The sequence below is a fragment of the Lissotriton helveticus genome, chromosome 6 (assembly GCF_964261635.1).
Source record: "Lissotriton helveticus chromosome 6, aLisHel1.1, whole genome shotgun sequence".
Taxonomy (NCBI): domain Eukaryota; kingdom Metazoa; phylum Chordata; class Amphibia; order Caudata; family Salamandridae; genus Lissotriton; species Lissotriton helveticus.
Window position 1 is genome coordinate 2,075,613,370 of NC_136067.1, and position 72,089 is coordinate 2,075,685,458.

Genomic DNA, 72,089 nt, shown 5'->3' on the forward strand with positions numbered 1-72,089 from the left:
GGAATTGCACCGCCGTCCCGACGAGGAGCACGCCCAATGATGAAGCATGTCACCTAGCCGGCTGGGTGTGTGAGGGCATTATATCCGAAAGGAGGAATTCCCCTTCCTCCTTTTTGGGCTACTGTACATCAGTCAGTTTCTCACATTAGTCACTTTTACTCTTATCCTTTTGAGGAACTGCATACCAATCTTGTGTTGCTTTCAGTACTTGGGCACGTATGCTGGACCTTTGTTAAAATAGCCCTCCTCTGTCTCTCCCATTGTTTACACATATGATCAAGGGTCTCCCAGAAAAGCGCGGGCGGAGATGGGATATCCTGCTACCCTGCCTTTTGTTTGCATACAGGGAGGTTCCACAGAAGGGGGTTGGCTACAGCCCATTTGAACTTTTGTTTGGACTTCCTGTTGGAGGACCAGTTTGTCTGCTGAAGGAGGGATTGGAGTTACCTCTCAAACCCCCTAAACAGGATATTGTGGACTATGTACTTAGTCTCCGTTCCCGGATGTCAGAGTACATGAAAAAGGCAACCAAAAACCTTGAGGCTAGCCAGGAATTACAGAAAGCCTGGCATGACGAAAAGGCTGTACTGACTTTACCAGCCAGGACAGAAAGTGTGGGTGTTGGAGCCTGTGGCCCCAGCAGCTCTCATAGACAAGTGGAGTGGACCCCACACTATTGTTGAACAGAAGGGAGAGGTTACTTATTTGGTAGATCTTGGAACTCCCAGGAGCCCCCATAGGGTGCTTCATGTCAACAGACTGAAACCATATGTTGACCTGGCAGACATGGGCTTGCTCATGGCTGCTGATGAAGGACAGGAGTTCTACAGCAGTATAGATATATGTTTTCACTGACTCCAAGTCAGACTACCTGTGCACTCATGAAGTGGACACTGGGGACAGTCTGCCTGTTAAAAATAAGATTTATAGGCAACCTGATCATGCCAGGGACTGTATCAGGACTGAAGTCCAGAAAATGTTGGAATTGGGAGTTATTGAACCTTCAGATAGCCCTTGGGCTAGTCCAGTAGTCCTAGTGCCAAAACCTCACACCCATGGTGGTAAGAGAGAGATGAGGTTTTGTGTAGACTACAGAGGTTTCAATGCAGTCACTAAGACTGATGCCCATCCAATACCCAGAGCAGATGAGCTTATAGATAAGTTGGCATCTGCCACATTTCTGAGCACATTTGATCTAACAGCTGGCTACTGGCAGATCAGACTAGCTGATGATGCAAAGCCAAAAACAGCATTTCCAACCCCTAGTGGGCATTATTAATTTGTGGTGATGCCCTTTGGTCTGAAAAATGCACCTGCCACATTTCAAAGGTTGGTGAATAAAGTCCTCACAGGCCTGGTAGACTCCTGTGCAGCTTATCTTGATGATATTGCTGTCTTTAGTTCCACCTTTGAAGATCACCTGATCCACCTGAAAAATGTTTTGGAGGCCCTGCAAAAGCATGCCTAACTATCAAGGCTACTAAGTGCCAGATAGGGCAGAGTCAGGTTGTGTACCTGGGCCACCTTGTAGGTGGAGGCCAGGTTCAACCATTGCAGAGAAAAATCCAGCCCATAATGGACTGGGTTGCTCCAACCACCCAGACTCAGGTCAAAGCTTTCTTAAGCCTAACTGGGTACTATAGGAGATTTGTCAAGGGGTATGGTTCCACAGTGACGCCCCTGAATGACTTAACTTGTAAAAGAATGCCTAAGAAAGTTCGGTGGACAATCAGCTGTCAAAAGGCATTTGATGACCTGAAGCAGGCCATGTGCACTGCACCAATTCTGCAAAGTCCTAACTACTCCAAATAATTAATTGTTCAAACAGATGCTTCTGAGTTGGGGATAGGGGCTGTGCTATCACAATTGATGAAGAAGGTCAGGACCAAGCAGTAGCTTTTATTAGCAGAAGGCTGACCCCTAGAGAGAAACGTTGGTCAGCTATTGAGAGGGAGGCCTTTGCTGTGGTTTGGACTCTGAAGAAGCTGAGGCCATACTCGTTTGGTACTCACTTCACAGTTCAGTTAGACCATAAGCCCCTCTTCTGGCTAAAACAGATGAAGGGTGAAAATCCCAAACTACTCAGGTGGTCCATTGCTCTACAGGGGATGGACTATACAGTAGAACATAGACCTGGGAGTAACCATGCCAATGCAGATGGACTCTCCAGATATTTCCACTTAGAATATGAAGACCCGACTGGTCAAGGTTAGTTTAATGTCCCTGCGTTTGGGGTGGGGGTTATGTCGGAGAGTAGGGTCTGCTTCCTATATTACCCCCACTTTTTGCTGTGTTTCACTGGTTTTTTGACTTTGGTGTGACTGTGGCCCTGCTAATCAGGCCCACAGCCTAGTTGTTCTCTCTCTAAATGATACCATGTAATTTAGGTACATACGAGATTAGTTACTGGGTCACCCTTATGAGTCCCTGTACATGGTACCTTAGGTATCCAAGGCATAGGGACCCCAGAGGCCTACCAGGGCTGAAGCATGAATTGTTCCACCCCTGGTTAGGCCTTCCAAACTGACACCATAGGTCTGCACTTGCAGCCTGGGTAAGTTGGTGTAAGCACCCCTTACTTAGATATAGTATACCTTTATCTACCTTTACATATAGACACATAGTAACCTATAAGTCACTCCTATGGCAGGCCTTGACAATCCTGAAGGCAGAGTGCTTGGTTTTGTGTGAGAGGGTGCCCTAGCATGAGCTGAGCCCCTCTGCAGCTTACGGAACCATCTCCTTATAGCTGTTCTATGATATAGCCATACCATATACTCTTAAGTGCATTATAATCCTCGCGGTTAAGGCTAACTTTGGTTTGGCTTTATCAAAACATGTTGTGTAAGGTCTCAAACACTTTGGAATACTACCCCGCCCCCCCCCCCCACCCCCCCCCCCCCATCAGTTCTGGTGGTGGGGGTAGCATCCCACCCTTCTAGATGAGAGAAGACATATACATACTGGCAAACCCGGTTAAAGTTAAACAGAGCCCCAGCATCACAAAATGGATGCTGCTGCCACAGACACGAGTCTGCTGCTGGACGAAACTCCGGCAGGGGAGGCCTGGACAATAGGTTTCCTGTCCAGGGAGGTGCTAGCACCTCCCCAGACAGGCTTTAGTGTATTGGGGCAGGGTGGGTTGCATTCAGTGAATGCTTTTCAGACACTGCCTGTGGCACACAAGGTGCTCCATTCATTTCCCAGTTAAAACCGGTTGCTGGGGCACTCAACTCCAGCTCTGGCGCGAAACTGGCCAAAGGGGAAGGGGTGTAACCACCCCCTCCCCAGGTCCAACCCATAGATGGGACGTTAGAGTTAGGCCAACCCCTAAATTTGCTATAAGAATAGGATCCCAGTCCCTAGGTCTTTAGATTACCCTGGACGAAACTCTGCAACATATATCTTGGACCTTCGACATTCCATATCGACTGGAAGACAGAAGAAATCTCCCTTGTGGTCAAGGAGTGACCACCCTGTTCAAACAGGCACCAACTGCATCTTTGCCGATCTGCATTTTCGAGGCTCTCCCCAGATCCCGAAGAATCTGCGAAACAGGACACAGACTTCCAGACATCTCTGAAGCTGACCCGAGCTCCCAGCAAAGCTGAGACCCATAGCTGACACGAGAGGCGTGGGACTGGAACTCCTGGACATCCTGCATTTTTGCAACTGCACCTACTTCCCGAGGTATCCCAAAGTTGTGCATTGGGTTATTTGAAGCCCCTGCCTGAGTACCTTTTGCACCGAAGTACAGAAGCCAGCACTCCACGAGTGACCCGTAAGACCCCTTTCTTCACCGCAGCTCGAGGCGCCTTCGCGGTTCCTAGTCCGTTGGCTAGTGAGCCCCCACGAAGGCCAATCCTTGATTTCTTGAGCTACCTGGTTGCCCCAGATGTGCTCTCACTCCTCTCCAAAGGAGGAGTCCCTCAGACCTCTCTGGTCTGAACCGAAGGCAATCTTGTCATCTTGTGTGGGTTGCTGTTGCTAAGGCTTGTTGGGTCTAATCCGGATATTGACGCTGTAGCACTCGAGATCCTTCGTGGGACAGCTCGAATCCAGCTCCTGGTCATCGTCAACGCCTCCTGGTCCTCGTGGCTGAAGTCAAGCTTCACCTGGCATTGTCCCACTGCCATCCTAGTCACTGGCTAGTGACAAGAAGCTAGATGTATCAAGAGTGTGGTTTGCGATTCTGTATTTGCGATATTTTTCGAATCACAAATGCAGAATCGCAAAACGCGATGCATGTAGGTTTTTGCGAATATTTTGTGATTTCTTACAAATCGCAAATTATTCTCAGAATAATTTGCAATTACTTAAATTGTGGAATTCGCTAATTAAGAAATCGCAAAAAACGGGAAAGTGCAAATGCAGGAACAGGGTGATGACATCACAGTCAGGAAGTGGGAGTGATTACCTGCACCTGCCTGCCTGAGCCACACCCAGTGGCAGTTGGAAGACTGTTTGGGAGCTGAGCAGACCTGTTTGCCTTGTGATGGAGTCTCAAAAGCCACAGGAGGGAATGGCAGGGGAGAAAAGGAAGAGGAAGCACAAGTTCTCAGAAAAAGAACAGGAAATATTGATAGAAGAGATGGCTTGCAGCCATGAGTTGCTTTTTTGGAAAAAAGCACTGAAAGTGCCAGAAGCAGGTAAAAGGAAAATGTGTCTGGACATACAGCAGAAGGTAAATTCAGTTGGTGTGACCACCCGTACCATCGAGGAGTTGCGCAAAAGATGGTACGACATGCGTCAGAGGTCCAAGGAAAGGGTTGCAGCAAGACTGAAGGAGGCCAACAAGACAGGAGGTGGGACATCTACTGCTGAGCAGCCTAGTCCACATGAGGAGCGGGAGGAGGCCACTCTTGCCTGAGACTGTGCGTGGTGTGGCTGAGATTGACAGCTATGACCCTTCACAAACAGCACAAGGTAAGATGCATGTTTGTATGTTACTGAACTGTTGGGATACCATGTGCTTTAAAATAGTACAAGTACACAGTGGTATGAATGTTTAAGACCAGGTACACAGATCCACATACAGTGAGCAATGCATCATGGGAGTTGTAGTTACCCTTTTACATGTTAATCTTCACATTAATGAAATACAGAGTAACATTGTGCTTTTGAAAGGAAGACTGAAATGCACTACCAAAGCTGTTTTATTTAAAGTAGAAACACTTTATTAATTTCATAAAGCACTCCATACAACAAACTAATATGTCTCAATCTACATCCACAGCACAGGCAAGTCATTCCAGGGATGAAAGTGATGGTAATCAATCACCTCTGCAAAATGTTTGTGCTACAGAAGACAATAGCAGTGATGACACTGTGTCAACTCCCATTGTCAGGAAAAAGTGCAGATATGTGGCCCCTCTGCCTCCTTTAGAAGATGATGGAATTGAAGAAGGTGGTGAGAGAGCAAGTGTTCAGGACACAGTTGTACTTTAGTTCCTGAAGAGCAAGCACATGCACAAAGAAGGTCACATGTATATACTTTGGAGAGATCTAGGAGCAGCAGTAGTGGACATGTGGATAATCCAACTATCTTTGCAGGGTTGGAGCAAGACATGCTACATGTGCAGCACCAACACGACAAGGCCCTCCGTTCCATCAATGGGCAGTTGTGCAAATTGAATAATAATCAAGAAAGCATGGGAGATGGGATGAGCAATGGCATCATCAATGGACAGACTGTGTTTGGCTCTTGAACGCACTGAAGAATCAAGCCACAGGGCAGCTCACATAGCCCATGTCAGAATGCATGGCTACACAAAAGCCATAAACAGATTGTGCACTGTGACATGCAATTTTACAAGGCGTAGCATTACTATGCAGAGAGAGGTTAGTGAATGCACAAAGAAGATAGCCGAAGGCCTAGACAATGTCACATCTGTTGGGAAACTACTCCAGACAGCAAACTCTGGCGCCGGTGCACTATTTGAAGCAGCAGACAGAGAGGAAACCTCCAGTAGGATTAGTAGCAACCCCACTCCTACATCACAGCTAACACAGCGCAGGGGTGGTAGGAATGCCGGACATTCTGCAGCCATGGGGAGCATGGAATCTGTGCAGCGCTCTGCTCAAAGCCGCCAGCGCAAAAAATGACATTTTGCTGATTCTAATTTTGTTCTTACACATTTACCATTTTGTTTGGATAGTAATGCGAATTTAATTTTGCCTGTGCATTAACAGGTCATGTTGCCCTACATTAGTTGCCTCAATGTTTTGAAATTAAAAACATTCACTGCAAAAGCAAATACATGTTTTTGAATTCATTATTTTACCTAAAAGTAATTGCGTGTTATCTCAGTACGTCTCTGACGGCCAGCAGCAGCTCCTACTCCTGCAGTAGCTTTTCTAGGTGGAGGTACATCATCATCATTAGATGTGTCTGAGTCACTCACTTCAATTTCAGTCCCTTTTCTCATAGCCATGTTATGTAGCATAGCATAGCTACTTACAATTTTACAGCATGTTCGAGGATTGTATTCTAAAGCACCACCAGTTTTGTGTATGCAACAAAAGCGGCTTTTTAAAATTCCAAATGTCCGTTCAATGACACCACGGGTTGACCGGTGTGCCCTATTATATCTTCTTTCATGGACATTTGATGGATTCAAATATGGCGTCAGATTGAAATCACGCACAGCATAGGCACTGTCCCTTGTATGATGAGAAAGAAAGAATGAGTGCGTGACATCAAAGAATAATTGTTGTGTGAATGACTGTAAAATTGTGGTACATTTACCTAGTAGATATCCCTCTCCAAACTGTCCAGCACTCAGACGTCTATGTATTCCACTATGCCGAAAGATAGGAATCATGATTGCTCCCTGAGTACTTCGCCACAATATCAGTGATAATGTACTTTGCATTGCACACCATTTGAATGTTCAGCGAATGAAAACTTTTCCTATTTCTGTACACATATTATGTGGCTGCTGGTGGAGTGATGGCAATATGGGTGCCATCTATACATCCAATCACATGTGGAAAAAGTGCAATTTGATAGAAATCCAGTTTAGTCTCTTGTATGCCTTGTTGTGATGTTGTAGCCTGGTCATCATTGCATCCAGAAAGACATGAAAAAAGCGTGACAGAGCACTCTGAGACACCCCACCAACCTCTGCAATGACCCTTTGAAAAGAACCAGAAGCCAAAAGGTGCAGTGAGCAAAATACCTGCACATGAGTAGGAATTGATTGTGTCCTGCCTGTTTGATGCTCCAAGAAAGGTTTCAATTCAGCAATGAGGTCCAAGTCTGTATTTTTCAAAGATGTCCTCTTCTGTCTGCTGGAACAGCGTGATGCGCAGTCTGAAGATTCTCTCCTGCCTCTGTCTCCTCTGTGCAAGGGCTTGGATACGCAGCCTCCTAGCTATCAGAGAAAGTCCCGCCATTTTGAAAGTTAACATTGCATTGTGGGTTTCTTTTTATACTTTCAAACTGGTTACCACCTGCATGTATTTGGTGGTTATTTTGATTTCTTGATTTGCCATTTTCATGTTTTCGCAATTTGCGATTTTTTCATACATTTCTTTGCGATTTCTTATTTTGCGATTTCTAGATTGCGAAATCCGCAAAAGTTGCACCATGCAAAATAAGAAATTGCAAGAAAATTCGCAGAATATGTACTTTCGCAAAAATAGTGATTACTTAATTTGCAATGCGCATTCTTACATACATCCTATTTTTTTGTCACAAACGCTGTTTTTTAGTGATTTGCAGCGTTTGCGACTAAAAAATAGCTTGATACATCTGGCCCCAAGACACTGTCCCCTCTGCTTTCAGGTTCTTCACAGCTCCGATGCACTCTTGGATCCACCCGGACACTTTTCCTCTGGTCGCCTGCAGCATTTCTTCGCAGCTCTCTATAGGAATCGATGACGAAACCCGGCTTCCCACGGGAATACTCTGGTGCTCCCGTGGGTCTTGACTCTCGAAGTGTCCTAGTCTAAAAGGGTTCCATCGTAGTTCACTTCTAAGTGCCCTTAATAACTAAAATTGTAACTTGTTCATTTTCCATATAAAGTCAATGGTCATCCGCATCTGTGTGTTAGACACTCCACGCGTCCCCCGTGGGCCTCCTGTGTCCCTACCTTGGGTGGTTCCTGGTAGCCACAGTGGTTCCACAGGCTCTAGGCCTGCTTTCTAACCCTCACGTGGTTCTTATACCACTATTTTAGTATATGGTTTGTGAGGCCCCTAGAGCATAACGTATACTGTGCAACTTATCTTATGCTAAATAAGTTCCTTGTATTGTTCTTTTACCTCTGACCTCATAAAGAGTCCAGAGAGGTTGTGTTTAGAATAAATACATATATATTCGATATATACCTTGTGTGGTGTGCTTTCATTTGATCATTCAAGAGATTATAATTGGTAAAAACAACTAGTTTAACTCGCTGCTAAGTCTTAGCCTAAAGGCTGCTCTCCACAGCTACCACTAGGATAGCTTTCTATAAGGTTAACTTCACAACCTACCATCAATAAGGGTCGTTTGGACTGGTGCAAGATGCCCACTAGAATAGTGGACATAATATACCAGCCCATTTTCTCACAACCCACACAACAAAAATGGAAAATCATGAATGTTTGTGTTATAGATGTATTTACAATCCCTACCAATAAAATTGCAATAAGATACCATTAAAATGCAATAAAATATACAGCGGAATTGCTATATCACAATTGTAAACTATTAAACCAATATAGTGGTATAACAAAGAAATGGAAAACATTCATATTGTTGGACTTAATGAGTTTCTTGATCTCTTATCTATTACATTTCACCACAATCACAAGGAGGCTACAAAAATGGTAAGAAATATTGTATCACAAACTGGTGTTTTAAATATTACATAAATGAAATAAATAATTATTGTTGAACTAAGGTTTATTCATAAAACTACTTCTTTTGGATCCCACATACTACCTGCAAACTAGAATCCGAATTGAACATCAGACTCGAATAAAAAGGGATTAGCTCACTAGTATTAACCAAATATTCTATGTCGAACTAAGATTCAGTCTCATAATCATTCTTTTGGTATCTCATAAAAAGACTTGCAAATTCAATTCCAAATTCAACATTAGACTCAAAAACTTGAACATCAATGTCGGATGAATCTTATTAAAAAGAACTGGAAAAGTCCAATATACTGTAGAGGCAGTCCATCTACTTCTAGATAAACCTATTCAAGACTACACCAACCGCAGAATCTCTCTAGCAACCATATATATTTCTATTTTTCATCTTGTCGAAGACACAGTTAAATCACTCAAAAGTTATTACAATATATCCTCTGAAATATATATAGCCCTTTTGGGTAGTGTCTCACTGAATCTATTATTGAGATATTGATGGTAATAAATAAGTTCTTCCTTAGTTCCCTTCCAGATCATCAGGATATTGTCTAGATATTGGCCCCAAAATAGCACCATCTTAGAGCAATCACTCTCATTCTTCCTGGCATGCTCCCTCTCATACAAACCCATAAATAGGTTTGCATAGGAAGGAGCAAACATAAAACCCTGAGCTGTCCAATATTCCTTTAAAAAAATATATTTCTATTAATTTTTATAAGTGAAAGGAGGCGATACATAAACACATGCTATATTACAATAACATCAGGATGATTACGAAAAACAGTACAAAGTAACAAGATAAAATTTCATCTGATAAAGTGCATTAACTGAGCTCATCATCAAATCGGGAAAGTGTGAAATAGAAGCTAAAGCAAACACTGGGCATCACAAATATTAAAGTGAGGCGCAGTACCTTAGAACATAAATAATGAATCAAGAGCCAAGTAAGGAAGGTGCATTAAATCATACACTACTAGAGATTCATTGCTGACAGTCCTGAAGTGCAAAAGGTAGGTCAGTTCAGTTTAGCTGCCATCAGAATGACCCTGATTATAAAGTGCATATTTTGATCAGATCCCATACAGCAGACATTTAGAAATGAACACATTTGACACATACATAGTATAGTGTAAAGTATAACATTTCTTCCATCATTCACAAATCTAAGAAAGGTACCTTAAGGCATGGATATAAACACATGCATAATATATATCTCATCACAACTAAAACATCTTAAAGTTCTCTAGCGCAATCATAGTTGTATAGAGTCATTAAGGGCATTTTCTCTTCAAATCTAGTGACCTCAGTTGATAGCCTATTCTTCCCCTATAACAACCAACATGTAGGAAATTGTAATATGATATTCAAGTACACAGAAGCATAGTATACATCTCATCACTACTGAAAGCATACTAAATAGTGCTTTAGTGCAATTCATAATACCTTTTCTAACTATGGGATCCCTAATTAGAACTCCCAATCCAATCAGTTAATGGGTACCAGATTAAAACTCCCAGTCTTCATACCTTCCAGCCATTACACTTATAAAAGCCCTTTTCCGTAATGTAGATTGCTAGAAATTGTGCTCTTAATTGGAAAAAAGTTGAAGGGTCAGGGCTTATCCATGTCTTAGACTATACACATGAGATACAGCCATAGCCACAGAATTCAGACAGGATTCCTCTTTTGAAAACCCAGTGCCTTCAATAGATCCTAACAACACCGCTTGGGGGAAATTTTGAACTGCTTCTGTAGAATCATCCCAAGGAAGGTGCCCACTTCTTAAATGTAGCCTTTTAGCCCTGGGCATGCATTAAACGTGTACAATGTTTGCATGTTCGGTTCCACACCTATGACATTTAGAGTTGAGTTTCCTTCCCCATCTGAATAATTTAGCCGGGGTTTAATATAGATCAAATACAATTTTAAAGTGTTGGCTCTTTAGTCATGCGGTTAGGAGCATCTCCCTGACAACATCCAAAGAGCACTGGAGTAGTGGTCCGTCCAAACTCAGTCTTCCGTCTCACTTAACGTTCTTGAACTATAGCTCATCAGGTAGGGCTTGAATTAATAGGTTACAAGTATGCCCAATTCTAACTACACAGGCAGCAGCTTCCTTGATGGGGGATTTTGTGAGCAACATTTTTTCCTATCCAGCTTATCAATAAGGCTATAATCTGCAAGTATTTAAAACATTTCACTCTTATAACGCCATATTTTACTTGTAGCTCGCTAAACAAACATAGCTGAACATCATCAAAAATATCTCCAAGTCTTGAGATACCACTTAGCTCAAATCTTCTGCCCATGTAATCATGGAATATAGAAGTTTAAGAAGGAGAGCCCCATAGGGGTGTATAACGATTAAACCTAGTGATGCCAATACTCCTCTTCAGTTGCCGCCTCAACTTATATGCCATTTCCACTATCGTATATCAGGTTTTTTGTAGTAATTCATTTCCAAATTTCTCAAAAAACAACCCTTGGACTCAGACCCCTGTGTGAGGTCTTATATAGGTGCTTCGGCGTGATTTAAATGATGTCATGCTAGTAATCAGAATCCACATATGCTTTAGCATACAGGATCATTAGTAGAGCTTAAAGCTGGATACTCCCTATCCCCACCAACTTTTAGGGAGCATCATAAACTTAGATGCCCTTCTAGGCTTTTAAAACTGACAGAAAAAGCTAAAGCATAAGCTTTCTAACTTACAGAGCCAGTGTTTGTGCAAACTACCTGAGGTGATACCCCACTATTGCCCCAAAAATATTGGCCTCATTCTTGATTGCCGCAAGAGCGCTAAAAGGGTCTGGTGTTACCACAGCAATGTCATCAGCATAAGTCAGAACTTTGTATTCTACCTACATTACAGAGATTGGTTGAATTTCGTTGTTATTCGCTCATCGTGAGATAGAGGGGTCTGTGTATAATGAGAATAGCAGAGGCAAACAAGGACACCCTTGTCTTGTCCCTCTGGTAAGGAGGATCTTTTCTGAATCCACCCCCATTATCGGAAGCCTGGCATTAGTAGCCTGGTATAATACACTAATGACTTTGATAAAGTTGGGACCGAGCCTCTTCCATCTTTAGACCTCCCACAGATAGCCCCAAGAGACTCATTCAAAGGCCTTTTCGGAATCCAACAGTATTAATATCATCAGCTATATCAAACAGGGTGCTTACCCTTCATACATGATCAGTTGTTCCCCTACCCGGGTTAAAGCCACATTAACGGGGGGATAACAAGTTGGCAATTACCTTGCCTACCCTTTTAGCCCATATCGTTACATATATTTTGACGTCAATGTTTATTAACAATAAAGGCCTATAAGACCCTGGATTAGAGGAGGCTTGCTCTTTTTCCTGAATACAATAGTGTTGGTAGCTTTCCAAGGGGGGGGCTCACCCTCACTTCATGCCCGTAAACAAGTATTAGCCATAGCTTACCCATGTTCCAGAAGCAAAGTCCTATAGAATTCCAGTGGAATCCTGTCTGGTCAGTGGCTTTACCCAAAGACAGAGATCTGACTGCTTCAGCTACCTCATCGCTCAAAACGTTCCCACTTACTGTGCCACTCTGGCCCTTTTAGGCGCATGCAGTTGAGAGATATTCAATAATCTAATACTAGCCCCAGTATCTAGCACACAAATTCTTTCATTTTCATTTTTAAATCTCAGGTATATATTTTATATAGCTGTCTAAACGTGAGGATATATCCACTAAATAAAGATCTTCATAGAAGTTTTTAAACACCCTAATGATTTTGGCAGAGATTTTGGACTAATGCCCCTGATTGTATATAATAGCATCTATCGGTATACAACCTTTACCACGCATTTTTTACCACACACTACCATTACAACGCGGTTTTTACCACGCATACCATTACAACGCATTGCGCTGGGGGGCGCTCTAGGATAGGGAATAGGTTAATTTACTATCCAATAACCTTCCCTAGTGTCCACGGGGACTGGAGTTGGAATAGTAAATTAAACTATTCACTATCCAGCACCCCAAAGCGCTATGCGTTGTAATGGTATGCGTGGTAAAAACCACGTTGTAATGGTATGCGTGGTAAAAGTATGCGTTGTAACGTCATACATCCCATCTATCCATCTCTCTCTGCATCCTGTTGTCTCATGCGATGCGTCAATAAACTATCTGTGTTTTCCCCCTATTGATAACACTGTAACTTGTAGTTTTGGAACTTGGCGAGTACCTTCTTGCTATAATGTTGGTTAATTCCAGCTTTGCGGACCTTGATACTCTGCTGGGGGTCCCTGCAGTACAATCCCCCATTACAGAACTACTAGGTGCTGCACCAAACAGTGAAAGTTCCCCATGAAACCCACAGATCTGACTGCGCCTCTGCTTCTGATGATAAAGACTATAGCTGAGTGTTTCGAATCTGATCCCTGTTTTTAGGGTATGTCCGTCCATAATATTGGTAGCAGTACCACTATTTATTGCAAGGAAATCTGTTAACCATCTATTTATTCTGTGTCTAAAAGAAGTTTTCTATTGAAAGTCCAATTCTCTTGTGGTTTAAAGAGACCAGTGAATCGACATTCGAGCACCAGTTGGTTGTGGTCCGATAGCACCCTAGGTTATTTTTCAATTCCCACCTGTGCAGCAAGGCATGCGGACACCCAAACATAATTCTAGCACTCCAGCTTATTTTGAGGTGAGGAAAAAAATGTATATGCAGGTTCTGGAACTTATTCCAGACATCGATCAATCTGTGGTCTTTGGCTAGCCGTTGGACTTCTGCAAACACCAGCGATTTCCTGCCAATGTATGATTGACACCCCTGGCATTCCCACTGACTTCCATATGTGGATTAACCGCACAACGAAAGATATGGGAGGATTGGACAGGATGAGAGCTCCAACTTTAGATGGTCAATAACAGCAACCTCGTCTAGTGTGTAGCCATATACACAGTTTAAGGTGAGCATCCTTGGAGAACCAGGATTATCCATCTCCCAAGTTTATCTGCCAAGCTCCAAGTTTTTACTCAACAGTTTTTATTAGCAACAATAGCTACCCCCATGGACGTCATCCCCTGCATCGTGCAACAAAGGAGTGAATACCCCAGGTCTCCTAGCAGATTCCTTTTCCCCCAATAGATATTTGTCTCCAGGATAAATATAATCTCGGGCCTCAATGCCCTAAGACCAGTTGCCACTCTGCCCCTTTTAGGCGCATGCAGTTTTGAGATATTCAATAATATGATTCTAGCCCCAGTATCGAGCACACCAATTCTTTTATTTTCATTTTTAAATCTCCGATATATCCGCCCAAATCTATACAGCCAACAAGGCAAATAATTACAGAACAAAGGACTCAAAAGATGCATCTTACCCTGTATGTGCACTTTTCCTGTTGTAAAAAAAATGTCATGCCCCAAACCTTCACCAAGCCCACCCCCCCTCCCGCCCCATGCCTCTCCTCTTCTATCCACCCCCCACCTGGTCCCCTCCTCCAACCCCAAACTCCCCCACCACCCAATAGGAGCAATTGGACCAAGCATGGTTTGTAATTGGAGATGCTCTCTCATGCATGTGAGATTCCATTCTAATGGTTAACTTTAAGAAAATATAAGAAAAAAAGTCATTAGCAACAATCGCCATCAGACCATCATACATTTAAATACACTCCCCCACACCATTTCAAGCTTTACTCAAATGAAAAATAAACCCCCATCATACCATCAAAATAATGCCTAAAACCAATATGTCTCGGGGGGAGGGCTGGAGCTACCATAGGCTATCAAGATACTCTTTTGCTTTCATCTCAGAGGGAAAGAACTGGGTTTTGTCCTGCACAGTGACTTGGAGTTTGGCTGGATTCATCAGAAATACTTGCGCCCCTTTAGACTGAAATAGCTGTATCATCTGCCTCAAACGCCATTGCCTTTCAACTGTAGTGTGGCAGAAATCTGTCTGCCCAAAAACTTACAGCCTTCGCAGTCCGCTTTAAGTCTGTGTGGGCTTTTTTGGAAACTGACTGCTTGAGGAGGAAGTTTCCAACAAATACTGTGATATCCCTGGGCTTCCTTCCCATCTTGCACCTGGTGCTGATGTTATTTGAAGGGGAACCTATGGGCTCTTTAGATTTACAGATCCCAGTTACAATCTATCAGCTCCAGGAATGCGCTCTTAAATAGGTCAATTATAAACTTTCGGGTGTAGTCTTCCTCAATCTCCTCAGCTACACCCAAAACCTTGAGGTTGTTGAGTCTCAGTCTATTTTCAAATTCCTCGAGTTTTGACTGTTGCGCTTTATGCGCTATTTCCACTTTTTTTTGTTTGCTAGCACCTCAGCCTCCAGGGTGGTCATCCTCTTCTCCACCTTGATAATTTTGTCGGAGCACTCAGAGCACATTTTGCAACCTCTTGTATAGTGCCTAGAGGTTTCCCGTTGGCTGTCTGTGCCTTGCAACTGTCTGCTTTAGTTTACTCCCTGTGGGCTATAATTCCTTGATATATAGCCTATGCAGGGTCAAGTTGAGCCTTAGCCCTGCCTCACTGGATAGTCAACATACTTCCTTCCAGCCTTGGAAATGCCAAATAGTCCATCGTAAGAGATATTTTGGTCCAGACACCCCCTTCAGTGGGTTTGTTTTCTTAATGGTATGCCATGGATTCTTTTGCATCTGAAAGGGCCTCCCGTCTGCCACAAGTCACTAGAAACATTTGAGGCGCTACCTCCTGGTCCCTTTCTCAGCCCCTCATCAGGGGACTCTATGTCTTCTCCAGACCAGTTAGACTGATCCGATAATGTTAAGAAGTGCTCCACCATATCAGGCTCTGTAACCGAGGAGCATTTACTCTTGCTTTGCGCCCTTTTCTTGCGTTCACCAGTCTTCCCAAACAAGGCATTCCCAGGTGTCAGAATAAGGATTTGTTTCCTGGTGATCCCTTAATGTGCTCCTGCTGTTAGGCTGTTATCCTTTCCAAATGTGCGTCCAGGGTCGGCCACTCCAATAGGTGTTGCGTTTACTGTTTGTGGCAACAAAACTATGAGACTACTTCGCCTCATGTTACCGCCGAATTGACATGTTTGGCCCCTGTTTGAGGTAGTGTGGGGGAAGGTGTGTAAGCTTGCGCCATTATACCCACAGTTGCAATTAAAGTCACTTTAATCTCTGCTTCGCCATGCATGCAAGTGGTGCTCTGGTCTGTGATGATCAATGCCCCATGAGTTATCTGGAGAGTGATATAGAGATTGCCTGCTCTGTGAAGGCTGTCTGTTCTTGCCGGTTGATGCTGGGCCCTGCACCCAGCTTGGTTTGTTAAAAAAGTTGGGCGCTGACATGGTGGAGTTTGCAGCCTCATCTCCGCTGGCGGTTCGTCACGGGAAGAGGTTGCCTCACCCTGCCCCTCCTCTGTTGGGGTTTAAAGTCTGGAGCTTTGAAGCCCCCATAGTTTTAGGGCCCATCCCTGGCCGCAATAAGCAATGAGTAGCTCCGGCGCTTATTTCTGGCTGCTTGGGAGATGTAGCACACAAGTAACATTTTAGAAAACTGCATGATTTCGGAGGCTCCTGGTCCAAAGGGTCTGCACCAGTTTGTAGCTGCGCTTACAGCATACATTGCATAATGGGGCGAGGGGTAGTGAATACTGAGCAGGCGCGCTGCTGAACACCGCAAACCTGGGAGGAGGGCCAAAACACCCATACTCACACAGTCACGATCTTGCCACATATCCCCGCTGTCCCACGTTCCTGATGGTAGAATTCATCCTGATATAAGAAGAAATTGTTTACAAGAACAAATTTGGTCAAGTATCATCATCGACTGTTGCAAATAGCTGGATAATTTCATAAAAGGGAAAAATGTAAGTGCTTCAAGCGCCATCTCATGATCTATTGTATTATAAAGGCTAGACATCTATTGTGACCAAATAGTATTCCTGATCTCAAGGTATATCCAGGATTCGGTTCAGGTTCAAAAGTTACTATGTGTCAATGTATACTGAAATTCTTTCAGTATGGGAGCCAATACTTAAAATAATCGGTCTCCCTGGTGGAATTCTTCCACCTTTGTGAAATTTAGGTACAAAGTATGGTACAGGTGTTTTTGAATCAGTTATATTCATATATTAATACACCTTTTCAATCAGCAAATTCTCAACTTAGTATAAACTACATTTATCTTTTAGCTGTTTCTTAGAATCCTGGAGTCTATTCATTTCAACACACTTATACTTAGATCAAAACATGATAGTAAGTAGAGAAAGGGTGAGGTGGTGGTACAAGAAAAGCAGCAATCTTATAACATTTAAGAAGGGGGAGTTTTGAAGAGAAAGTGTGAGAAATTAGAGCTCTTTTCAGGCAACAGCCACAGTCCTTGTCAGGTTGAACTACAAAGTCACAAAATAAAGCTGTGCTTAAACCACTGGTAGCTTGGAACAAAAGCAGTCAGGCTTAATTTAGAAGTAATGTGTAAAGTATTTATGCAGCACTTAAACAGCAATAAAGTAAAAACACAACAAAAATCCCACTCCAATTTTTGATCCCTCATGACCTCAACTCAGCTCTGTTTTTGCACTACCCCCTTATATAAGTTGTCTTGTTAGGGCGATCTGTGTTGACTACTTTTACTAGTACATTGGCTGTTTTGCATTATCAACTTATAGTTTTCCACTGTGCATTTGTGTAGTAATCACGCCATGCTGGTATGATGTAAACCAAGTAGGTTTATTCACAGGTTGGTTAACAGGTCTTGTAGCTGGTAAATCACAGCCCCACCAGGAGCAGCCTGCTAGCTGCTCAGCCCCTCTCACCAACTGTCACTCCTCATCCAGTCACCCAGGCATTCTACACAAGGCCCACACACCAACACCCCATCAGAACATACACACAGGCTGAGCAGCTAGGGAAAGGGTAACATAGGAGAAATACCATGACATGAGAATACTACATACCTCTTCCCTAATGAACAGAAGAATGAACGAATGCATAACTATAAACATGCAATTAACTATAAGCTTAAAAGTACATCATACATAAATAGTCCACAAGCCCAAAATGAAGGGAACATCATGAAGAGGAAATGAACTATTTAAAACAGAGTCAAAAGCCCAGACCCAGGGATGCCGGGAACACCGCACCACGAGAGGGAAAGGAACCAAAGACAAGAAGGAAAGATGGATACTCAATACCATATAACCATCCCCCTCCTCAAATATAGAAAAATCAATATAGCTCAACATGTAATGTGGACTAAAGGGACTGAAACCCAAAATCCTGCCCCCAGCCAACCATAAAAATGTATGTGCTCTCCATGTAGAGACAAGTCACGTGAACAAAAAGGACTTAAAAAAACCCAGTGTCCTGCCCCAAACTAAAATATGAGACACCAATGTAAAATCATGTGTCCTCCCATGTAGGAAGACAAGTAATGTGGACAGAAGGGACTTTTTTTTTATTTTTATTTTTTATTTGAGACCTTTATTATCAGTTTAACAAGAACACAGCCGATGGCCTACAACCCAAACCGGGCCAGCCGCAAATCGTTTCATACATATATCTCAATTGCATGAAGTTGTAAAAGACAGTAGCAAGTTACAATGTAATACTGATTCATGTGCCAATTTTCATACACATTGTGAGCAGTCTCATTTCAAAACGTAAAACACCAAACATCTCCCCCCCACCCAACATCCCCGGGTTCAGATCTTGGCAAGAAAGAACTACAATAGTGCGTAGGAGTAGAAGGATCCATGGCGTAAACATCGTATCGCCCCCCTGGCAGGTATGCAATCCGGTTGTACTTGGCCAATATAATTGGGCACCTGGAGGAATCAGCAATAGGGCGCAACTTGCGTAAATGGATAGGTAAGCTAGTGGGCCTATTTATGTCACATTAGGTAGACACCTAGGTAGGAGACTACCCCTCCTCACATCTATAGCTCAGACAATGTAACCTGCAGAGGAGAGCCAGTTAAGGACCCTCCTCATCCGTTAGTTTCGACAGCACATAGGCAGTATAGGGACCCCATATATCTCGTGGTCTGGAAGCTTCCGGTAGTTCCTCATAATATCAGAGCAATTGATCCCTACAGTACGCCATATCGTTGAGCCATAGTTTAACAGTCGGCGCCCGCTTCCCTCCCCATGTTATAGCTACTCTTCTCTTGGCAATCTGCAGGGCAATCACCACCAGGCGTCTCATCCCAGCTGGCACTCCAGAAGCAATCCCTAATAGGCAAAGTCGCGGGTCAGTATGAATTTCAGTCGATGTCATTTCAGAAAGCGCTGCAGTCACATCCACCCAAAACGCATGCACTCTAGCACAGCCCCATGCTAAATGAATAAAGTCTGCCCCCTCCATTCCGCATCGCACACAACAGGACTGGTCCCGCAAACCGTATCTCGCCAACTGGGCAGGCGTATAGTACCATTGTTGTACAAATTTATAGTGGATGAGGCGAAAATTTCCATTAGCTGCAAATCCCCCAGTCATGGAGCAACAATCAGCCCATTCATCCTCAGTCAGCGGATCTTGCAAGCATGCATCCCATCTAACTTTGGCAGACACAGCTCCCCCTCCCTCATCCTCCTGCGAGGCCTTGTATAACCGTGAAATCAATTTGACTCTACTGGTCGATGTATATAAGAGCTGCAAGGCGCCCAAGACCGGTGGTTCGTCCGGGTATGAGGGATATAAGGCCCGTACCGCAGCCCGAAGTCTGACATACAAGAATGTAGCCATAGTGCAGTTATTCGTCTGATCCAGCAAAGTCTGCAGGGAAAGGAAAGTAGCAGTGGGGAATACGTCACCCATATTCACCACACCTGCATTTTGGAATAATTGCAAAGCTCCCAGTTCACCTGAGACCGAAATCTCAGCATGATGCAACAACGGCATATTTGGCGCATACAGCGGCAGTCTATGTGATCTACGTCCCAGCTCCTGCCAAGCACTAAATGTACTGTGTACCGTGTCCACTTCCCCTTTGTCAAAGATGGAGCAACAACTCACTATCATTGCCCTGAGGGGCAACGGAAGAACTGCGCTGGCCTCCAGTGCCACATGTGGCGTGTATGGTGGAGCCGACAACCAGTAAGTGGCAAAGTGTGCTCGCGCGCAAAGATAATATAGCTTCATATCCGGTACAGCAAACCCTCCCATCTCGTATGGTTTTGTTAAGACATCCCACCTCACTCTCGGCTTCTTACCAGCCCAGGCCAATGTAATTAATAAGGATTGTAACTGCGCAAAAAAATGGGACGTTAGGGTGATCGGCACATTAACAAAGTAATACAAAAATTTGGGCAGCACCACCATCTCAATGAGGGAAACCCTATCAGCAAATGATAACGGTAGTCTGACCCAGCGGGCAACTTGGTCCTCCAACTTTGAAACAGCCACCCCATAATTGGCCCGGATCGTTTCCTTGCTGTCCCTGTGGACCCATATTCCCAAATATCGCACCGGTTCCAGTGCCCACTCCAACGGAAATTCAGATGGGAAAGGCAGGGTAGCGTCCGTCAGGGGTAATAATATGGACTTATCCCAGTTGATGGATAGTCCAGAAAATCGCCCGAACCTGATAAATTCCCGAAGCACTTTGTCCAAATTCTGTACTGGGTTATATACAGGACCATGTCATCAGCATACATGGACACCGCTAGGGACCTGAGAGGGAATCGTAGCGCCGTATCCGCGTATCTCTGCCGCAAGATACAGGCCAAGGGCTCTAACACTATAGCAAAAAGTAAGGGCGATAGGGGACACCCCTGCCTCGTCCCCCTCTGTATAGGGAACGGAGCCGACACATGTCCATTCACCCTCACTCGAGCCACCGGGTTGGTATATAGTAGCGTAACCAAGGAGGTGAAAAAAAACGGTACACCCATGCGATGCAGTACTGCTATCATGTAGCGCCATGCCACGGAATCGAAGGCCTTTGCGGCGTCAAGCAAAACCGCCACCGCTGCCAAGTCAGGTTTAAGGAGATGGAGGACCGCAAACAAAGCTCTCAGATTATGAGTGGTAGAGCGGAGGGGTACAAATCCAGATTGATCTGGTAACACCATAACCGGCAATATCAATCGTAATCGCGTGGACAGCACTTTAGCAATGATCTTTACATCAGTATTCATTAGAGATAGAGGACGGTATGACTCGCAGTTGTTTAGTGGCTTGCCCGGCTTTGGCAGTGCAACCAACAGTGCCTCCCTCATTGTCTCCGGCTGTTGCCCCTGTTCTAACGCCTCCTCCAGTACCATCGCCAAGCGGGGCACCAAGAGGTCTATATATTCTTTGTAAAATTCGGATGGCAAACCATCAGTACCAGCCGCCTTGCCATTAGGCAGGGACGCTATCGCATCTCGAATCTCTCCTTCAGTTATATGGTGCATCAAGAAATCCTGCTGTCCCTTCGATAGCCAGACCAATGCTATATCATCGAAATACCGTGCTAACTCGTCCTCCTCCGCTGTCTCCCTGTACTCATACATTTTCCCATAATACTGTACAAAGCAATCCAGAATGTCAGTAGCGTTTGTCACGTTAGCGTCCTCAGTAACTATTTCCTGTATAATGCAATGCCTGGCCCAGGGTTCTCTAATTCTATCCGCTAGCCCTCGTCCTGCTCGTTCCCCTTCACTATAATACCGCGCCCTAGCACGTTTGGATAAAAATTTAACCTCCTGTTCTGCCAGATCATTGTATTCAGTAACTTTCGTCCGGATCTCCGCTAGCCTAGTTGCTTCCGGTTGCAGCTCCTGCAGTCGTTCTAGTGTCAGCAGCTCTCCTTCTAGTTTGGACATGGAGGTCCGCAGCGACTTTAGCACACCCGACTGTAGACCCACACATTCTCCCCGCACGGTTACCTTAAATGCCTCCCATACTGTGCACATACTCTCAACAGACCCTACATTTGTGTAAAAAAACTCCTCAACAATCGTCCGCAGACTCTCGCGCATCACTAGATCCGTCAGTATGCCAGGGGATAAACGCCACGAAAAGGGGGCTGGAAAGTGTGTCGGTAACCCCACATCCATCAGCACAGGAGCATGATCAGAAAGAGTCCTGGGCAAGTGTCTCATCCCTTTAACCCATCCACTAACATCTCTCGTCACCAGCCAATAGTCGAGTCTCGACCACGTATCATGCGCAGACGTATAGCAAGTACCTTCACGTGTACCCGGATTCCCTAACCTCCAAACATCCACCAGGCCTAGTCCACTCATACCATCATGCACAGCATCAGTCGCCTTTCACTGCACATACGGCCTCACATCCTTTCTGTCTAGCACACCGTCCTGAGTCACATTCCATTCTCCTCCACAGACAATCGCCGAAGGCGGTAGGGCATATGCCTTATTCCAAAGCGCTATATAGAACTCTGGGTCATCAATATTTGGACCATAAACATTGACCATCGTTACAAGTGTGCCACACAGCTTCCCCTGCAGTATGATGAATCTACCTTCCTTGTCAATTTCTTCATGCATAGTGACAAACTGCACATTTCTTTTAATTAAAATCATGACTCCACGGGCATATGAAGAGTAAGTAGACGCAACTCTAGTGCCCGCCCATTGCTTAGCCACAACCTCCACCACCTTACCCTGAAGATGTGTCTCCTGTAGAAAGACCACCTGCGCACCATGTTTGTTAAGGAAGGCCAACATTTGTCTAGTTTTCTGGGGACGGTTCAATCCCCGCACATTCCAAGTAATCCAGTTAATATTCCCACCCTCAGCCATTACATCCGCCCACCCAACATCCTGAATCAGCGAAACAGTGTGTACCCCCCCAGAACTGAGCACTCAAGCTTGAATAAAGAATCATAGTACAAACCGTAGCAATCATCCAGCAACAAATCAGAAAGATCATCCAGGTGATCTGTATCACCACGCCCACATCCCTCATCCTCCACCCATGGTAGAAAATACTGAACCAGATCTGAAACCCCCGAAAGCAGCCATCCCCCCCCACCCACTTCAGCTCCCAAAACCTGCCAAAGCCGTCCCCAACCCCCCAACCAGGAACAGTGCATCAAACATTTTGTGGGGAATTCCCATACGTGGGGGCGTAGAGGTGCCCAACTCCCGCTAGTGAGCTAAGCAGGAGAGGATCGGGGTAACGATCTCAACATCCGCCCCTACCGTCCCATTGCTGCGGCATATCTCAGACCTACCGTCTATGCACAACCAACAAGGCAATATGGCAACCTTCCCCCTGCTCCATAATATACTTCGTCCAGCAGTCATGTATCATCATTTCCGTGAAAAGCATATTCTGCGATTATCAAGACCCCGGTCTACATCCTCAGGTCAGTTCCATCGCGATATAGCAGAGTATTCAAAGGATCCATTCGCCATCCCTAGCCAATATGCAGCAAGGTCACAAGGGAGAAGGAACAGAAAGGCATCAGAAGGCACTCCGGCGGGTCCCACGGATCACTGGAATGGCTTAGCGTTCGTAATATTCATAGTTCCAAAAAGCTATTTCATCCCAGTGTAGTCTTGAACCAGAAATTAGTATTAATGAGGAACAGCACTCCAGCAGAGGCAGTGAAATGCAATGTCAGTGTCGTCAAATTGTGCGCTCTCATGCAACGTCGTCCTGTAAGTCGTCTTCTCTGTCCTGTGCTGCATTTGCATCGCGTTTTCTTTTTTTCTGCTTCTTAGCAAAATCCATAGCCGACTTAGGAGAGGTGAATATTTTATTCTCTGATTGGGCTCCAATCCCGAGGCGCGCCGTATACAGCATAGCATATGGAATATCCTCGGCCCTGAGAAGTTGCTTTACCGCATTGAACTCTTTCCTCGCCGTTTGCACCGCCACCGTAAAGTCAGGGTAAAATTCAAGCTTGTTGCCCTGGTAATCTATCACTCCCTTCTCCCGTGCTAGGCGCAGGATCACATCCCTGTCTTTATAATTTAGTATGCGGGCGATAATGGGGCGCGGAGGCGCTCCGGTCGCCGGCCCTTTAGCTAAGAATCGATGTGCTCGCTCCACAATAAACACCCTGGACAATTGTTCCGCCCCGAAGATATCAATGATCATGCGTTCCATGAAGTCTTCCATGCGGCCTACATTCGTAGTTTCGGGCAGCCCCGTGACGCGGATCTTGTTGCGTCTCGACCTCCCTCCCAACTACTCGTTCTTCGCCTGGATAACCGCCAAGACCCGTTCCATGTTGAAGACTTTTGTAGTCACGGTGTCTTCAGTAGCAGATACCCGCTATTCTACCTCTCCCATTCTTTCATTCTGCCTGTCGAACTGCGTAGCCATATGATCAAGTCTGTGATTTACTGCTTCCATGGTGCCCTCTATAGATTGCACATTTTTTTGCATAGCCACGAGCACTACCTCTAAATTCGGCGTCCCTCCGGACGCTCCAGCAGTCTCCCAGTCCGGCGGCGGTTGTGAGGCCGATATGGTGGATTTTTTTGCATTGAATGTTAATTTGGGCTGGTTGCGCTCAGGTCTGCCCATATTACCAGAATCTCAGCTCGCCTTTTCGCCCCTATTGCAGCGCTCCAAAGCCCCAGAGTAAGCAGATACAGCAGTGCAGTGAAGTATCCACAAGCAGCAGTGTAAACAGTGTCAGCAGGCACGCAACTCTAGCCCCCAGAGTTCACTTAGGCATCACCACGAGCCTAGTTCGCAATCAGGAGAAATCCGTTACAAGCCCTCAAGGCGACACTTTCTTCCCAATAGATTATAGGCTCATGCAATTTCGGGGCACACGGAGCCTCAAAGTGTCTTAATGGAGAAGGTCCGGGTCGTGCAGTCTTTGCAGCCGCGCTTGTTTTCCACTCTCAGACAACCTCGGGCGGGAAGCTTCAGGCGTCTCGGCCCCTGCGTATAGTAGCAAGCGGGCGGCGGGAAGGCCTCAACAAAAGTAGCCCGTCAATCGTGACCCAACGTACAGTCACCAGCAAGGCTCCAGCAGTGTCGGGTCACCTCTCGTCAACCACCGCTTAGCCCTCTTCCCTCTGTCGCCCCCGAGCGTTCCCCGCCCCCGCCAGCCGCAGCTCGCACGGAGCGGCCCAGTACGGCCCAGCACCACCTCCGCAGCCCCGGGCTTTCCTGCACCACAACCCCACTCACCGCCGCCGGCAGAGACCGGTCCCAGCCCAGGCGTTGCTCGCCGTCTGTCTCACGCCGCCCAGAGCACGTCATAGGATCCGCAGGTCCTTTCTGCCGCTCTAGCCGTCCCCTGCAGCCGCTCCGGTGCTCCTCCGTCAGGTCTGAGGCTCGGCAGCTCCTCCCAGGCACCACGTTGTCAGACACCGGCGAGCAGGCCCCAGTGCTGTGCACGTCGTCGGAGGCGGTATAAGCAGCCAAAAACGGCGCCAGGTCATGCAACCTCGTTCCGCTCACACAAGACCGCAGCTCTGGTTCAGCAATCAGGGCAGGACGTGCAGGATATTGGAAGGATTTTGTCCCGATCTGGCGGAGCCTCACATGCGTGCGGCCATCTTGCCCGGCGCCCTCTAGCGCCCCCCGGACAGAAGGGACTTAAACCCAACGTCCTGCCTCAAACTAAAATAAGAGACACCAATGTAAAATCATGTGTTCTCCATGTAGGAAGACAAGTAATGTGTATATGTGGGCTAAAGGGACTGAAACCTAAAGTCATGCCCCCACTATTCACTAAGGGACAACAAAAAACGTAAAGTGCTCTCCATGTGGGGAGGCACCTAGGGAATCTAACCCTGCATCATAATTTTCCGTGCGGCACAAGGTGCCTTACGCACACAGGGACCCACCCCTGCAACCTGTCAAAAAAACCACCCTCACATACGGGTAAAAATGTAATATAGAGCGTAAAATTGGACATAAAAATCCCAAAACTTACCCTGACGTAGGGTCAACCCTCATGTAAGGGTACACTCACCCCATGTAAGGGTTCACCCCTGTGTAGGGGCATGTGAAAGAACATGTGACAAACCCAATGGACATCCCTCGTGTAAGGGATTATGTAAAACGGCTATGGATTGTAAAAAAAACATCCCCAATGTAAGGGAAAACTCACTTTGCGAAACATGAAAGCTGTATTACAGTAACACTGTACTTGAAATAAAACATTAAAGATTGCTATATAAACATACAGCAAAGTGAGATTTAGACTTCAACAACAAATACATATGGAAATAAAACATCCAAAGCAAATGAGAAATATAGCCACTAGATGGCAGCAATGTACAGCGCAGTGAATAATGAAAACATGGATGAAAACTAGATTTCGATTTAACAATGCTGCATTTCACTCGAGAAGAAAAGTACTCCGATGACCTTTCCAACTATATTTTGCTAATACTAGATCGGAAAATCTTGAAGTGCCAGTTTCCAAATCAACAAAGCTAAGTACTTTTTGTAGAATGAGACACAGACCTTCCTTTCTTGTTTCTGGTCACGACGTCCGTTTAGAGCTCTTTCCTTTAAAATGAGACCTATGGAAAGAAAGCGTGATTGGCACGAAAATCATACCTAATCGGTAAATGGCTATGTGAAGGAAGGCAAAGCTAACAAAGTTGTCTACAACAAAATGGCGGCACGTATTTTCACGCCGTACCGGATGGCTCCCGGCATATCCAAGCACCAAATACATCTAAACACAGCAATGCGTGCTGTTGAAGGAAGAAGACGTCACGGAGATCGTGGCTGCTTCGAGTGACACCAGAGCCAGGTAAGGTGCTCGAGCTAAGTTTGAAATTTGAATCCCAGAAGAACAGTTCTTCATAGTGCCCACAAAAGTAACGAAAATGACAGGTCCAAGAAATTTTAAAACGATCACATTGGTGACATCTGTCGATTTGTGTGCCACTCAAAACAGACTGTGGCAAAATAACTATGCTGGGCCAGAAGCATTCAAGACAAAACACATCCCTCATGTGAAAACAGCAGCTTGATTAACTTTCATGTCCCACGTGCCTTTACTCCTAAGGCTAATAAATGTCGCACCTTTCTCAACGAGTGTAGCATCCAGAGGAAGGCTTCCTAAATCGGGATTGTCAATTGAAATGGCACACCGTTCTCAACTAGCCCTGGTCAAAAAGGAAGATCATCCTGGAGTGATTCTGAAGTCATTGGATGACTTCTCCTTCAATTATCTGGGGACGTCATCCCCAACCATCCTGAAGTCTGCCCACAGGGGAAAAAATGTAAATGGGGTGACTCTTGCTGTAATCACAAAAACTATTCTAGGATGGTGTTCTGATGACTTCCACTGGCCGGGAGTGATTACCTTTTACAACTCCACGAATACTAATTAACAACTTTAGGATGAGTGTGAATTACTCCAGGATGGGCTCCAGACAATTTAAGGATGATTGTGGATTATTCCTGGATGATCCTATTACCGCTTTAGGATGGAAGTCGCTTACTCTGGAATGACCTCATGATAATTTCAGGATGAGTGTGGATTACTCCAGGATAATTTAATGAAAATGAGCATAGATTCCTTAGGATTATATTAGGACAACTACAGAATGAGCGTGGATTACTAGACAATGACTACTTAAGGGCTTTGAGATGGCTATGAAAAACTCTTGCAGGTTTTTATACCAACGGCAGGCCAAGTGTAGATAGCTCCCAGGTGATTAAATGAATACATTAAGTGGCTGTGGATCAATAATACATCATTACGGGCTGGATTACACCTTAAACATTCCATGTTACAAGCACATTAGCCGACTGCCAGTATTCCCTTGCAGGTTCCCACTATTGGTTTAGGAATATGGATTTGCTGGTAGGGAAATATTTAGAGGCTCACCTCCTCAATGAACCTTCCTGTCATAAACAGGCCTCTTGGATGCAATATGCCCTCTTTATACAATACCATGAATTATTTGCAATGCCATGAGTTCTAAAGTAAGGCCTAGATTTACAAAAGTGTCACTTAACGCAGCACAACACCCAAATTTGCTGCGTTGCATCACAGGGTGAGAGCAGGAAAGTGCCATGTCTACCCCTCTCCCTTGCACCACTGCACCATTAGGCAGTCGAGCACCATGCACATGCGTTTGCACTATGGTGCAAAGGTGTCTAGCTTAGGTTTTTTACTGGAAGGGCCCCCTTGCAGTACAAAAAATACTATGCCTAGAAAAACCTGAAAACTTTTCCCATGTGGATGAGTGTTGTACCAAATACCAATTTGCTCTGGTTTATAAATCCTGAAAAGATTGTGCGTCAAGTCCGCATTATAAAGCTTAAGCAAACCAAAAACAAAACTTCCATAAATCTGGTCCCAATTATAACATCAATATTCTCCTACTCTGGAAAGATTATTTTTTAAACTCTACTGTGAGATGGGTGCACTGTACAAAATAAATCTTAGAAAGATTCCTTCTGGCTAGCTTTGTGCTGTAGCAAGACCATATGCATACACATGTTGTGGCTTCAACAATGTTATATTTTCCATTCAGATAAGATTAACAACTTGTGCAGCTACTCTCATACTCCTGGCTCACTGGGACTTGCCTTACTTTGAGGGACAGAGCATTAGCTGAAGCTGTTTAATGTGGTGACCAGTGGCAAAAGACTGAAAAAAGTAATGGTTAAATGAAAAAGCATCAAAGGGGATGTGTTAAGATGTAATTTTATTGATCTAAAACACACCTTTGGCCCCATAGGAGCCAGGATACTGAACAAGAGAACATAGAGAAAGTCCAGGGCACTGTTCAAGAGGGGAAAATGCCAGAATACTACAAAAAGAAGAAAAAGGCTTAATGAAAGCCAGCAACTTCAATTTTTGTTTTTAGATTCAGAGTTTTCTTTAGTCCTCTTCCAGTATTGCAAATCTTTATAGCCAGCTTCCTTCTCACAGTTCTGTTGTCCAGTGATGGCCAGCCTTCATCCCTGCACATAGACTTCATAGAGCCTGGAGGAAAAAGAAATTAACATACATCAGTATCATGTTAACACCAGTATTTTAGGTTTTTAATAGGACTGGGCTGCCTTTAAAATGTTCCAATCCTTTTACTTCATATAGTGTGCCCGATGAAATATGCTTACAAGGGTTCATAAGTTTAACATTAAGGTTACTTGGTCAAAGAGGTAATGGTGAGAGCAAGGCATTGATGAAGAGGTGGGCAGGAGGAAAAAAAGAAGACTCACCTGTCCAAGTGAAGAAACCACCGCTGTTCACCAGATGCTGTCACGCTTCCTCTGCAAACAGAAAGCAATCAATATCAGATTTCATTTACAAAACCATCATGGAGGCAGCCATGTTTAGCCTGAACTCTACTTACAGTATTCTTATCTGGGAAACAGTCTAAAAATGTACCATACTGACCAGAAATCCAAATAGGAGCTTACAACCAAATGCTAGGAACAGGGCAACTGATCTAATTATTGGGAGAGCTGAAATTAAATCCCAACTCAAGGCTATGCACCAGATTTGCATGCCATTTGTAGCGCAAATTACAACCCCTCCCCCATGGCTCTTTTGCAGACGGCTGTTAGTTAAGTGTGAAGGAGTCCATGTACAATAATATGATCCAGGACCACATATGCAAACATATATTTTAACACTGTATGTATATTCATGTATTTTCATAGTCCTAAATCAATCAGAGTGGAAATTGTGCCAGTAGTGGCTGCGTGTGGTTCTGTTTGGGCAACATAACCCCCCAATACCAGTTGACAAGTGCAAACAGAGCCATGAGGCCATGCTTAGTAAGAGCAAAGCAAGGCAAGTTTGCCCCATGGCACTGTTCACCGCCTTGCGGAATGGGGCACTGACCACATAACTTAATGGACTCAAGATTATAAGGAACAGGGCACAACTCTGTGTTCCAGACCATGGACAATAGATATATCATGTCAGGTCACCAGTTGCTATTTCTTTTTTCAGGTTGTAAGTTGCTTAGTCTTACTGGCTGAGAAAAACTTGGAAAAACTAAAGGTTCGCTATATATTAGCACATGGACATACTTTAACATTTTTGCCAAGGTAGCACGAGAAAGGTAATATCACTGCAAGGGTTCAAACATTTTTGTAAGACTGAATCTCAATGCACAGCCACGGTTGCAGTGGCTTTCCCATGGCCAAGTGATGGTGCAGGTCAGAAATGGACGTCTAAGACATCCAGAGACAGGAGAGAGATATCCTGTGTGTTCTTTTCCAGCTTGGGGAAGTGACAAGTTTGGCATTTAACAGTTGGCTGATTCAATGTTGTCCCTTTACAGTTGCAAGACTGTGGCACCAAGCCCCTTCACCACTCATTCAAACAAATATGCCTCTGGAAATACTATCAGGGCAGAGCGATAGCTTTCCAGGATACCAGTGATCTATCTGTTCCTTAACTATCCAAGCATTTCAAATTCGTTGAACAAGGATCCATTCTACATCCTCCTTTCAGCACCTAAAACAGGTAATACTGAAGATGGCCATAATCTATGACACAAAAGCTGTTTCACAAAAAACAAGGCCCTAAACACCCAGCATTAGACAGAACGAGGCTCAAGGAGAGCAGGGTGCGGGCATTGTCAGTCAAGCCCACTCCTATTGCAGATAGGGAGCTGGGTGGAGTCAAGTGTGGATAAATTGGTTGGTCCGTTACAAGAACGTGGTTCGTGTTCAGTCACAGACCTGTCTAGCATTTCCCGCACTCCCTTTGTGTTGTCGACTTACCTGCTCGGTCCTGTTGTCCCGCAGTCGGGAATTTGTGGTACCTTGATTGGATGTCTCTGACATGTTACGGCTCTGTCATGCGGGTCTTCCTCTTACAGATCGTTGATCTCTTCTTCCGGGTTTCTGTCCGCATCCATGTTCCCTGCTTGTGTAGCTCTGTTTCTTCGCGCCGGAGTTACTTCAGCCTCTGGTCCTGTACAGAATACAATGAGAGAAGAAAGATATATTTAACCAAAGAATCCCCAGGTATATGGTAGGATGATTATGTTATATATGGCTAGAAGGACATAGTTACTTATCTGATTTATCTGATCCACGGAGAGTGGAAAAACAGTTATTCTTTTGTTTCCCTTATTTAACACGGGCTGGATATAAAGAGAAAATATATGTAAGTTAGTTTTCTGATTTCTTAAGGACACGCTATATTCTTATCTGACCCAACACCTTTTTGTGTAGATTTTTCATTTTACATCCTATCTAGGAAAATATGTTTTTTGCCTAGAATTAACTAGGATGTATATTTTGGGGGTCTAATTGAGTGCTACAGGTGCAATTGTTAAGGTTAGTCCCTCTCATTGCTTTTTGCAATTATACATATAACTTCTTTTACCATAAAGTGAATAACTAAGCTCACAAAAAAGGGCCACTGCCCATTCTGCAGAACCAGGCAAACAAATATGTGGGCTCTCAGCCATGCTGCATAACCAGGCTAAGAAAAAGCAGGGCCCTGGCCGAAGGTGCACAACATAGGCTCAAATACAATATACCAGTGCTTAGCTACATAGAACACATTTCATTCACGCTACATACACTAGATGTGGAGCACTGATCTGTGCCAAACACAAGAGCTCACATTTATAAGGGGTCAATGGTCCGTGCTTCATACTCTGGCTTCACCCACAGAACTAGCATATGTTACACAGTAACGTTCAGGGGGACAAAAGAACAATAATTAGTGCTATTCTTTTTGGTTTGCGTTCAGTGTAGCAGCCCTGATACCAGGAGTACGGGCTAGTGGAGTTACAGATGGACAGCATTACAATACAAAGGTTTACTTTTTGCTTTGCAAAGGGTGAATTATCTTTTTAGATAAGGTAACTGGCTGGAATTAATGCAATTACAGCATCTGAAGTTTTCCTAAGGGAATTGCTCTTGTGAATGAGCAAGGATCACTTTTTAACTGGATTTAGGAGTAGCACAGAATTCAGCAGGGACATAATTAAAAGTAATATGAGAAACTCAGCCCAAATTGATACTTCAGGATTGTATCCATGTCTTTAAAGAACAGGTATGTCAATTCAAAACTGCATAAATGTCAAAAATTAGCAAGTAAACTGTAAAATGCTAAAGCGTGAGTGTTGAATGTTCATGTTGCCGTAATGGTTCTGTGCAGCCAATGGAACATTTTATAAGGAAAATTTAGTGCTGGCAATTAGAGAAAGAAAACAAACATCAGGCAGCTGCAGTGCTATGCAATCCTGTTTAGTTATACAATCACATTTCTTAAAACGTGGTGGTTGTTGCATTTAAGACTTTTGATCACTTTATAGGGCCATGAGGTGGGAAGATTTTGCCTGTTTGTAACTTTCCTGATAGCACGTTTATCCTGGAGGTTCTCTGCACTTACAACAAACGTGCAGTGAGCAGCAAATACAGTAACGAATGCTGATATATGGCACTAGGAGCCTCACATCATCGCAAATCCATTTCCACATTGGGGTACTCATTTAAAGAGAGAGACCTAGGGCGAGAACGTGAGTGCGTATATCATGTCTGTGCTTGAGTGTGTGTGTTTTGTCCGGACAGCTCAGGGTCGCAGAAAAGGTCAATAGGGATGGGTGAGTTTCATTCTAAGACGGTTTGCACCAGGCATATCAGCCTTTCCGAGAGCTGATCTGTCGGGAAATATTATAGTTTTTCCATATTCTAGTTCCCAGTGCCCTGGCAACAGCGGAGGAACTCTGGGCAGCCGGATAGGAGCATCTCGCCCTGCTCAAGAGAGATGTAGTTTTACAGGGACCAGGGCGGCCCAGAGCTTCGATGCACATATTAGACTACGAACGTTTGAACAAAACATTATTGAGAGCGGCTGCAAGGACTGCTCGTGTCGCGATTTGGGGCTGGAATTATACTTTCCATCTTTTGAAAAATATTGTGTCAGCTGGCCCCAGCGATGTTTTTTCCAGATCACAACACCAGTAGGACAATCTCCCATTCTGTAAAACCGGAGTGTCTGGATGCTGGCGGCCTCTACGCCTGCTAAGAACATCACGCTGCCTAGTGCGCGGCCATAGCAGCCACTGAACCAGGGCTCGGGTGCTCCGAGAGGAGACATCTCCACACGTCAGCACCGGTATGCTGAACCCTCTCTTACCGGAGCAGTAGATGCACAAATGAACCCCCCACCCAATTTTCCCCAACCCAGTCCCGCATGACCAAGCTTACCCCAGATGCCGGAATAAATGTTGTTTTCCTGGTTGCAAGTGCGCAAAACTCTGAGAAATAACAAAAATCGAGCGAGGCCGCGCCATTACACACTCACGGTATTCTGTTGGCGCCACTGCAATGACGTCACTTCCGGCGCAACCGGATGTGCGTAGGGCTTTTGCAGGTCTACCTGTGATGTCTTCAGGTACCTGCACGAAGGTGGGTGGAAGTAGAGGGTAGGAATTTTGATAATAAAATATTTAGACCATTTCTAATTGTGCATATGATGGGTACATTATATGAAAACTACAAGATTAGAAACAATCTTTTGCAATGTACACGGAGGCTAATTAGTGCTTCTTTCTCAATTGTAAGGACCCAATGTGCGCCACTACGGTATACAGACTGTTTAATATTTTTTCAATGCCTGTGTCTGCAATGTTATGTTTTTATCCATAAGGCACAATAAAAGCTAGAGATTCTTGTTCCTAGCCTATCCGCACAAACAACGGGCCTCGTTATAGCTCTTTGCCCGGTGCATTGCGTTTTATTTAAGAGTTTCGGTTTCACTCTCTATTATCGAAAATGCCATGAATGCAAGGCTGACTTGTATAAATAACATTTTTCATAGTAGGACAGCAGTATCCGCAGGTCAAGGGGAGTTCACTCTGATGCAACCAGCATACTCTTTCCACTTTTACGTGCTTGAAATTCTATTTCCAACCATCAGCGCTGAGTACATTTTGCTATTCATGCCACATCATCTCTGCCCTTTATGTTTATTAAAAATCACATCATCCTCGTATAAAAATGCACAAACAACATCACAATGTTAAAGATGAAATCAGCGCATTCAGGGTTGATGCAGTAATTCTATTGTAAGTAAATAGTTCCTCATTAGGAGAAAATTAATGACGTGTGAACAGCACAATGTTTACCACGTGTGTTTTTAACAGTGTTTGCAGTCTGCGTTAAGAGAAATTGGTCGCTAGTTTGGGGGAGGGTCAGTCTTATTTTCCTACCAGTAAACAGAATCTTGCCTATTTACATTTGGAGATAATATGGGCAGCAAATCTTGGTCCAGGAGGTGCCTAAAGTTATCAGGAACAATCTCAACCTGTTAAGTAATCGGATCCTCACTTTCTAGTCATTCCTAAATCATCAGGAATAATGACACCTTTTGACGTCATCAGATACTCATTTTCACATCATCCTCAAATCATCAGGCTGATCTTTTCAGCTTAGCTGATGACTTCAAGAGCTTGATGATGTGAAAATGACTTCTAATGTAGTTGGATGATCATCGGAAAACTCTAGGATGGCCTCTAAAGTAATCCTGTTTGACCTGGGAGTGCAGCATCCAGATGACAGAAAAGGTTGTCAGTTTACTGTAAAATAGACATGTTTGCAGACAGTGCAAACTGAATAGTTGTAATCAAACACTGCCAAGACCAAAGTGAATAGTTTTTCGCCAAAACTTTGTTGTAAGGAAGTCCTTCACATTTCAAACTGTGCAGCAATCAATTTGAGTTGACATGTGTAAAGTCTAAATGGATAATTCTCACTTCACTAGAATCGCAATTCTTGACAAAATATACCAAATGAAGAGAGTACAGAATGCTTTAGCTTGCGCAGCGTCACACCAAACAAATGTCCTTGCGCAGCGTTCATGAAATAAGTGGTGACATATTTTACATGTAACCTTATTCTTTGCCATTGTCTCTTCATAAGATGAGGTACAACACACTTGTTTGGCGCAGAACTACACAAAACAAGTGTCCTTTCACAGCGTTCATTTGATTTAAAAGAGCCAATTACAGTTAAATAAATCATGCTCACTTCTCTTGAATGAGCACATTGTGTCCATAACTTCCAGGTGAACACCACACAGCACGCTTGGGCAGGGGCTGTCCGGTCTGATGGACACTGGTGAGGCTGCTTGGCGTGCAGTTTATGTTCCTTATTTGGCTCCTTACTTTGTGGCTCCTTAAGTTTCTGTTTTGAGTGTTGTGGCTCATACCTGTTGCGTCTTGTTCCTGTTATCTGCGGCAGTCGTTTTCTCTCAGTTGTAGCCTTTTCCAAACCTGTTGTGGAAGACATCGTCAGGTTTCTTCAGGCTACTTTTACCCCTTTAGTGCATGGGGAGGTCTCCAACTCGTCACCAAAATTAATGTAGTAATCACGCCACGCTGGTATGATGTAAACCAAGTAAGTGTATTCACAGGTTGGTTAACAGGTCTTGTAGCTGGCAAATCACAGCCCCACCAGGAGCAGCCTGCTAGCTGCTCAGCCCCTCTCACCAACTGTCACTCCTCATCCAGTCACCCAGGCATTCTACACAAGGCCCACACACCAACACCCCACTCAGAACATACACACAGGCTGAGCAGCTAGGGAAAGGGTAACATAGGAGAAATACCATGACATGAGAATACTACAATTTGCAAATAAGCTTTTATCTCAGCAATATTTAAGTGGATTTGTGTTGATGCGTTTCAATCCTTATAAAATCACAAAATAAATGAAAATAGATTAATATTAGAATGAAAGACAAGCATGGAACATGTATACTACCCGCATTATCTTGATGCAGTTTTACATGGAAGCAATATATAGAAATGTTATAAAAATATTTCGAGATGTTGGCATCAAGTATTGAGGTTTGCATAGAAAGTACATCTTCGCTGGTCCCTTGTGTGAAGTTGTGCTATTGTACTTCTGTACCACTGTTTCACTAGCTGCCTGTCTAACAGAAAGGCAGTACGCAGTGTCCTCTACATAAATTATTTGGACAGTGTCCTACATGCATGAAGAGAATATTTTACTCATGAGACTCATCCTCATGGAACCCTCTTCCACCTTTAGAATGTGTGGGTGGGACAACACACCAGTTGCCAACTGTATGGCTTAGATTCGAGGTTCTGACTGTCCTACAAGACCTTATTTTGATTTGTGTTCATTTTATACTTACTGTACCTGTGGTGGAAGACATTCCATATGAATCTTGAGCTTAAGATGTATCTCTTCCTCTAGGAAATTGAGGGCTTCGTTTACCATTCAGTCTGAAGAGGGCCCAAAGACATGACGCTTCCAGTCTTTCATCTCCGAGGATCTCTAGGGATGTACAAACCACATCATTTCATGTTTATTGTGGGTTCACTCTGCCCTTGCCACCCTGCCTTCTGTCTGGCCTTTCTGGTCATATAGTCTGCTATTCCTGCCATCCTGCAGCACAAACCTCTTCTGGTTTCATTTTAAAGAAATGTCCACTTCTTCATGCTTAAAATCATAAATTGGATATATATGTGAATGTGTCATAGTTGTGACACTAGAACAGAGCCTGTTCTGTTTACCTACTGGCCTGTGAGGAGCAGTCAATATGTTATGCAATCTCAGACGTTCACGCTGATGCCAACATGCGCATTGTCTGCAGCTCCTGTTTTATCTGGCATACTTCTAGCCGTTGCCATCCCAAACACAGGATGGATCATGAGAAGTGTGACATGAAGAGATGTAATCCAAGTTAATTGCTGTTGATATCAAAACACTGTATGTGGTACCTAAGCTTGTCCCTGTCTGCTTGTATTCCATCATTAATTGGCCACATGTGGGTTCATTATCAGACAATGCTTCTGGGATTTGACATCTCCCTGGGGCAGTGTCTGATCCTCAATCAGCTGCAGATGGTGTACACCGAGAGCCTTTAAAAAGGGAGCTGCCTTTGCACACATATAGCTGATGGGTTGTGCTGCATGATTGTGGAATAGCAACTTGTATAGTCCGTGCAGCACTTTGCCCACTATGCGAGTGGGCATCATGTGCCCAAGCATTTCAAGCAGAGTTTATACTGACTTGTATTATGCTAAATATTTAGAAATGCCTCCCACATATTCGCTGTTCCATGGAGAAGAGACTGTAGTTTTGTGTAAGTCATTCAGTATTAGTATGTGATCTTCAGACTCTTTGAGCAGTAGACCACGGTCATCCGGACTAGGCATAATATCTGTTGTAAGTGAACAAAGCAGATCTGTCTGTGGAGGTTGTGTCACTGTACTCCTTGCCAATCTTCCAAAGATGGTTTATCTTTTTTTCTGCTCCAGAAACCTTCAACAGAGTACCAAAGAGAGCAACCAGTGAAGAACTTTGGATATGGATATGGAAAAATTGAGCAGCACTGCTTTGAGCTGCATCTCATGGTAAGTGGTGACACACCTATTCATATATTTACAATTTACACAATTCCGGCTAGTATATGAATGGTGCTAACGGTCTTTAAAAAATAGGGCTTGTGTTAGTGAAAATACTGATTAATTCTTCTGTGAATTTATTCTTAGCATAAATCATTCTTTGATAATAGTAGCTAATTGGACAGTACACAAAACAAATCAGTTTATTTTGTGGCAACAATAATTTCGTGCATTATCATCAAACATAGGGTGTGTTAATATGTCAGATTTACTTGGGGAAGCTGAGTCCACCATCTAGGATTTGAATACAAGACATTAACATTTCTGAGCAGAAACTCTAACCACCAGCTCTCTTGTAATTGGTAATCGATTTGAATATTGCAAGAATGCCTACCTTATTTAGTGTTTCAGTGCAGTTGAACAAAGGCCTGTGCACCAATTGACCAATGTAAAATATATTTTACCTTGCTAGCTTAGCTAAAATGAGGCTTGCACCGAAAAAGCAAAAGATACATTTGCAATGCTAATTCTGTTAACCTCTTATTTATACAATAGCCTGTTCGTGCTGATTATTGCCATGCAAACCTCTCAGTTTAACATGCTGCAAAGGAAGCAAGCAACTTATTTGAATTAGTATCAACAGCAGAAATGTAATCAATTAATTTGAACCTTGAGCAAAGGGAGTGAGCTCAGCTAGGAGACACAGATGTTCTGGTGGGCATGGGTCATTTCAGACATGACAAGGATGCCTTTGTTAATGTTTATAGATTGATAGATTTGTACCTGTAACTGCTATCTGGCTCTTAATCCTAGGGTTAAACTACACATATCAGAAAAAAGACCTCAGCACCCAGTCCCTGTCTGTCCAATCCACTGCTGTTATGTCACTCCTTTCGATACTGCTTTGAAACTACCATTAGGCTTGCAGTATCATAACTGTGTGTAGTTTATGGTACTTTGTTCACATGATAGCAACCAAATACATTTTTCACTTTAGACACTTACACAATTGACTTTCTTTTTATCCAGCAGCCTGAGGTTGTCCCTTACTCAATGCCTCAGTAGGATACTTTACCGCTTTTAGAAGCACTCTGCAATTGAGAAATGTACATTGGGAAGCACTTGTTGAAACGCCGAGAGCTCTGGAATGTTCTGAGTTTGAGGATGTCCAGTGCAGAGGACCAAATGGTAGGGCCGTAGGTTAGTATGGGCGAATCTAAAAGTGGTCAAACAAAAACAGAGTTCTTGAAGGATTGAATTTTACTGAGTAAAAATATGATCCATAAAATAATCACATCACATACACATAGACAAGACTTTCAATCTTAAAGCTGAGCACATAGGGTTAGGGAAACGGCAAATCAGCAAGCCCACCATAGGTTCTAAGTGACTCAGAATTCTCCACTGGATATTTGGGCTCTGGCAGACAAGCAGCAACATGTGAATCGTTTTATAGAGATAAACATTAGTGGGAGAGTGTGTCCCATGCCCTGCGTGCCCAAATGTAAAGTGTCATTATACTGTTTTTTGTGTTTTGTCCTCAAGATAACACTAATCCTGTTTGTGCACAAAGGCATAGGCTGGGCCTTGCCTTCGAGGTGCTCTGCACTTGGAAGGGTACACCAAGAGAGCCCTTATAGTAAGAGCAGGAGTTCTGCTATCGGTTTCTGTTGTGTAGGGCAAGGGGTGGCAGCATACTGTGTTTTCTAGCAGTTATAATCTGACTACACCTTCTCACCTGCATCGTACAAATAGGATCCTACTGGCCAATCAACTCAAAGGTCAGCTACTAACAGTGAACCTGGAATCCTAGGGCCCATATCCGTGTAGCAAGACATATGTATGTGTGCTAGTGGAGGTGGTGTGCAGTTCATGAGTGCCTAAGTTAACCAGAGTGTCACAGGACTGTGGATTCCATTTGGAAGCCCCAGGTGCATTCACGTGCACAAGATGGAGGTGAGGTTGCTTTTCCAGTATATTGATGGCTTGCCAGATACTAGAGGGAGGGAACTTAGACACCAAAGTGGGAAAAGAGTAGGCAGACTTCTCTTAGAAATTTGATTAGCTCCTTTCTTACATTGGTTTTCTTTAGATAGCCATTTGGTGAACTGCAGGCGTGCGGGATGGTTCTGTAGGATCTGTTGCCATATGTTAAAGGGTCCTTTAGAAAGGGAGCAGCCCTTTGTCTCTCTACCTGGTCACTGGAGACAATTTTGCTGTGAAGGACATAGGCTAAAGTAAAGGCTTAGTCTTGTAAAAAGACAGAAAGGACATTGAAAGGGGACCAACCCAGACAGGTTCTGCAAAGGCAGATGGGAATCCCACATCTCCTGTCTGCCACCACTGTATAAACGTAGGGGCTGCTGACCCACTTCTTGTTCCAGTTCCAAGTTCCCTTTGGCCAACGTGGGGAACGCTCTAAAGTACCCAGAAGACTACTGAGCAACTAGAACTCCTGTTTGCCTGACAGTGTTATAAACCTTTTCACAGCAATGTCCAGCAATAAAATAGAATGATCAGTGACACAAGGTTCAATAGTGCATCCAGATTCTGTCAAAATATTACTTTGTATATCAGTACTCCACTAGACAGCTGCATATGTTGAGGAAGAAAGTAAGGTAGACACAAAGGCAGAGGCCATTGGATGTCTTAACCCCTTCGCTGCGGTGGTTATTCCCCCGCTGTGCTGGGTGGGAGGGGGGCGCGCACAGTGCCCCCCATGCTCATGACGAGCTCAGCTCGTCATGAGCTACGGCGCTCCGGTGCTCATGACGAGCTGAGCTCGTCACAGGTGCATTGGCTCCCGTGGAACGCTCAGCACAGCAGGGGAATGCTCCCCGCACCTGAGCATTCCACGGGGCATGACGAGCTGAGCACGTCATGAGCACCGGAGCGCCGTGGCTCATGACAAGCTCAGCTCGTCATGAGCGTCGAAGGAGTTAAACAGAAGACATGCGGAAATGTATCTCGAAGGTGAGGTCCTTTAGGTCTTTTTTTTAATACGGGGAACAAAAGATTGCTTCAGAGAACTAGACAAGACAAGAGAGTTCCAAATCTTGTGAGCACAGCCAGAGACAGGATTGAGCCAAAGTTCATTGTTACTGGGGCTCTTGCGGAAGACTCTCAGACTTTCTGGGAGAACTGAGACTATTTGAGATTTTCAGAATATGAGAAAGATAATAGGAAGAGCTAAAATGTTGTTTACCTGGCTGGCCAATTTTAAGATCTGTTGAAATTCAATAGTCAACCATTAGAGAGTGATATCATCTGGACATATGTCATAACAGTTTTGAGTTCTAGAGACAGATCAGGGTACCTGCATGTTAAAATTAAAAACAGCGCGCTGGTAAGCCCTCCCGGCTCAGAGAGGGTGGCATCCTATTTAAAAAACACTAGTCCCTTTGGCCAACCCCTTCGACTGTGCGCGGCGGGAGGGGTGGCTTTATGTACAGTAATAAAATGTTACTTTACATTTTTTTTTAAACTCGAAAACTCACTGAACAAACCAAAGGTTAAAGGAGCATTATAGTTATATGAGATAAAAAAGATCTGGTTTTAATTTAATTAACCTTAGAAGTTCACTGAAAAAAATCGAAGATTAATGTAACGTTGGAGTTAAGTGAATTTGTCTGTGACAACATTAACGTTTTGAATGAAAAGAAACACCGAAATGTACCAGTTATAGTTAGCAGAGCTAACTATAACTTGCGCCCTGCCATGTATTGCTTATGACTTCACATATCCTCACTAGTCCTCACCTCCGTACACAGTCTTGTCACCTCATTCGGATGTATGACGTTACAACGCATACTTTTACTCCGCAGACCATTACAACGCGACTTTTACTCCGCATACCATTACAACGCATAGCGCCTTGGGGCGCTGGATAGTGGTAAGTATAATTTACTATTCTAACTCCAGTCCCCGTGGACCCTAGGGAAGGTGTTGGATAGTAAATTATACTTATTACCTATCCTAGAGCGCCCCCCAGCGCAATGCGTTGTAATGGTATGCGGAGTAATGGTCGCGTTGTAATGGTAGTGCGGAGTAAAAAATGCGTTGTAACAGGTGTATACCCCTCATTCGCCACAAACTATAACATGCCAATTCACCATGCACTGTACTCTCACACATATTGTGGTTTGCGATGTCATAAGTTTTGTTGTGAACGATATTTAAGTCCAAAATTGTGGAATTCTCTTTCCCTGATCAGGCCCAGTTGGAATGTCTACTCAGAAAAAACCTCAAAACCTGTTTTTTAAGCTCTGGATGTATGGGGTTTACCAACTGCTTTTAGGCCTGAGGATATCTGTACCTATCACTGGGACACCTCATTTGAGGTATCTATGTGCTTTGGAAACTGAATTAATGTTTATTAGTATTATATTTGGAAATGCTGTTAGTCATGTAACATGCAAGGGTGTAACAAATGCATGGAGAAGGGGTGTGTGGTAAGTTCTGGGCTGGACTTTTGGGGTGTCACATAGAGATTTCCAAAAAGAAGACTAAATAATTCACGCTTGGGGAACAGGCAGGCTACACCTAATGTTCCTTTATTAGGCAATTTCAAGCGTCCAAGGTCAGGTGAAGTTAGTAAACACAACAGCAGTCCTGGGGAGGAGAATTATACTTGGTAGGAGACTGTCTGTATTATTTCTGGTGTCCTTGACAAGCCTTCATCCCGTGGTTCCCTTTTTCAGGTTCTCTTGTTTGTAGGGGTGGTCCCGCCATCCCAGGGATGAGGAGAGAACAAAGTATAAAACAAACTAAGGTCAGCTCACTGGAAAGATCCGTCTTTTAAAGGTGCTACCTTCACCAGTTGAGTTATCACCTGGGTGAGGGAAAAGGTGTGGGGAAAAATCTTACAATAGTGGCCCCTTCCCATCGCCTCCCCTTTCTGTATTCAGCCTCCTTCTTTACTCCTCCCCGTCCCGTTAACCTTCTTAGGAATCTTTCCTAGTACACCTGCCTGGATAGGTATCGGGCATCCTCTCCTCCTCTGGGATGTCTGGATACTTCTGCCTTTATGAGCTCTGGGAGCGAGCCTCACCCGCCGCACTCTGCCGTAGTTGTGCCTGTGTTCGTCTCTCCGTCTCCAACGATCCGCGCTCTTTCCTTCTCCCCCCGCGAAACTTTGTTCTCCTCACTTTTTCCACTGGCGTCTGACGTCATCCGTGGGCGTTGCTTCTCCGCTAGACCGTCGTCCCGAGGAGGGTACTGCTGGGATCCATCTCGGAGTACACGGCTAGCGGGGACTGCGCATAACAGGGTGAGTTATAGTTGATGTAGTTTGGCAAAAGAGGGGACAAGACTACAGAGGTACATGATTTGTAGTGAATTGAAGGTAGTGTGTAAATTAGAAATTTAAGTTATAACTATAACTTTATAATTTTGTACGTTTGTGTAGTTTTAGTTGGGTTTGTATACAAAGAATAAATACATTTTTTCTAATTATAACTTATCTTTAACCTTGGTTATTTTAATAGAATTTAAATGGGTTTTATGTTTTTAATAAAAATGTGTTTTAAATTGTAGTGTTGAGTATCATTTAATTAATTGCTATTAAGTGCAGTGTCATAGAGTACAGTGAAGGACAATGCCGTACAGTCTAAAGTCATGGACTCTACTGTTGTAGAGTGGAATAGAGTAGCATTGCATATAGTGAAGTAAATGTTATAGCGGAGTGACGTAGTCGTTTATATATTGGAGTGACATGTTGTACTTAGAGAGGAGTGGAGCGACGTGTGCTAGAGTGTCATACAGTGTAGTTCAGTGGCATAGTGTGGATGGGAACATAGTGGAGTAAAGTGTCATACAATGGCATAGAGTGTAGAGTGGAGTTGCATAGAGTATGTTAGAGTGTCACACAGTGGACAGGCATAGAGTGGAGCGTTGAACAGTGGTGTAGGGTTGGTTACAGTTTCGCACAGGGGAGTGGAGTATATTTTGTGGAGTCCCGTAGGATACGTTGCATCAAACGAATACAGTGGAGCGCTATGTTGTACCTTAGAGAGGCATGGAGTGGAGTGGCCTGGCTTATTATACAGTGTATTATGTCATAGAGTGCCGTGCTGTTTGGTTCAGTGGAGTGGAATGGCATGTTGTGTATTGTTCTTAACATTCTTAAATTATAGCACAGTCGAGTGCCAGTGCAATAGAGTGGAGTACAGTGTTGTGGAGTGAGGTACAGTATACGGAATGTGGTAGACTGTGGTGGCATAAAGTGTTGTAGAGCCAAGTAGCATAGAGCCACATAGAGGGGAGTGTTGTATACTGGAGTAGTGGCATACAGTGGAGTAGTGTGTCATAGAGTACATTAAAGTAAAGTGTGGTGGAGTGACATAGAGGCAGCTGCATAGTGTTTTTTAGTGTGAGCAGAGTGTCGTAGAGTGGAATAGAGTTGAGTAGAGTGTTGTATAGTATCACAGGGTGGAGTAGAGTGTCGTAGAGTGGAGTGTATGTTCATACAGTGTAGTACATTGTCGCACAGTGGCATGTGGTGGAGTAAAGTGTTGTAGAGTGCACTTTTTTTAGAGTGTTGTATGTGGAGAAGCATAGAATGGAGTGTCATACACTGGCATAGAGTGGGGTAAAGTTTTTTAGAGTGGAGTGGTATAGCGTAGGGCAGACTAAAGTGTCAGATAGTGGAGTGCGTCTTGTATAGTACAGTGCCGTGGAGTGGAGCACAGTGTAGGGGCGTAGCATAGCATGTCCTACAGTTGAGTGCTATAAGATGTAGTAGAGTGTGGGAAACTGTCATAGTATGGAGTAGAGTCGAGTGGATTAGAGTGTTGTAGAGTGGAGTGAGGTAGAGTAGCGTGTCTTACAGTGAAGTAGCATGGAGTGTTGTAGAGTAGAGTGGCAAACAGTGCAGTTGAGTAGAGTGGAGTAGTGTTTTGTACAGTAGAGTGGAATACAGTCTGGAAGAATAGCCTGGAGTGAACTATAGTGTTGTATAGTGACAGCCTGGAGTACAGTGTTGTACAGGAGAGTAGTTTAGAGAGTAGGAGAGTTTGGTAGAGTGGAGAGGTATAGAGTGTCGTACAGTGGAGTAGAGGTTGGTACAGCGACTTAACTGGAATGGCATAGACTGAGTGGCATATAGTACAGTGTTGTGCTGTGTTTGGTAGTTTGTGACGTACAGTGCCATAGCGTAGAGTTCTGTGGCATGCCGTAGAGTGGTGTGCACCACAATAGTGAATGGTGGAGAGGCGTACAGTGGCGTGGCATACAGTGGAATGGCGTACACTGAAGTCGTATATAGTGGAGTAGCATATACAGTGCAGTAGAAAGCAGTGGAGTGGGATATATTGGAGTGTCCGAGACTGGAGTGGCAAACAGTGGAGTGGGGTACAGTGCATGAACCCATCCATTCTTATTCTTGTGTTTGTGGTTAGACGTATAGTTTGTTTTGCTTGGATGAACTTCTCCCCTGCCCCCAAGCCCCTGAATGGCTCATGAATAAGCTCTATTTTGTCAGCAGTGTAGGTTTCCTGCCCTGGATTTCCTGTACCTTCTATATATGAAATTGGTGCCTGGATACTGGTGTCTATCCTTGACCTTGAAAATCAAATGACAGTGAAAAGGTTTAGGGCTCCAAAGCAGCAGTCCTCCCTCGACTTCATCCTCTGTGTTCTTCCCAGCTCAGGACCTTCAGTCCTTTTTCCCCCTCCTTCTGGTCTGCTGTGTCCAGTTTATCTCTCTGGATCAGCGGCCTAGAAGTGGAGAGGAATCATGCGTTCAAGCAGCGTCAACAGTGGAGCCCTCAGCAGACATTGAATACTTCAGAGTGCAGGGATGTGACTCCAGGCTACGATTCTTCTGGTCGCCTTGGCCATAGGCCTTTCTGCTGTTTTCTCTTGTGCTGGTAGTATTTTATCTGATGTATTTTACTATTACATGAAAAGGTTTCTCGGCCATGCTGTGAACTATTCAGATCTTATATGCCATTTTATATCATCTTAACAGAATGTTATGTAGCACTGTGTTGCCATTAGTGTGTCCTCAGGCTGCTGTGTCTCTCATGCTGTGACTAATACTCCCCTGTGTACCCTTTTCCGCATACATACATGTTTTCCCATAGGCTGTTGTCATTACTGGTGTTCTCATTCATGCAGGAATATTTGTTTCCTTCCATGTGACTCTTTAGCAGACCTTTGCCACACCTGAGGGAAAGGAATGTACTTTATCATAATGTTGGAAATAAATGAATGAACCTTTTACTGCACATGGTAACACTGCAAGATAATTAACAGCTGAGGTTAAATACACAGTGGTTTCACTGTCTAGAACAAAACATATAAACCATCCCTGTCCTGTTTGTAAATGATTTGTCCCAAATAATAATGCTGCAAGTAACCCTGGAAAAAATGTAATTACTTACAAGGCTCTTCAAAACCAAAGGCTAGCTCTAGTTGAAGAAGAGAAGACAGTGATGGTCATAGTGCTGGAGAAACACCATTAGTAACAATATGGGAGAAATCACTACACTCCTAGCAAGGGAGGATACTGAAGAGCGACATAAGAAGTGAAAACAGCAGGAACATTCCCAGCTTTGAGAGTAAAGAGAAGTCTATTGTTGTTGACCAGCTGTGAATAACAATTCTCTTTGTAAAATATGTTTTTTTTCTGACAAGGCTGCAGGGGCTGATGCTGTTTTCTCACCTATGCTGAGTAATTGCCTTCTGTGAATATATTTTGGCTCATGATCTGAATCAGGTTTTTGTTTGTCCCATAGCTTTGTAACTCTTCTGCTATCTTCAGTGCTGTGAATAACGTTGTGGGGTCTGTTGTGCATTTAAGAAGGTGTATGCTTCCCATCTCCCAGGATCACTGATTGTTTTCTCTCTCAAGAATTCACTGATAATTTTTGTGTCTTTCCTGCTTGAAACAATTGTGTTTTTAACCAGTGGTCAGTTTGTTTCTCTGGTCTTTAAATGGCTTCCATCTTTGTGAACTCTTCGTCTGTTGAGAACAACATGGTGAATCATTTAGCTTCTTTCACCATCCATGCCCTTTGCCTTTGGAAATCCTCAGTAAATACATTGAAAAGACTCCCCGGCGCTACTCTATTATCTGTCCTTAATCTGTACTGATGGCTTTTAGGTACTTGTGTTTTAAGCACCATTGACTTCTTCACCTCTCAGTTTTTTATTCTTTTATTCACAGTTAATATTTTAGGTTGAAATCTTTTTATTGATTTGGTAAGCAAACAAGATGCAGCAACCAATGAAGCCCCAAACATGGGCCAAAGACCATCATAGTGCTACGCAGAGCATCAAAATAAAAAAAGTTGAACACCTTTGCCTCCCTCCCCCCCCCTCGCCCTCACCCAAGCTGCCTCGTCCGAAAAAAAGGGGAAGGCAAACCTGGTGCATCGCTTATCAGCGTGGCAGAGGTTGGGTCACATCTTGGTTTTGCGCAGGGAGGCGCAATAGCCGCAGGTATCTGGGGCATGAGAGCTCAGGGAATTCGAGGCACAGCAATGCAATAAAGGGTCACCACAAGTCGGTGAAAGAAGCCCCATCTCCCAGAAGCGAGAAAGAAATGCGCTCCATGCCAAGCACCTACCATAGCCGGTGGAACCATCCCTGCACCGTGGGAATTCTGTATGTGCCCTAATGTGACAATATATTCTGTAGCACCGCCCCTAAAGCTATTCCCATCTGTTTGCCTTTGCGGGACTTGAGGGGAAATGTGAGCCCATCAGATACACCCAGGACAACATATTCAGGGAAGCGTAAAAGTGTGGTGTCAAAGTGGTGGTTGATCTCGTCAAATACTTGCGTACAGTAATCTGTGAGAATATAGCATTCCCATGACAGATGTAATAGTGTGCTGTCAGCATCGTAACCTCTCCAGCAAGTGCAAGAACGGTCGGTGTTGCTTTTATGTAGTTGGGGGGAGTGTGAGGTACCAGTTCATTGTTATTTTAGTGGCTGATTCCACGCTAGTAATATTACGCGGTGATTGACGAGCTCTGTAATGAATATCCGCCCATTCCTTGGGAGTCGATGTCCGCTCCGGCTCCACTTCCCACCAACTTTGGCCCGCACACTTAACTTCCTATTCTGTAGGGCGTAGGATGTGGTACAGTTCTGTAATAAGTCACTTAGCGGGTTGCTTAGAAAGCAGCCATCGCTCGTACTGAGTGAGCTGCCCTTCCTCTCCCTGGCAGACCTGGGGCATCATAACCCAATGCCTTATCTGCAGGTAATGGTACCGCCTGGATTCAGGCATGTCCAAGTCGGATCTAAGATCTAAGATCTAAGATCCTCGAAGGATAGGGGCCCACCACGTCAAATAAATGCCCAATAGACCTGTGACCCCCCTTATCCCTGTGGCCAAATGTCTCCCTGTCAAGGCCCGGGGTGAAATCTGGTCTGTCAGTGATAGGTGTGAGAGGTGAATCTGTTGCGTGTAGCCATGGCATCCCAGGCTTTCAAGGTAGCTTGCACCACGGGCTAAACTAATAATCAGGGGGTCTGGAGGCTCTGCCAACGAAGGGGACCTTCTACAAGGACTGTCCTGCTGGCACTTGCTCCATGAAGAGCCAGCGCTTCTCAGATTCCGGCTGGGCCCACTCCAGCAGGGATCAAAGCTGTGTCTTATAGTAGCGATCGAATCCCCAGGCCACCCTCCCCAGGGGGTCTGAAGCACATGTCCTTATTAATTCCTGGTTTCTTGTCTGCCCAGACAAAGGTGGTAAATTCGGACTGAAGCTGTTTCAACATACCTGGAGGTGGCTCTACTGACTGGATTTGAAAAAGATATAGAATTTTGGGAGTATGCTCATCTTGAGAGCTGCCACCCGGCCCAGCCACGAGAGACCAATTGGCTGCCACCTTTCAGGTTCCGCCGGGTATGTTGCAACAACCAGGTGTAATTTAAGGATACTTTCTCAGCAGTAGACAATGACAGCGTGATGCCCAGATACAGGGTGGTTTTCTGATGCCAACGAATTGGACACACCTGGGACAGGGCAGCGGCAGGTTGGCTGTTGTAGGGTGACTTGCCCACGTTGACCTTGAACCCAGAGGCTGCTGAAAACTCTTCCAGCTCGGCTAAAAGAGCTGGGACTGCAGCCTAAGGGGACTCCAGCGTGGCGATATCATCATCCACGTAGAGGTTAATGGAATGCCACTCTCCCCCAAAGTGAATCCCTTTATTCTGCTGGTTTTCTCAGACCCTCTGCGCTAGTGTCTCCATTTAGAGAGTGTTGGACCTGGCCCTTTTTGGCAGGTTCACCCCTAAACTTTATGCTTTTTCCTAGCCTGTTTCTGGAACCTAGTGTTGATGGTTTTAGGCCTTTGCGCACTTTTTCACTGTGGTACAGTGTAAAGTGCGTGAGCTCTCTGTGTATGTGTGGTGAGTGACCTGCCCTCCCATAGGAATGAATGGGGAATATGTATGCCCATGGTAGTTCCTGATGTGTGGGGAGTGCAGGGACGAGTTTGATATGTGAGAACTCGTGAGACTGAATGCTGCGCAATGGTATATGCGGCATGATTGTGTCTAGTCTAGAAGTGCCACTTTTAGAAGTTGGCATATTTGTGTAGTCTGTGGCTGGCGTGTGATTGGCTGGTGAGCCTGGCCCAGGAGTGCCTGGGCCTGCTTGTGGATTGACTGTCTGGTTTGAGGATGACAGGGGCTGGGGAGCCCCCAGGAGGTTGTCTGAGTCAGCCCGTGGATGAATGGCTGCATCTGCTGCCAGGGAAGTGGGAGGAGATAGCACCTGGGAGTGAATGAGGCTGTGCCTGCCTGCCACAATGCTGGCTCCACCTCCCCACTGGGCGACTGTCACCTCTGTCCCTGACACTGAAAAGAGTTCCCTATAACCAGTTCTAGCTGGTTCTCACACTGCCTGCACAAAGACTTCAAAGACTTTTCTCTGTATAAAAAGGGGCTATGTCCCCTTCCAAAATGTTCTTGTTTTTAACTTGAATCTGCCAGGGGCGTGCTGCTGCTTGGGCCCAGGGGAATCCCTGGGCCCTGCCAGCCCCTGGATGCCTGGAGGACTTCTGGGGGACCCCTCTGCCTTGCCTGGGCTGATTGGGGGGACTTTGCTTTGCCCCTTGGGATCTCTGGGACCTTTGGCAGCATGGAGAAGCTGCATTTTCCTGCAGAGACCTTTTTCTTACCTTTACCCAGGCTTGTTGAAGCCTAAGCGCCCTGGGAGCACTTTCTAAGGAGAAGGCTCGTGACTCTGCCCTAGCACTTAAAGAGCGCTTCCATTTTATGCCTTTGCAGCTCTGGGCTGCTGTTCAGGGATTCCCCCGTGATGTCAGCCTGCGGGTGCCACCCCGCGTATTTAATTATTTTTTTATTGGTGGGTGCCACCCCATTTATTTAATTAAATAACGGGTTTCTACAACCGAGGGTGCCCACCCCTCGGTTTGCCCCGTTGTTTCACCGTCGCGGCCCTCGTTTGAGAAACCGGAAGTCAGGCGATGCTTTGCCTGGCGGCGGGCGGGACTTCCGGTTTTGCGAGAGGAGTCTCGCGCCCGCCGCCGGCATCAGAGGAGTGAGGGGAGAGGTGTTGTGGGGCTCTCATGAGCTGAGGGAGCCCCGTGGTGAATGGAGGAGCCCCGGGTCCCAGGAGGGGGCCCGGGTGAAGCACCGCTTGCTGCAGCCATGGAGTGGAGTTGCCGCCCGGAGGAGCCCCAGCCAGCAAACAGCCCAGTGAGTGAGGGAGACCGGAGTTGCTGCGGGGGGAAGCTCCCGGCGGGTGTTAAGGCCAGCGCGAGGCCCCGGATGGCAGTGGGTCTCCCCACCATAGCGGGCAGTGTTGTATGTGGCAGCTCCTAGGATCCCAGGGGCATTGTTGTGTCCTGAGCCCCCGGAGGCTCCGACAAGGGTCATATTTTACTTAAGAGCCACGAGAGGCTCCACAGCTGCGGGGGAATGTTTGTTTTAAGGAGCTGAGTTGGCTCCAAGGCCCGTGTGCAGTCCACCGTTTAGGGGGGGCATAGTTGGTGCTTAGGGCGGTCCCGGATGACAGTGGGCCGCCCCAACGTTATTAGTGAGTTGAGAGCCCCTCAGGTTCCAGCGTGATTTAGGGGGCCATTGTCCTTTTCTAGAGGGCCCGGGGGACATGGTGATTGGTTAAGGAGCCAGTGTGTTCCCCAGACGTAATGTTATTTGTAGAGCCTGTGGGCTCCAACGATGGGCATAGTCGATGACAGAGCCTGTGTGGCTCCAACCCCCTGCGGCGTAGTTTATCTAAAAAGGGCCAGTGAGGGCCCATGCCGCAGTTTTGTCTCCAGCTGCCCAGCAATTAGTGGGCAGCTGCACCGTTTAGGCGCAATTGGAGAGAGAGTCCCTCTGTGGGACAGAGATGGCACAGAGGTGCCAGGCCTTCTACAGCTGCGCAGCACTTAGTGCCAGCTGCAACGTTTAGGCCTTGTGGTTGTTCTTAGGTGCCCAGCAAGTAGTGGGCACCTGCACCGTTTAGGCCCCTGACTTTTGGACTACAGGGCGTCCTAGCCCCAACAATCAATCAATCAATCAAGACATTTATAGAGCGCACTACTCACCCATAGGGTCTCAAGGCGCTAGGAGGGGGGGGGTGCCGTTACTGCTCGAACATCCAGGTCTTGCCAGTTGGCCTAGGGACTGCCACAGGTGGTGGCTTATGTAAGGTTTTGCGCAATTGTGTGGTTTTTCCTTGCACCTCTGAATGTTTTAGGCATCATGTGTCTTTGCGCTATTGAGTTGTGTTTTCTTTCCTGGCACCTATGAATGTTTTTAATGCATCATGTGTCCTCCTTGATTTTACACCTCTGAATGTGTTGGTTGATGCATCATGTGTTTTTCTTTCCCTGCACCTCTGAATGTGTTTTTGATGCATCATGTGCCTTGTTATTACACCGCTGAATGTATGTTTTATGCATCATGTGTTTTTCCTTCCCTACACCTCTGAATGTTTGATGCATCATGTGTAATGTGTTCTTGCTTCTACCCCTAAATGTATTTTATTCTTAGGTGGTTGTGTTTTGCCTAGTATAGTTTATACTAGAGAGGTTATGTGTCCATGCGTGATCTAGGCCTAAGGGTTATTAGTATTGCGTAGTGTGTACCTACCTTTACCGGTAGTTACTGGTTGTGATTTATAACTGTTATTTGTGCTACAGTGATTTTATATCCTTTTATTCTAATTTCTGACAGTATTTCTATTTCTAAAAGTGTTGATGCTGACAGTGGCCCATGTGGCCCTGTCTTGTAAATAATCCCTTATGAATATTGCCCGTGCCAGTTGGCACAATGTACATGTGTGATTTTTATTGGTATTGTATTGTGGTATACTTATATAGCGCAACCTGTCACCACCAAGGGCATCCTGGCGCTTTTGACCCATGATCCAAGCAGAAGCAATAGCTCAACCCGCCCTAGGGAAAAGGTAAGTTTTCAGATCCTTTCTAAAGGCTGAAAGATCCTCAAGACCTCTCAGGGATAGAGGCAGGGAGTTCCAAAGTTTGGCCGCCGCTACTCTGAACGAACGACCACCCATCCTCACTCTCAGGAAGCGCGGGACAACAAGTAGCCTGGACGACGAGGAACGCAGAGCTCGAGATGGGAGATACCAGGCAAACATTCGCCGCAGAGGAATTGGGCCCAGGCCATGGATAGCCCTGAACACAATACACGCTGCTTTATAGCGTACGCGTAAATGGACCGGCAGCCAATGGAGTTCCTGCAGCGCTGCCGTGGAAGAGCTGTGGTAGGAGCGGGAAAGGGCGAGTTTGGCAGCCATATTTTGCACCCTTTGAAGCTTGCCCATAAGTGTTAACGGGGCCTCCAGAAGCAGTGCGTTGCAGTAGTCAAGTCGACTTAAGATGGTACTTCGCACTACTTCTGGTCTGGCTTGCTCAGGGAGAAGGGGTAAAACCTTGCGCAGCATGCGGATCAGCATCATACACGTTGAGGTGGTCTTATTCACGTGCAGATCCAGCTGCAGGTTGGGCCCAAAAATGACGCCCAGATTGCGCGCCGATTGTGCGGCTGACACCGTCTCTAAAAAATCTGATGTGATTTTGACAATACAAAAGTTATTTTCATATAACCTTGTGTGGAGTTCCTTTTGTGGTGTGCCTAGGATGTTGTTGCTGTTGTGTGCTGGCGCAAATGCTTTACACATTGCCTCCGAGTTTAGCCTTACTGCTCGTGCCAAGCTACCAAGGGGGTGAGCAGGGGTTATCTTGGCGTGTGACTCCCTTGCCCTGACTAGAATGGTGGTTTCTGCCTGGCTTTGGCGTCAGCCTTAGCCTACCAGAAATAGCCAGTTCTAACAGAGAGCAAACAGTAGGGGGAGAGCAGACAGCCCTGCCAGGCGTGCCTCAGGTTATTAGGAAGGGGTCTGATGTGAAGCTGTTTACCCTGACCCTAGCCGAGGGGCGACTGTAACCGCTAAACACCCCGTTGGCAAAACCGGCGCCCGATCCCAAACCTCTCCAGCACAGTCTCCAGGAAGGGCCAGTGAACCCTGTCAAATGCCTTTTCAGCGTAAACCGATAGTATCACGCGCTCCTCCGTCTGACGATGTGCCTTATCCAGGAGGTGCAGTAGTCTCCTAGTATTATCACTGCACTGTCAGGTCACAACAAATCCGGCTGGGTCCAGTTCTATCAGAGCCGCATCAAAGGTCCCTGACTAGACACTAGAATCCCTGTGAAGATCTTAAAATCTATGTTCAACCAAGATATAGGCCTCTAAGAGGCACACTATCTGTTGTCTTTACCGGGTTTGGGCAAAACTGCCACAAACGCCAAAAGCATCGTAGGGGGTAGGTCCATGGTGCCATTGATGGCTTTAAAAAGTCGAGTCAATATAGGGGCCAGGATCAAACTAAAGGTTTTATAAAAAATGGCAGTAAATCCATCAGGGCCAGGCGATTTGAGAAGCTTCAGTCGAGATTTGGCCGAAATGATCTCTTCGACCCGAATCGGGCTATCTAGTGTAGAGGCCTGCTATATCTACCTCCCACGTGAGCTCCACACCCCGTTCGGCCAGAAGGAGTGAGACTGTCGCTGCCTGACGCTGTGCACGCAATTTGTGAGCCAACAGATGGCCACATCTATCCCCCCTGTATAAAACGTGTGTTTCAAGCGAAGGGCGGCGTACTCCACCCTATCCAGGTCTAGACGCGCCAGCTGATCCCGTGCTGCCTTTAACTTCCTCTAGTTTCGGGGGACCCCTGTCCGCTTGTTAATCCCCTCCAATTACTGTACTTGCTTAGAAAGCTCCTCCCTCTTCTCCCTGCGCAACCTGTTATCTTTGGCTGACGTGGCTATAACGTCGCCCCGGGCTACTAATTTAAGAGTTTCCCAAAGGGAGACAATACATGTGTCCTGGGTGTCATTTACAGCTAAAAAGTCTTCTAGTGTTTTAGTAAGTCACGCAACAACTGCAGGACGGTGAAGGAGATTGTCCCGAAGCCTCCAAGAGTATGATGGGCAAGGGGTGGGGGAAACAGCAATTTTGTAGTCAAGGCTGCATGGCCAGAGAGTTTTTTAGGCTCAATGACCGAGTCCTGTGCAAACGAAAGAAGATACCTGTTTGTTAGGAAGTAGTCTAGTCTTGCGAAAGTCCCCCGAGCATGGGAGTAGAAGGTATAGTCAGAGGTATATGGTGGAAGTGACGCCACATGTCTACCATCCCTAGGTTGTGTAACCACTGACGGCTAGCAGCAGAAAGGGCCACTGTTTGTCCCGCGGTCTAATTGGCCATCGAACACAATATTCAAATTACCCCCTATGAGAATTTGCCGGTCAGGTATGGATGTTAGGTCCCACGCCGCCTTGTGTAAAAATGCCTCCTGGCCCTCGTTCGGAGCATAGACAGTGGCCAGTGTTAGTGTGTGTACCCCAAAGGTCATGGAAAGCGCCAGGAGCCTCCCTTTGATCTCAGAAATCTTTGCCCCCACCGTCCCTGGGAAAGTATGGGCAGAGAGGATAGCGACCCCAGCCTTTTTGGTAGGAAGAGAAGGGAAGTGTTGCTGAGGAAAGGTCTTAGAGTGCAATCTATGTGTGTCGCTGGATAGCACGCGAGTCTCCGGCAACAAACAAACGGGCTCGAGAATTTTCCAAATAAGACAGGATAGCCCTACGTTTATTAGGATTGTTGAGCCCTTCACATTCATGGTGAGGATTGTGACGCTCATCTATGCAAGTGCTGGGGACAGGACACGCTGTGGGTGCAAAAGGGCCAGCCGAAGCCTGCAAGAGCCCAGTCAGAGTGACCCGGACAAGCAAGGGTCTTGCGTATATAAAGGAGATAAAGAAGATGCAGCAAGGAGCAGACGGATCCATCAACAAAAACAACAAAACCCCAACAAAGTAAGAACGTAGGCACAATACAGTAAAACATAGAGTCAATGTCTGGAGCGTGCTGCTCCTAGAATAGGGAGTGAAGGGTGCCCGTGGCCTGCACCGCCACGCTCCCCCATGGCAAAACCCATGTCTATAATTGCTAATGTTGGCGACGATGGGCAGGGGTGTTATCTGGAAAGCATCAGTACTCATCTGGTGTTAGTCGTGCTTCACTCTGAGGTGGAACGTCAACACTGCTTGCCTCTCCCTGGCCATAGTGCCTGAGTCAGGGCGCGCCGACGGGCTGGGGGGCTTGATGGTAGTCCATCCATGGCTGCTCCAGCATCAGCAGGGGCAGGTGTCCCTACGGGGCTGGTCCGCCGTGGGTTCTTTGATACCCAAGATTTTGTTGGCAACAGGCAGTGAGTGGATTTGCCTCAGTTCCCGCTTTTAAGGAAAGATCAACGTGAACAGGAGTATTTGATGCCAGATTCTCGGAGGTGGCGTGTAATGGGACGAAAAGACTTGCGTTTGAGCAAAGTGGAGGTTGCCAGGTCCTGGTATAACGGGGGCTTCTGACCCTTGTAGGTAACATCCAAGCATCGCCGGGACAGACAGAGGTTCCTCTCTTTTAGTTGATAGTCGTGAACACAAGTCAGTATGTCCGCCGGGAGTTCAGGGGGGATTCTCCTAGAATGGAGCAGAAGAGACCCGCCACCAGCACCATCTCCCTCGTCATGTGCCATGTCACGGATGCGGATGTTGTTCCACCGGGACCTGTTCTGTAGATCCTCTGTGTTGGCCTATAAGTCCAGGTTTAGTTCTTGCAGCTTGAGGACTGTGTTGGAGGCTCTCGATTTCTTAGTCGCAGCCAGTTTTGTCCAGATTTAGTTCTTGCAGCTTCAGGACTGTTTGTTGGAGGCTCTCGATTTCTCAGTCGCAGCCAGCTTTGCGCTCTTCTAACGTGTTAACTCGCTCCCCCTGGGAATCCATATCTCGGCACACTTCTCGCAGGTCCGCCAGCTATTCGCGTTTCATTGTGGACAAATCTTCTCGGAGTGAGGAGAAGAGCGACTCCGAGAAAGACCAGCTGACCGGGGCTTCCACGTCCTCGCCTCCCTATGTCTCATCCACGTGCCCCCTGTAGGCTAGCTCTCTGTCTGTTGTGCTGACTAGAGCAAGAGGTCCTTCACTGACCTGTCTTTCCTGCCCTTAGGGGCTGCCAGAGCTCCTCAGCGTGTCAGGCTCTCCTTCGAGGTGCAGGCCTGGCGCACAGGGATCCGCAGGCGAAGTGAAACTGTGTGGGAGAGCAGAAGGATGGTGTCGCAGCAAAAGGGCCTCTGCGAGATGCCCCTTCACATGGGCCCTCCACTCACTCCCCAGTCCAAGTGCTATGAGGTGAAAGCGAGATAGTTACCAGAAGCCTGCCACTGGGGCCCTACCGTCTCAGCACTGCTCACCTCCTGGCGAGGTGCTGTCCCGTCCTGGGCACTCCACCGCAATTGAGGGTTGTAGGTGCGAGTCACATTGGTCCAGGGTGCCTCCACAGCAGGGACAGTGGGAGGAGGAGCTCAGCCAAAGCCCCCCAGCCCGGATTGCTCGTGTCTTTGGGTGTCTCTTTGCCCCAACCGAGCCTCCACGCAGCTCTAACCACTCAAGCCACTTCGCAGGCCCAGTTGCTCCCCGGTAACGCCAAAACTGGCACTGGGACCTTGATGCTGCGGCACTAACCTCCCAGGAGTGCGGCGCTGCTTACCGGAGGATTTCCGCAGGCTCCGATGCCCTCCCGCCGCCGATAGTGCAATAAAAAGCCTGGCGGGAGTGGAGAGCCACAAAGTTACGTCCTACCAAGACACCATCTTGGCCACACCCCTCCACAGTAATATTTTGAAGAGTAACTGTTTGATCTGACATCCTTACCTGGTATTCCCCCAAACATTTTGCGTTCAACCCCCTTGTTTTCCTTCAAGTATGGTAAAATTTTACTACACCTAATTGGCACATTTCATTTACATAAAAGTGCCTTTTAAATGGTACTAACAGCCCTAGGGCCTGTAAATTAAATGCTACTAGTAAGCATCAGTACTCATTGTTTCACCCACTAAAGTAGGCCTTTAAAACATACCTCTGGCCTGCCACTGTAGTCTGTGATGACAATTTTAAACTGCCATTGCAACATGGCAAAATAAACCTTTTGCAAGGCCTAAACCTGTCTTTTTAATACTTTTAAGTTACTCATAAGGTAGGCCCTAAAGGCTCATTGGGCAGGGTGCATTGTTTTCCAAATGGTAGACATGTATACTGAAGTTTTACATTTTCTGGCAGCAAAAAACTCCTAACGTTGTTTTTCACTGTTTTAATGGCCATCTGTCCCTTTGACTAATGTTGGAATAAATATTTAATTAAATACGTGCCAACTATACAATGGGAGCAGATAAAAATAAGGTGTTGACGCTCAAATGAAGTGTAATTTAAAATCCTACTTAATGGTGAAGTCTGATTTTAAATTACAATTCTGGAAATGCCACTTTAAGAAAGTTGGTATTTTGTTCTCCAGACCAACTGTACCTTACTGCCAGTGTCCAGGGTCACATGACTGTTACTGGCTCTGCTGTTGGGAATGTGTGTATTGCTTGCAGACAGTGAGACAGAGGGGGCTTAGGTGTGGACAGGAAGGGCCATCTAAATAGAAAGGCTGGGGATGGGCTGTACCCAGCCCTACCTTTACTTCAAAGGGCTTTGCCTACAGCCGCCTACACAAAGAAACCTGACACCAGGCCTGCTCTTCCTTTTGCCACCCCAGGCAATTTGGAGCCCTGACCAGTGAAAGTGGAAGAATTTTCCAGAACCAGTCTTGGAGGTAGGGAAGGCAGTCCCCCCACACAAATGCTGACACGAGGTATAAATATTAGACCTCCAGAGAAACATTTCAGAATACTTGTGGACCTGGGGAAAGGTTCAGAAGAACGACTGCCCTGCTACTTGAAAGCCTACCTTGTTGCCTGAAGAAGGAAGATTGGACCTCCTTGTGTTTAACCTAGGCTACCCAGAGTGACACCAAGGGTCAGTTGGCTGACAGTGACACCAAGGGTCAGTTAGCTGACCTCCTGTTTGAGCTACAGGGACACAACAAGCTTCAAGGGCCTCCCTACAATAGCCCGGCTGCAATTGGACCACCTGTGCACCTGTCCTGGTCTGTGCTGGATCCACAAGAGGTGCCTCCCAGGTCGTGGACACTTGGCTGGCATCAGTGGATGCTCCTCCAAAGAGGAAATACTAAAATTTGAGATCCTCATGACTATGAATGGGCCTGTTGGCACCAAAAGGTTCCCGTCCATGATGACCGCCAATGCGAAGCTCCGGTGAGGCTTGGTCTTGCGCTGACAGCTGCCACCCACGATAACCAACAGGAGACCCACACTTTGCCCTACAGCAATAGCACCGCACAACAACCGCCAGTGCAAAGTTCAAACAACGACCGCATCCCAGCGCTACACCAATGGCCATACGCCCGCTCTATCTGGTCTTTACACTAAAAGCAGCCTCTTGCAACATAAATGGTGCTCTTTGTACCGGACTTGAGAACGTAACAAACCTGATCCCTGTGCCCAGCCCGTGCTCCATTGCAGTTGGCCAGAATTTGTGACTTTCCTCCAGTTTAATATGAGGGTAGACCTTTGTTTTTTAGTATACACAAAAGTGATGAATGGAATGCTTGAATTAGTCTGAGCTACTGGTAATTACTCTGTGATGCATCCTAGTCCATTATTATTTTGTACAACATGCCAACTCAGTTTGGACCGAGCCATACACATATCAGTCTTGACCCTGCTCCAGTGGGAAAAGTCCAGCCCGAACGGCCAGGTCAGATCCTCCCTTAACAGGAGCGCAAACAACCCAGGTCTGGTTTTGCAGTAGTTCAGGCTCATCAGCCAGGTAAAGCTTTGTTCTAGTAACACAGTTTGCATAGAACCCACGTCTGGGCATACCCGTTTCACTTGGAGCAACACACTAAAAGCCTGCTTGTATTTAATGTCTATTTAACACCTTTGGTGGAGCTTATCACCAAAATGGAGATTAAAGTGACATCCTACGCTGATGATACTCAGCTGGTGTTTACTTTTAGCGGTGTGTCAGACTCCACCTTTGACCCGCTAAAAGAATGCCTCAAAAACATCGCTGACTGGATAAACTGCAATTTCTTAAAACTCAATGCGGACAAGACAGAGGTCCTCTTTCTTAACCACCCCTCTCCCCCCCCCCCCGTCCAGTGCTTGGTGGCCATCGGAATTGGGTGATACGCCCACGCCGAAGTACTAGGTCAAAACTCTGGGTGTAAGATTGTACATGGGTCCATGTACAATTGGTTTTTGTGGCTTGTTTTGGCAAAATCAAAACTATCAGGAAATGTATACATTTTCGGCCTGATTCAACCTGCAAAACCATTGTTCATGCTCTAATCACCTCCCACCTTGATTATGCTAACGGCCTGTACATGGATCTGCCGCTTGGTCTCATCCATAGACTCCAGACCATTCAAAATGCGGCAGCCCGACTGGTTTGTGGGGTCCTGTTTCGACACCGCATTTCTCCTTACCTCAGGCAACTGCACTGGCTGCCGATAGCCAAACGGATTGAATTTAAGGCCCTGACGTTTGCCTTTTGAGCAGACAAAGGGAGAGGTCCCATCTATCTGAGGAGTAGACTCCGCCCATATCAATAAGACAGACCTTTAAGGTCCAACCACAAACGGTTTCTCTTTGCGAAAGCAAGAATGGGAGGCAGAACATTTGAGATGGGTACCACCAAATGTTTGAATAATCTCCCACCCCACTTACGCATGATGCAGTCCGAACAGGAATTCAGAAAGGCCTTGAAAACCTGGCTTTTTAGTCGGAATGACATGTTTTATGCTGTCCTCTACCTTGTTCACTGTCTGTTATAGCGCCGGTACACCCCTTCTGGGGTAGTTGCATGCTCTACAAATGCCTTTTATTAAAATTAATATAATATATAGCGGTGTTAGTTCAGTAGCAAGATGGCTGCCAGATGAGAAGGGGTGGTGAAGAGTGTAGCATGCTGGGTAGAGGTAAAGAGAGCAGGCATAATGGTAGATGTGGACAAGGGGCTGTACCTATAGCAGAGGCTGAGAAGAGTTCAGCTCCTCGAGTGGTATTAGTTCAGTAGCAAGATGAGGGCATACCCGTTTCACTTGGAGCGACACACTAAAATACAGTGGTGTGTGTTCAGTCTCAAGATGGCTGCCAGGAGAGGAGGGAGGGTGAGGAGTTTAGCATGCTGGGTGGAGGTGAAGAGAGCAGGCCTAATGGTAGATGTGGACAAACGGATGAACTCTACCTTTCTCTTTGCAAGACTATTTAAGAATACTCTGCTTTTACCTTTGAGAAACTTGTTGTTTGAGTGAGTGAGGCTTGCTATAACTTGCTTTACCATGTAGAGGAAGCTTGCACTGCTACTGCTTGTGTAGACTTTGTTCTATGTTTAAGGGAAACATGAATTACTACCTGTCCTTACACATTCTGTGTGTGTGAAAAGATGCATAAATTATTGCTGCACATGCTGTACCTGTGTGTTAAGTAAAGCTGAAAATCAGCAACTGATATAGTTGTTGTGTTAGAGAAATTGTGCAAATTCCATACATTTTTCTCATTTTATGTGGGTGTGGGAAGACACCATAAGCACTCCTGGGATCTCAATATGTTGTACTATTATAGTCTAAGGATGTCCTTTCCAATCTCTTGAACAATCTGAATTATTTGACTAATCAACTTACAAAAGGGCTTTACAATGCACTGCATGTATGTTAGACCCGTGAGCCTTAGGATGGTCTATCCCCATCCTTTGTGCCTACTTACCTCCATTTATCTACTGGAATCCATTTTTGTTGGCCTGAGAACTGTGAACTTTACCATTGCTAACTAGTGCTAAAGTTGTTGTGCACATGGTTACATTGATTTACACTTGATTAGCATATTTAATTTACTTATGAGTCCCTTGTGGACTGGCATACCATATGTGAAGGGCCTGCACAATAAATGCTGCAAGTGGACTGCAGCACAGATTGTGCCACACACTTAAGTAGTCCCTTAAACCATGCCCCAGGCCTGCCATTGCAGCCTGAATGCAGCTTTAAACTGCCAGTTCAACTTAGCACTATAATCCCCTTGCCATGCCTTAGAACCCTGTTATATTTCATATGTCACCCCTAGGGCAGGCCCTAAGTAGCCAATAGGTCAGCGTGCATTGTAATTACAAGTATGGACATGTACTTTTAAGATTCATATTTCCTGGTACTCCTAATTTGTGTTTCACTACTGTGAGGTTTACCTGTCCCATAGGCTAACATTGGGTTGCTTTATTTCATTGAATAAGTTGAAACGTTTGATTGGGGACAGACAAGCAGTTCATGTTTGGTATCTATGAAATTGTAATTACAAATCCTATTTAATGATAAAGTCAGATTTTAAATTATAAATTTGGAAATGCCACTTTTAGATAGTTTGAATTTTTTTGTTCTTAGCCATTTGGTGCCTGCAGCCTTTACTGGTTCACATATCTATATGTAACTGACAGTTAGACTTCCTCCGAGACAGTTACACATTAGAGGGATTAAGTGTGCCTGAATAGGCAAACTGGTGGCAGGATGCGGGGTGGAGCTGGGCACAGCCCCACTTGCAACTGAATTGGCTGTTCTCTGCCTTCATTCAAAGGGCTGGTCTCCTCCTCATTATCTCTGCAGCCGGCTTAGAGCCAGGGCAGGGAAGGCAGGAAATTCCAAGTTGTTCAAAGATATACCTCTAGAAACTTCTTACAAATACAAAGAAGGCTCTAAGTTTGAAAATAGGGCCCTCCAAACCACTCTTGAGTTCACTTTCTGGACCTGCTAAAGGGCCCTCAGAAGATTACCTGCTGGTGTGTCACCTATGTAACCCACAAGACTGCTTTGCTCTGAGAACCGAGTGTAGACCTGGACCACCATGCCCATCGATCTGCCCAAGGTGCATCGCCGGTTAGCCTGACTTTGCAGCTGCTTCTGCTACGTTCTTCTCTGCAGCAGTAAATCCTATTTAGCGGTCCTCTGCCACAGGGGTATCCAATGTCCTGGAACTGTCTTCGGCTACAGCCTTCTGCCTTGTCTCGCTGGATATTTACGACTTCCATAAAATTGACTGTCCAAATGTAGAAATCTGCACTGAAACTTTGTCTTGCGGCTCCCCGGCAACAACTCTCCCACATAGGACACTGCCTGCATCCTTTTCCCACTGAACTTTCCCTTAGAATATTTTTCTTGAAAATTGTTATAACTCTAAAAGTAATCACAGACTGGGCCCAATTCACTTCTTGTATCAGACCCATGCGCCTTCGCGTTCTGCGACATCTTTCGACATTGACCCTGTCTTGTGTGACTAGATGTTCACAGTAGGTGTTTTCATCTTTTAAGCGCTAGTTTTTTGTTTCAAAGTCTGTTTTATTTTCAACTGCAGGGGAAACATAGCACAGGTCTTAAAGTACACAGCATTAAGCCTACAACCCTATACAGGACCGGCCGTGTTTGCAAGCAGTGCAGTTGTTACACCGAAAATGCAACACAAGGAACAAGTATTAACACAGCATGTCGCCTACAACCACTGTGGGGCCGGCCGCGTAGTGCATACAATTGTGCTATCTCAAGGTGGAGTAGGAATGGACACAACCTCTAGGGGACCAGAACTTGAATTCACAGGCAAGAGGTCCAAAAAGATAAACAAAGAGCCAGAGGCGTCATAGGAAGAGTAAAAAGATGAGAAAGGAAAGGGGTAGAAGTCAGAAGAGAAGGCGTGGTATGGACGGGCAGGAGGAGGGACTGCTGCATGATAGCCCCTTACGCTAACAGGGGTTCTGTGTAAGGGTGGGCGTAGTTCGCGAAGGAGCGCTACCCGAAGTGCACTTCGCACTACGTGAACTTCACATAGCACTACGCGAGCTGCGTAGTAGCATGTTCGCACTGTGCAAGATGCATTTTCAAAGATTGCACAGTGCGAACAAGCATCCAGCACTGTGCAATTATTGAAAACTGCATCTTGCACAGTGCGAGCTGTAGTTTTCTGCCGCTCGAGTAGATTTTTACTCGAGCGGCAGCTTTCTCAACGCGAACTGGTAGTTTCTCATCAGGAGCGGTCGCGAGCATGCACGACCACTCGCAATGAGAAACCTGACCTCCCCGCGTTGAGAGTCTCGCCGGGATGTCATTTTGCTTGCTCGCGAACAAGACGTTGAGGACCGCGAACAAGCAAAAAATTACCGCTGCACTACGCTACGCGTGTTCGCACTGTGCTACGTGCAGCTCGCGTAGTGCGAAGTTGCGCAAACTACGCGAGCGTAGCGTAGTGCTTCGCCCAGGGTTAGTTCTGTGTGCGGAAGCAATCTATCAAGAGCAGGCGGCAGTATAGCATCTTCAAAAAGTCGCAGCTCCCTAAGTTTAGTGGGCATGTAGCGTGTATGCTCTATCGCGCAGAGGTATTTAATCAGAGGTTGCCAGACAGTTTTAAAACGAGTGTCACGTGCTTGTAGCCGTGCTGGTAAGAGCTCCATGGTAAGAACTTGCCATAAGCGCACATACGAAGCAGCAATGGGAGGGGACTCTGCTTTCTTCCAGTAGAGTGCTATAAGCTGCTTGGCAGCTCCGAGCATCCGAAGTGCCAGTTTCCAAGTGCTGCGGGAGAGTGCCTTCAGGTTTGGCTGGTTTAATGCCCAAAAGAATCATGCTTGTGGCTTCAGGCAGGGGGAACCCCAACACCCCTTTAATATGGCTGAGGACCTCCTTCCAGAACAGGGTCAGTAGTGGGCAGGCCCACCAAATGTGTATGAAATCCACAGACGCCGTCGAACACCTCCAGCACAGGGGGGAAGCCGCAGGGAACATCTTACGTAACCGTGTGGGCGTAAAATACCATTGCGTCATGACTTTATAAGCATCCTCTTGCTGCGGGACGCTGCGATAGATCTTGGGAATGTCTCACCATAAGCGACTTCACTGTGGAGACGTGATTTCCGTAGCAGACGTTGACTGCCATTGACGTTGGTATGGGTGGGAAGGCGTTTCCAGGGGATGCTGCAAGATCTGATAGATCTGAGAAACCAGGCCCTTCGATTCATCAAAGGAGCGGACCAGCCGCTCAAAGTGAGTGAATGGGCAGATAGCCGCCTGATACGTCTCTGCCGAGGAGACCCAATGCCGCAGCTGTGCGTACTGTAAACCTGCTGCAACTGGGAGACAAAACTCTTCCCTACACTGAGCGAACGTTTTGATAGTGCTTCCCTCAAACAGATAGCCAATCACTCTGCATCCCCCTTGTGCCCCCTTGGTAAAAGCTCGCGTACAGTAGGCCTGCGGAAATAATGGATTCCCTTAGATGGGTGTATGCGGAGAGGGGAATGTTGGGAGACCTCTGCGCACCGCCACCAGATATCCAGGACCGTTATAGTGGGCACCGCCATATCGGCACTTCGGGAGCGTGCCTCTCGGAGTAACCACTTGAGGTCCCAAATGGTACGCCCATTTACCGATCTATCCATGTGTAGCCAAACCTTTTCACGCTCAGTTGTTGTCCATTCCGTCGCAAAGCAGCGATGGCAAGCCCAATAGTCATCCATGAGGTTGAGACAGGCCAGACCCCCTCTGTCCCGTGGTAGCATAAGAATCTTGTGAGAGAACCGCAGTCTATGCCCTCCCCATATGAATGTAGTAAGTTTGCGTTAAATCTGATGCAGAAGAATGGGAATGGGAAGGCATTGGAAGAAATATAACATTTTGGGGAGTACCAACATCTTAATGGCATTGAGCCTGCCCAGCCATGACATCACCAAGGGTCTCCATCCCCGCAGCTCATCGAGAACAGCCTTCTTACATTCTCTCCAGTTCACCTGGGACCACGTGTCCAGGGAGGGAGTCAACCGCAGACCCAGATACAGAATGTGACCAGTGGCCCATTGGTATGGGGCGAGAGCCTCCAGAAGCGGTATTTCGTTGGGTGGAATTATGAGATTAAGCGCCCAGAATTTGTCATGATTAATTTTAAGACCGGAGGCCCGCTCAAAGGTCTGCAAAAAGGAATGCAGTGCTGGGAGAGACTCCCGGGGCATGAGAGTGTAAGAATGAGATCGTCCGCAAAGAGCGCCACCTTGTTCTGCCGGCCCCCCCAGAGAGATGCCATGTATATCTGTTGCCTGCCTGATTAGCTCCACCAGAGGCTCCACCACTAGGGCGAAGAGCAGCTTGGACAGGGGGCACCCCTGTCGGGTACCCCGATGTATAGTGAAAGGTTCCGTAAGTTACCCGTTCACTCTAATCCTCGCCTGCGGGGAAAGATATGGTGCCATGATCATGGACACCATGTTTCGCCCAGCCCAACTCTCTGCAGAACCGCCCGGAGGAAGGCCCAGTGCACCCGGTCGAATGCCTTCTCCGCATTAAGCGAGAGGAGGCAGGCCGGGATATCCCAGTGACGCGCCCTCCCCACCAAGTGCGCGATTCTTCGTACGTTATCTGCCACCCGGCGATTTCGGATGAAGCCAACCTGGTCCGGATCCACCAGGCCAGGCATGTGGGGGTCCAACCGTTTTGAAAGCATTTTAGTATAAATGTTCAAGTCTGAATTTAACAGCGCTACGGGACGGTAGGAGGCACAGAGCATGGGGTCTTTCCCCGTCTTAGGGATCAAGGCTATCTCAGCCATACCCATAGAGGGCGTTGGCCCATCCGTGTCGGAGAAGGAGTTATACAGCCTCAAGAGATGAGGCTGAATTTGTGCTTGAAACATGCAATAAAAGGATAGGGGCAGACCATCCGGGCCCGGCGTCTTACCAAGCGGAACATCTTTTAGGGCTGCCGTGAATTCCTCGGCAGAAAGAGGGCCCTCCAGCGTTCTAGCATGATAGGGGTGTATCGGGGTCCCAAGTGCATCTGTCCAGCACTTCTGCTAGGAGATCTGGCGACTGTTCCTCCACCCTGTAGAGGGCCGCATAATATGCCCGGAAAATTCACATTTGGCCCGCTCCGTGGTAACTCTCGCTCCATTCGGTAACTGAATATTAGCTATATAGGCCATGGCCGCCCGCGCTCTTAAGCGTCTCGCCAGTAGCCTGCCCTCCTTATCTCCCCCTTCGAAGTACCCCTGCTTCAGCGCTAGTAGGGAGGTTTCGGCTATATTTGTGCGCAAGAGGCAGAGCTGTCCCCGGAGGTTCGCCAGCCATTGCCGGGATATCTGGGAGGATTGCTCCTGATCCCGTTTTTCAGCCAATTTGATGTCCTTTGAGACAGTGTATTCAAATTGTCGAGTCTCCCGCGCCCGCGCAATCGAGAGAGAGGTGATGTGCCCGCGTATCGTGGTCTTGAAAGCATCCCACACCACAGGAAAAGGCTTTTCCGGGATATTGTTACTGGCAAAGTAAGGGTCAATGGCAGCACATATGCTATCCACGTCGGCTGGATTCCGGAGGATACTCGGAGGCAAGCACCGCTGCGAGATACGGGTGGGTCCGGCTGCCGGGTCCTGCAAGATCAGCTCAACATGTGCATGATCCGAGAGCGATATGGCCGACATCGACGCCACCATCATGTCCCGCACCAAAAGATGCAAACAAGTAATCGATGCGCGAGTATGAACGGTGGACATGAGAGTAATACGAATACTTCCGCACCCCCAGCGAGTGGTACCGCCACGTGTCTTGGAGACCAAAATCTGTAATCTGTTTCCGAAGACTGGAGGACATGGCCCCTGCTCCTTCAAGGAAGCTTTGCTGCGATCTACCCCTGGGTCGCACACCAAATTAAAATCCCCTCCCAGAATCACTGAGGGGTCATCCTGCGGCACATGTTCCCGTAAGAGCGCCCGGAGGTAAGTGTCCTGCATCTGGTTGGGCGCATACACATTACACAGTGTGAATAATCACCTTCCAATTCCAACACTCGTCCGTATGAAGAGTCCATCTGCGCTCTTGAAGGGCTTAGCCTCCCACGCCTGATGCCACTTCTGCACAAAATCGCCAGCCCCGCAGTTTTGGTGTCCGCTGCAGCCCAGAATTGAAGGGGGTATTTAGGGTGCGCCATGCGCCTCACATCAGCTTTAAGGAGGTGAGTTTCTTGGAGGAAGATAATATCAGGGTTAGACTGAAGGAGATATCGCCACGTTTGCCGCCGCTTATTGGAAGAGTTGAGGCCCTTAATGTTAAACGATATTGCTTTTGAGGGTCTCTGGAGGGTTCCCGTCATGTCCGAACCCAAGTTAGTCCTACCTGCCACTGTAGAAGCGAGCTCAGTGGGGCTGATATCGCACCGTTCGGGGGTCATGCGGCATCTGCAATACCACCCGCCCACCACACCTAGCACAAACAAGAGAGAACCGATTAGAATAGTGGAAATGAAAAGAAAAGAAAAAGAGAGCAGAGAATAAACCAACATTGGCCAACCGGGCCGCAGTGTCCTGTTCCAGGGACGGGACATCCTACACCCCAAGGTTTGGATAGTCCCAGAGATGTCACTCTCACAAGAACAGTTGGGGTAAGCCTGCAGCTGCTTTCAGATTTATTCAGGCCAGGAGCTCCGGAACCACCTGCGCTGCATTCAGGTGGCCAGCGCGATGTGTGAGCGTTAGCCCAGCTCCCTACCCCAAGGGGAGAGGAGGGAGACCCGGAACACACAACCCATCCGTTAGGGGAACATGGCATCGCTGTCAAGGGGTTGATGACCTTTGAGTGGCTCCTCCGGCGTCCCCTTCCAGGGACCGAATATGCTCTATAATGGCCTGCAAGGATCAGCGCTCGTCAAGAGGAGGGGAGCGGCGACGCACAGTGGACCATGATGGTCTGGCAGGTACCCGCGTCAGAGGCGGGGGATGGGCGGGGCTGGCAGACAGCGTAGTCGGGAGCCGGAGTAGTTGAGCCGCTTCTCTGTAGGACCGCAGCACCCTGCGTTTGGAATCCCACTCAAAGATGAGAGCAAACAGGTGTCCCAATTGACAAGAAACGCCCAGGGTTTGCAACTTGTCTGTCACTGGCTTGAAGGCACGCCGTCTCCTCAAGGTGAGGTTCTGAGATTCTGAACCCGTTCCATAAATGTCGTCGTATCATGACGATTTTGGTATCAGCGGACCGAAAACGGCGAGCGTAAGATGCACAAGTGTTTTCGTCATGTTCGAGTAACGAGATCATCATGAGATCAGGGAGTCCGTTCTGAACCCTTGGGTTCCATTTTGTGTACGGCAGCCATTTTGTGGTTGCCCTCACATAGGCCGATGACTAAGGCCGAACGAGTCCTTGGGACACGTACACCACGTACACCTTTAGCTGACTTCTGTGTGACCTGGGCAAGCTGACTCCGTTGCCCGAGGCCAAACTTGTTGAGCCAGTTCCTTGTTCGGCAGCTGGTCAAGATTGAGGATCAGGGCACAGGACATCATAAGCCTTTTATTGCACACAACTATGTCTTATCTTACTCACACCTGTCTCTGCTCCTTTCTTTATGGTCCGTTTACGATGGGGAGGTGCCCGTTTTTATTAGGGGTCTGTTCGACTTATCAGATGAAGGGTGTTGGGCCTTCCCGGGTAATTGATGGTGGGCTGGACAAAGAAATGTGGGTTTGTCATACAATGCTTTTTGTCGTGTATACATGGGATTGGTCAACTGTAAATAAGGAATGTTTGCCTGAAGCACAATATTTGGTACAAAAGGGATGGCTTGCTTTGTAAAATTGAGCAGTCTCCTACGAATACACAGCTATTGTACTTCGTGGACCTCTGTTTCTGGTTGCAACCAATAAATTCGATCTTTGACGTCACCAAGAAGATTCCGTGTCTCTGTGTTTAGAAGACAGGTGAACTCGGAGACTTTGGGCGTGTCCCCTGACACCGCTGGGTCTTAAATAACCCGGTTCTTCATTTGGCGGCGGTACCGGTCCAAGCCTGACGATCGTGAGGAGCTTCGTGTGAAAATTCTGGAGGAAGGCCAACCACTTCATCGACCCCTGTATGTTGTCGTGGTCCGAAAGTCTTAGCTGCGAGGTTCCCCGCTTTCCGACGGCTACGAAGGACTGCTGCCCTGACTGTCGCCCTGTCTTGGAGCCTTTGATGATTTGTAGAGCGAGACAATAGACGGATCTTCTGGCGACGTCATCGATATTTCAGTTAAGTATGAGTGGAGCGTCTCCCAGTCCTTAGTTTTGGGTATCCCTTGGGATCTTCGATTTGGGTTCTTTGACGAGGGACTTGTGTATTCACGAGACTATCGTATTCGATACTCCCTTGAAGTTTGAAGCTAGACTAGAGAGCGAAGATGCCTGGTCTTAGCAGACTTGGAAGAATATTTTGTTGTGGTCGTAACAGGGATTCCCGATTGGAGGACTCGTGTCCGGTTCCTCCGATTGGAACTCCAACCTATGAGCTGTATGTGAAACATGGCGTGGGCCCCATCGCGTATAATGAAGTATGGATTAAATACACAAGGAGGGACGGTGTCCTCAAATGGCCCCAATACGGTAGTTTTGACACGGAAGTTTTAGATAATCTGGAGGTTAGACTTTTTAAGAAGAAAGCCCGGCCGGCGATGTTTGACTCTTTCCGCCTATGGCGAAAGGAAGCCAAACAGAAAGAAATTAAATTAGCGAAGAAAAATAAAAGAGAAAAGGGTATATTGTTAATGCAAGCTGCTATACAGTTTAAAGATAATGAAAGAACAAGCGAGTGAGCATTTGCATAGGCAACGTAAAATGGCGATAGATAAATGCTATCCAGCTTTGCTGCCTCTTCAGCAAGATGCGATGAAGGATCTTGTGAAAGATCCTTTGATGTCGCACTTGTTGAATTCGCCACCCCCTTATGCTCAGAATGCTACAGCACCTTCGCAACCTTTAGTTGCGCAACCACTGGCTGTTTTTGCCTCATGCTGTTGTACAACCGCCAGCTCCTTTTCAGTTGTCCCCTACTCCTCTGGTGCAGCCTTCTCAAAGGTTGCCGACTTTGCTACCTGCTCCGCCTTTAATTCCTGCGAGCTTTTCGCCTGTTCTCGCTGCCTCCTCCTCTGCTACTGCTCCTACGTTGACCTTTTCTCAATCCGCTTTATCTCCTGTCCTGTCAACTTCTCCTTCTGTTCGTCAGAGAATGAAGGATACCGTCACTAGTCTTTTGTCTCCTTTCTTTGGGTCCTTGAGTGCGACCCCCGTTTCAGAGCGTAAACAGTTGCGTAGTCAACTGCCTGATGCCCGAGAGAGGGAAGTATTGGATCATTTAGCGCATAAATGGGTCACACGTCCTTTGAGATATGATGTAGAGTCTGTTATGGATGTCTTCCGTCAATGGGAAGCGCCGAAGCAGAGATACGTCTTTGATAAGATGTGCACGTTCCTTCGCGAGGAACGTGATCTGGAACTAACTCCGCCAGAGTTGTCCAATGTGCAATCCGAGTTTGCAAAAGGCACGATTGCGGGTTCCGACGTTGAGAAAGCAGTTGCGACGTTGTTATCCGTCAGGAGTGAGTCTCCTTCTCAGTCGTTGTTTGAGCCTGATCCCTCTGTTAGGAGAAAGGTGCGACAATATCCAATGAGAGAGGTTCCTCCGGTATGGAAGGAAGCAGTTCAGGCTGATGCAGGTCTTAATATTGTAGCTGCGCCTACTCATTTTCAACGTGTTTGGGTGCATGTTCCGTGGAAACGTGCTGAAGTTTTGGCCCTTAAGCAGACTTTACCCGACCCCAGTAAAAATCCTGCAGGGTATTATAAGGAATTATCACAGACCGCAGACTCATGTGTGATGAATTTAGCGGATATAGACATGTTGTTTGGTAATGTGGTCCTGCAGCCTTTATGGGGTTTGATTCGTCATACTGATCATGCGCCGGAGTTAGGTGAAACATGGGCTAATATTAGTGCTGCAGATGCGCGACAAGTTGGTGGTGCTAAACCTGAGCCTTTAGTTGCAGACCTTCCTGGTAAGATCGTTACCTACATGAAAACTTTAATGCCCGCTATGCGAGTAAACTGGGACAAATTGTCTGCGTGTAAGCAGAAGAAAGATGAAAGTGTATCGGATTGCTTCACCAGGTTTGAAGAAACCTTTATTGACCACAGTGGTCAAGACATGAGTACCGAGGGTGGTCAACGGTTGTTTGTTGATAAGTTTGTGCACAATTTACTCCCCGAGCTATGTACCAAGTTAAAAGATTCAGAGAGTTCTTGGGCTGTTTCCTCATCGGCACAGATATTGGCTACTGCACAATACTACAAAAATAGGGATAAGGATGAGAAGGATAGAGCAGACAAGAAGACTAAAGATTTGAAGACGAAGGTTCTTTTACAGCAAGCGAACCTGCCTCGTAATAACCACAGTGATTATCAGCAACCTCAGCAGTTTCAGAGAAGCTCGCAAAGGTTTGAGCCTTCTCAACCGCGTTTTCCTGTAGGCCCTAATAAATGTGCATATTGCAAAGAGGAGGGTCATTTTAAACATAGTTGCCCTGTTCTGTTACAGCGTATGAATGGTGTCTCTGGTGCAAGAGGTTGAGGTGTTCCGCAAGCTTCTAGAGGTAGGGGACGTGGAGGGTTCCCCCAGACTGCGCGTTCCTTTCCTTCACAAAATTCAATGAATTGTTTTGATCAGCAGAATAATGCGTCTGGTAGGACGACTCAGTATTATGCTGACGACTACTATGTCGAGGGTGAGAATATGGATGGTAATGATTGTTAGGACAGCCTTGGACAAAGCGAGGGAGTTGTTTCAGTTCCAGTAGATCAGAGTAGACCTTATGTTTAAGTGATTACATCTGGTGTGTCAGAACCTTTTCTGTTGGATACTGGTGCTACGAAGAGTTCTATTATGCACTCTAAACTCCCTGGCGCACCTTTGCCTGGCTTAACAAATGTTTCAGTAGGTTTTTCTTGCGCCCCAGTTAGAAACCCGATTTCGAACCCTTTGTCTCTTTCTGTTGGACTTCGTGAACTGGAAGCACCCCTTATTCTGACGCCAGGTTGTGGTGAGAACTTATTGGGATTGGATCTGTTGAAATGGTTGTACGCAACATTGTATTGTTCTCCTTCGGGAGTACAACTTACATTAGGTAAGAAAGTGGTCTCTCCGATGTATTTGTCGAAGGATCAACTTCCGGCAGAATTGACTTCTCTTCCTGATACTATTTGGGCTACTGGTCCTAATTATGTGGGTCTTTTGGAGATACCGCCATATGTTGTGACGCTGAAAGCGAACGTTAAAATGCCACGCATTCCCCAGTACAGGATCTCTAGTGAAAGTGAAAGAGCGTTGCTAGCGATTATCCATGATTTGATTGAGAAAGATGTGATTGAGGAAACCAGAGGTAATGTGTGCAATAGTCCTGTTTTGCCTGTCTTGAAACGCACTGACTCTTCTCAGCCACCCGTTTACAGGTTTGTGACCGATCTTAAAGAGGTTAACAAGATAGTACTTCCGCAATTTCCTGTTGTTCCGGATATCACTGCCTTATTGACCATGATTCCAGCTTCGGCCACTTGGTTTTCGGTGATTGATTTGAAGAATGCTTTCTTCAGCATCCCGATTGCCGAGGAGAGTAGGGATATATTTGGCTTCTCTTTAGGAGGTCGAAGTTTCCGGTTCAAACGCGCTCCTCAAGGCTATTGTGAGAGTCCATCAATATATAGTCAGGCTTTGA